This window comes from Callionymus lyra, chromosome 6 (genome assembly GCF_982586985.1).
Source record: "Callionymus lyra chromosome 6, fCalLyr1.hap1.1, whole genome shotgun sequence".
Classification (NCBI taxonomy): domain Eukaryota; kingdom Metazoa; phylum Chordata; class Actinopteri; order Syngnathiformes; family Callionymidae; genus Callionymus; species Callionymus lyra.
The window spans coordinates 18,927,140-18,999,228 of record NC_141823.1 but is presented as its reverse complement, the minus strand read 5'-3'; the positions used below and the strand labels follow the sequence as shown (position 1 = coordinate 18,999,228).

At 37.5% G+C, this 72,089-nt stretch overlaps 4 protein-coding genes across 5 annotated transcripts in view; 1 reads left to right on the top strand and 3 right to left on the bottom strand.

Annotated features, from left to right (window-relative positions):
• Positions 1-8,387, bottom strand: part of vwa2 (von Willebrand factor A domain containing 2) — a 15,811-nt gene extending 7,424 nt beyond the window's left edge. The window contains exons 1-5 of the mRNA XM_087794066.1: positions 8,316-8,387; positions 5,995-6,056; positions 1,675-1,749; positions 773-906; positions 583-692 (exon numbers count right to left, since the gene is read on the bottom strand). Of these exons, the coding sequence (XP_087650192.1) occupies positions 583-692; positions 773-906; positions 1,675-1,749; positions 5,995-6,046 (371 nt within the window). The 5' untranslated portion in view covers positions 6,047-6,056; positions 8,316-8,387. The remainder of the gene's footprint in view (positions 1-582; positions 693-772; positions 907-1,674; positions 1,750-5,994; positions 6,057-8,315) is intronic.
• Positions 8,388-24,167: 15,780 nt separating this feature from the next.
• Positions 24,168-44,878, bottom strand: tdrd1 (tudor domain containing 1). Its single transcript, XM_087793200.1, has 24 exons — positions 44,707-44,878; positions 44,493-44,530; positions 43,091-43,151; positions 42,348-42,453; positions 38,650-38,686; positions 38,504-38,584; positions 37,869-38,042; positions 37,306-37,449; positions 37,068-37,227; positions 36,920-36,997; positions 35,373-35,549; positions 34,339-34,446; positions 33,640-33,810; positions 33,217-33,468; positions 32,997-33,116; positions 32,411-32,518; positions 30,964-31,131; positions 29,199-29,510; positions 29,014-29,130; positions 28,393-28,521; positions 26,721-26,888; positions 26,315-26,596; positions 26,186-26,217; positions 24,168-24,408 (listed from the first exon to the last, which is right to left on the bottom strand). The coding sequence occupies exons 1-24, from the start codon at positions 44,876-44,878 to the stop codon at positions 24,325-24,327; spliced, it is 3,279 nt and encodes a 1,092-aa protein (XP_087649326.1). The 3' UTR covers positions 24,168-24,324.
• A 1,818-nt stretch (positions 44,879-46,696) lies between these two features.
• On the top strand, positions 46,697-60,759 carry ccdc186 (coiled-coil domain-containing protein 186). Of its 2 annotated transcripts, none has more exons than XM_087794065.1 (16): positions 46,697-46,834; positions 49,532-50,487; positions 50,844-50,970; positions 51,683-51,811; positions 52,567-52,779; positions 52,862-52,981; positions 53,842-53,946; positions 54,100-54,198; positions 55,241-55,327; positions 55,572-55,714; positions 56,451-56,706; positions 56,917-57,106; positions 57,661-57,741; positions 57,927-58,149; positions 58,798-59,017; positions 59,557-60,759. In XM_087794065.1, exons 2-16 carry the CDS (start codon positions 49,643-49,645, stop codon positions 59,638-59,640), a joined length of 2,922 nt encoding a protein of 973 aa, XP_087650191.1. In that variant the 5' UTR covers positions 46,697-46,834; positions 49,532-49,642; the 3' UTR covers positions 59,641-60,759. The 2 variants fall into 2 exon arrangements, with proteins under 2 accessions (XP_087650191.1, XP_087650190.1); XM_087794064.1 differs by having other exon boundaries at positions 57,661-57,786.
• A 1,733-nt stretch (positions 60,760-62,492) lies between these two features.
• Positions 62,493-71,101, bottom strand: nhlrc2 (NHL repeat containing 2). The gene is made up of 12 exons (XM_087794067.1): positions 70,883-71,101; positions 69,724-69,876; positions 68,966-69,015; positions 67,513-67,918; positions 67,199-67,320; positions 66,990-67,119; positions 66,353-66,443; positions 66,020-66,251; positions 64,922-65,044; positions 64,448-64,657; positions 63,377-63,578; positions 62,493-63,313 (listed from the first exon to the last, which is right to left on the bottom strand). The coding sequence occupies exons 1-12, from the start codon at positions 71,043-71,045 to the stop codon at positions 63,054-63,056; spliced, it is 2,142 nt and encodes a 713-aa protein (XP_087650193.1). The 5' UTR covers positions 71,046-71,101; the 3' UTR covers positions 62,493-63,053.
• Between the last annotated feature and the right edge of the window lie 988 nt (positions 71,102-72,089).

Sequence of the window (72,089 nt, the reverse complement as noted above, 5' to 3'; positions counted from 1 at the left end):
GTTGGCACTGAGAAGGCAATCCTGCCAGACTCTGTAAAAAGCCGGCAGTTACTGTCACTAACAGTTAGGACCAAGCCAACGGCCCAAGCATGACTTCCTTGATAATCTAAAGGTTCCCCCCCCCCAAGTTTCATGTTACCCTTTTAAAGCCATTCGTTAGCCCCCCCACCGGATCTTTCTTTCACAGGATACAGTTCATGGTTCACAGCATCTGCCACATCAGTGATAGGTCACCAAGTATTACTAGCTCGCGAGCTCAACCTCACCAATTGACATTTTATGAAGGTCTGCTTTTTGCTTCCTTTCCTTACTGTTCTGTCACGGCAGTATGTTGTGATGTTAAGAGAACAATGAGAAACATTTGTATTGCTTTGTTTTGTGGAATTCATGATTCACCAAGATCTTGTATTGATGATGGGAGTCAAATCCCCCTTCATCACATCCATAGATTCACAATGGAAATAGAAAAAGAACAACTGTTTTACAGTATTAGCCTGACATTATAAGAAAAAGCCAATAAATAGAATGAGATCATGACAACTAACACATATGTATATGTTATAATATCATACAAACACACACCTGTAAGTGACCTTCTTTATTTTCTTTTTCAGCTCCTGTTTCGTGGTGTAACGATCCAAAGCAAACTCCAGATGAGGACTGGAGCCGTACTGAATCAAGCCAACCCGTACCTGAGGAAGTTTGTTTCTATGTGTGATTATCTTGTTGAACTATATAAAAGATAAGTGACAGTTACAGTGAATATACCAACCTTATCGTGTCCGATATCAAGAGCTTGGCAGAGTTTAATAGCGTAGTGCTTGGATCTCTCGAAGCTACCCTTTCCCACACTGTAGGAGCCATCCATCAGGAACAGGATATCAATGGCTGCTGAGCAATGCATCCCTGTTCAAACAGACAGACTTTGTTAAACCTTAAACTAAACTAAATGCATTTTTTTAAAGTTACACTTTCAGTCTAAAGCCACTCCCTGACCATCATGTTAAAGTAAATAAGTTTACATAATAATTCTGTCCCTGAATGACGAGAGTATCATCCACATTTCCAGAAATACTAATCGCTTTCCCGTTCCATTTTTGTTCTTCGATGGAGGGATAGATGGTGCTTGTGATCTTCAGATGATTCATTGCAGTGTAAGTTTTTTCCATAATATACTGTATATGGTTGTCAAATCTGGCTTGGAGTGGTGTTTTAACAACCTTCTACATAACTTGAACAGTTGAAACAAAGCTGTCAAGAGGAAACATTTTGACAATAAGGCAGGATAGCCAGTCTAAACCTAAAGTTTTTTTTCTTTTCTTTTTCACACAATTCCATAAATGTACTATGTTAACAAGTTTGGGGTCTTGTGTATGTATCTAAAATGCAAGTGGCAAAAACAAAAATGAAAAAGAGCGTACAAACGTTGTACTGCTAGTATATTTAATTATTTAATGACAGGTATTTAATAATGATATAAATAGTTTTCTTTCTTAATTTTTTGGCTTTTGCTCCTTTGTAGATTTGTGGTACAAGTCAGTAGATGAACCTTTAATAGATTATTAATCTCCTGTATTGGATTTAGTGATTTAATTTGACATATTCGGTTTATTTTCAGTTCCCATTATTGTTTAATTAATAAAGTATATAATGGTGTACAGGTCAGGAACTTACTTTCTCCTGCTGAGTTGATCTTCATGATGTTCTCACGACTGGTGTGAATTTTCTGCACAGTAGAACCAGGTTGAACTAGAAAGATAAGGATAAATCGCCATTAAACTCTATCACATGTTCACAAGTCACGTCAAGATTAAGGATTGATTTATTTTCCTCCCTATGACCACCAAACTGCTTTACACCAGTGATGGTCTAATGAAGCTTCATTAACACGGTCCTTGTTTTCAGAGACTACTAGATGGCGCTCTCTGCTTAATAATCAGTTATGTTATTTGAACCTAACATGAGGGTATCTGAGCTTTAAATATAACACATGAGTTTCACGAACCTTCATCAGCTCTAGGGTTGCTTTTAATTACATTGATTTCTATCAATTAGTGAGAGAACTTTTTGACTCCTCCAGGAAAAATGTGACCCAACAAGAGCCTTTCTCTCCTTGTCTAAATTAATCCACATGCAGATTTTGACAAAACGGTTGGAGACGCTTCAGTTTTCAGGAAAATGCAATTAAACTGTTCCAACAATGGAGACAGCATAAACAATGTCTATTGATTTCTCTGTAGTGGCTGATTCACCACGATTTTCTGGTGATGTGTTTTTGACTTGCTGCCAACAATATACAAAGCAATGTATTATCTCATTTTTCCAGTTTTCTTTAGACATGTCAACCAGGAAAACATCATCAATGTGTCGGCTTTTAGAGGGAAGAATTACACGTAAAATGCTATCCGTGTGGATCCTCCTTAGTGCTGCTTTACCAATTAAGCATGGATTCAGTAATAGCAATTACACGTCAGTTTAATTAATTAATCAGTTTTTCGCCAACTGAAAATCATTCTTCAGCTTATGACAAAGGAAGCAGCCCTTTGGTTCATTTTGTAACTTGTGGGGGGGGCAGGTCTTGGAAAAACATAGCTTCTGTGAATGTATAGTGTTATAAAAGTTGAATTCATGGTATATCTCTGGAATAAATCTGATAACAACAGACACACATCAGATTACAAGAATAATGTGATGAAATGAACGTATTACATCATTATTCTCTGTATAGAAAACCACTGTCGGTGTCGCCGAAATGCGGGGTATTGGCACCGATTGGCCCCAAAAAACAACTGCATTTGGTGTGAGTCCAGAGACAAGTTGTCATTTAGGTAAATAACTTATCAGACATTGAAAACAATGACATCATATTTTCACGTTATTCATCGTAAATTTACATTAGTTGACAAGAGAGGAAACTGGTACGAAACATGGTAGAAAGACCCGTGAATAGTTTAATGTTAAATGTGTTTACAAACGACCAATTGATAAGTATGATGTTCAGAGGTATATTTTGCCTGAGCAGCTGTTTCAGAACCATTGCACAAGGCAGCTATTACATGCTTTGAAATCAGGCTTTGAACTCATTAGTTTTCTCCCTCAAAAGTGCAGGGCTAAAGAAAAAGATCTGTGGACAAAAGTGCACTTCGTTCATTCAATGATTAATGTATGTTAATCTGTGCAGCACTTAGAAATCTATGAGAAAGATTACTGGCTTCAGTTGAAGGTGCAATCATGATGTGTAAAGTGGATCAGTTTGTTAAATCACCTTCAATTTAATTACTTTTTCATCATCAATGAAACGTGAAATGTAATTACATGAATGTAGCTATTACTCAACTAGAAGTTTAAACAAACAAACTTGTTGACAATGTCCGAGAGAAGCTTTGATCATCTTTTATTTTCTTATTTTAAGTTAGTTTCCACCTAGATTCAGACCCTTTCAAAATACCTATATACTTTATATTTATAATTGTCTTTTTAACTTTGCTATAGGACCAATAAATAACCCATTGAAACTTCAAGGTTTCATCAGTCTAGATGTCAAAGTTTACAATTGTAGATTTGAGATAATGGTGCCACTAAACTTATTCAATTATCTGAAAGAATTACCACATTTTCAAATTTGGGATATTTTTTGTAATTTAACCTTTCTTTTTATCAAATTTAATTAAAGCTATATAAAGCCTAACTATTGATGTGATGATCTTAATTCTTTAACCAGCTGACATTTTTAAAAGGTGGAGATATCTTTCATAAAAACTACAGAATTTCATGTAATGGGTCAAATATTTGTGAACCCTTCAATATAGCGACAAATTCGAGGTGTATAAGGCATTATTAACTTCTATAATATCTTGCAATAGAGCCAATAAACAAGATGGGATATAAATAATTACAGAGGGAAGAGAGCGTGGATGTCAAGGTTAAGAAGTTTGTCGTCTTGACTTTCAAAGTTTAAAAAAAAAGGCAAATACCTGGATCGGCCCTAAAGATGTCATTTTGAAAAACAACTTGATAACAACCTTGTCCCGTGGATCCTCCTCTACCCTCAGGCACATACCGACACAGTCACTTCTAGCAGCGCAGCCGACACTTTGGCTGCAGACGTCTTTTTGACACTGCAGGTAAGAAATCACTTGAGACCAGCTTGATGTGAATTCTGTAGCTCCAGGAGTGAACACTTGACAGGTTTACGTTGCAAAACAGCTTGACTACATTGTATGAGCAACATTAACATTTCATCTCATCCGTGAAGTCATTTGCGTTGATTTCTTGCACTCAAGTGACCACAGATGGAGTTATTTGTTCATAATCAAGTGGTTGTTTTTGTAAACGTTCTTCTTCCCAGATCTGTTCATTTATTTGTAGTCCAAAATCCCTGCACAAGTCGGACATTCTGGATGAAAGTTAACACGTTTCGTGAACTCATTAGTCCAGATAGTCATGTGCCACAGCGCCAACCATTGGTTCCATAGGGGGGCGGAGGTCCTGGACCACGTTGCCGTGTCCACATCTGTTTAGACGTGACCATCATTCTTCCGTCCCACCCCTAAAAGCGACAGATGCTCTCAGGGGCCACAGGATGGTGCAACACATCTACCTCCACAAGACTGCTTGGATTTACCCTGGGAACTCCGGTTTCCTCCCACATGCATCACGTAGTGTTCAACATTAAAACACATACATTCACTAGAAAACATGTTAATTGGGCAGGAGTTTATTTCAGTTGATATCAATATTTCTTCATTTTCACATTTTTAATCCTTGTGTTACCTCGGGTCAAGGTGACCCAGTGGCCAAGAAACAAATATGTTTGTGGTATCCCTTGTGTTATCTCTGGGTCAAGGTCACCTGGTGGCCCAAAAACAAATATGTCTGTGGTATCCCTTGTGTTGTCTCTGGGTTAAGGTGAATGACCTCCCTGCCTTCCAAACACAATTTGTTTTTCGGGCCAACGGGTCACTTTGACCCAGGGATAACGCAAAGGTTCAATAGTTAGCTAATCGAAATGTTGGCACATGACAAGCTTATGATCACAATAAACACAATTTACAGATCATAAAAGTACTTTTACGTATATAAAATGTTGCTTTTCGGTGTTTTATAAAACTTAAATCTGACACCATAAAAAACTGTTCTTTGTCTGCTCCACACATAGAGCCAATCAATGTTTAATATTTCCTAGACTGTGCTCTGGTCAATCTTATCTAAATTAAAAGCCTGTTTTTTCTTTTGTCGCAACTTTACAGGTTCTCCACCTGGGTGTGTATTAGATTCTGAAAACCAACAGTCAAATTAGAATTGTAAAATAATGCTAGGGGAGAGAACGTGATCACACATCTGGAAATCATTCTCAAGTATTTTGGGCTAGTTCTGAGGTGAGAAGGTGCAAAAAGTCTGGGTCAATGTCATAAACACACTTGAAAAAAAAATCCTATAAGTAAATTCTCTAGAGACCCTTAAACATTTTTGTTAGGTCTCACTCCCTTGAACCGTCAGAAAGTGATGTATATTTATTTAAAATTTTGAAACTTTCTACAATAAAAAAAAGCTATCACGAGGAACTTTCTGAATGTTGATGCACCGAAATCTAAACTTTTGGTTTTATATTCACCAAATTGAAATTATGAACTAAGGATAAAAGCTGGGACTCGTAAAAAAAAGGACCAAATGGAATCTATATAAAAGGTCATTTGAACCTGTAGAGATTCTTGTCTTCACCATCTATGGTTGCGTATTGTCTTTTATCTATTTGTTATCTTCCTTTGATGTCTGTACCTGTTTGACAAATTCTAATAAATAGTTCAAAAATCTGAAATAATGACATTTTGTGTTATTAAAATGTTTTATTAAGGACAATAGAATCATTATAAAAAGACATCTAGTGACAAGATGTACCTGTATTCAAGGAATTACGTTTTTATTACCAGTAAATGTAGATTAAACAATAAAACCAACTTGAATTCAAGATACTTTTTAAATCCATGAACTGACCGTGAATAAGCAGCAGCAGTGGGACAGAGAGGCAGGTGATACCAGGGTGCATGTTGGAACACCTGGAATGAGAGATACATGGTTTCTGACTGACAGCATGGAAGATGGTATCATAGAAAGTGAAAGCTGGAAAATGAAAATATCACACACTTTCCAAAAGTATTAATAATTACTCATATTTACAATAAAAAAAATGGTTTTAAAAAGTTGTTTCAATGCACTTTTGCTGTACTATCAATATTTGTATACACTGATGTGGCTAATAAGTAAAGAAAGAGAATAGAAGGGAGGACACATAAGGTTGATTTTGTTGGACATTGGAGAACAACGTCGCTGAATTGGAAACACAAGTAGTTTTGAACGGGTATTTAAACAAAGCTCAAGAAAGTGACCTTTAAACATCAGCTAGGCATAAATCATAAGTTGGTAACAGTTTTGTGCAGTTCTCATCTCCACTAGGAAACGAGTAAATGAGAACTTAAGTGCACACTATAACTGGGTGCAAGTCATCATGACAAACATTTAACACTGGCTCTCCTGAGGGCTGTAGGTGGAGCATCTCAATATTTGATTTGTATAGTAAAATAATGTAAAGGGAAGCTAGTTGTAATGAATGTATCTGACACTAAACCTGGACTCACGCTGAAAACTACAGAATAATACATTAAAACACCATTGAAATGAAAAAAAAAAGAAAATCTAACAAAAACTTTTCTAAAGAAACAGACAACAAACTAACAAACAGGTGACCTACTTGGACTTATGAACTACCTGTGTCTACTAGTGCAGCAAGAAATACTATATCTAGAGGACCGGTATGGTTGGTATTCAATTGTTTGGTCATTTTTGCCACTTTTTTGCGACAATCTGTCTCATGTTTTCCACCCCTGGACAGGGTTGACGTTGATCTTCAGCTATACTTATGTGAACTTTTGTGATGTCCTTTTTTTAAACTCTCAATCATGTAATGTCTAGATATCCATCTTGTAGATGATCCACTATTAAGTTTGTGGTATGATAACTGTAGGTTCTCTCAATTGATGCTCAGGTCGTTCTTCATTTTCCAGCTGTTCGAAAAAGCGCCCACAACCTTTTTACAAACTCAAGTGGCACACCCCACTCTGGAATCACTCATTCTCCTCTCAGCTTTTTATATTGAAACATATAGTGTGTGTTATTATTACAGCTGCATTATAATTGTTATTAGTTACTTACAGATATAATTAGGTGTATTCTGTATGTATAATTTAGTCAATTGTACTGAACTTGTTAATTCATGTTGTAATTTATAGCACTTTATATTTACCTTTTTTTAATGATATAGTACACATCAATTTTCCCCACTGCTGGTGGAAAACACAAGTCTGAAGGCAACAATAGTTTAAAATGAGGCACAATGTCAATGACTGGATCTCTGTAAACAACAATGAATTAATTGATGTCACTTTTTTTATTGTGTATCAATCAATATCAATCTTTTGTTCTGCCTAAATAATTAATCTAATTTATTTTAAAATATGCCTTGAGAGACCCGAGTAATTAAATAAATTAATCAAAGATCAAAATGAGTTCTTCTTGATAGCTGCAAATATAAGTTAATTTATTTAATTTGTAATTTTGTGGATTATGTTTAACAGCGTTAAAAAGTATCTTTGGTTTCAATTTAATTTACTTGGATGTCAAAACTCAAAAACAAGGGATGAGAGATTATTTTAATATTTATTACAGTAAGTAATGATTATTATGCTTAATATTATTCATTTACTAGCAAATGCTGAACATTTATTTTATTTCAGACTTTTTCAAACTTGATGTCCGATCACCCTTGTTTATTTACCAGTCTTTCGTATTCACTTCTTTTCCTACAATAATAATAATCATAATTATTATTATGATTATAATTATAATTATTCATATTATAGATGTATTTCTATAGCACTTTTAGACTGACATAAATCACGTAGTGCTTTAAAAAAGAGCAGAATTCAAATCAAACAACTAGTTTAAAATGACACATTAAGAACAGCAACCAAAAAAAAAATCACGTGACAAAATGATATTAAAGATTCGATTTCGTAAGTTATAAAATGAGCTGAAATGAGTTAAAACCCATTAAAAAGTTGTAGGTAATGTTTAAACATTTTACAATATGTTACACAAACATTATACGACGTATTATCACAGGAAAAAATCGCTATTCTTTTCCTAAAACATTTTGCAGTATACCGTATAATATATATTAACGTTTTTAAATAACCAAAATGTTTCTAAACGAAGCAAATCGTGTAAAAAAAACCTCGCAGTAACTGGTGGAAACTCACCGTGGTCTGCAGTATAAATTGCCTCAGAGAATGCAGGATGAACAGAGAGACATCCAGCCTGGTGCGTCTGAGCTCCTCTGCTGGGCTGAGGGTAGATGCGACCTTCCGTCCACCAGCGTCACTCACTCGCTGTCGGAAGTGAACTTTCACAATAAACCTCCCTCTGACATTTATTTTTATTTTATTTTTGGAAAGTAATTTTATGGACACTTTATTAAGTTGCAAATTTGTTTTCAGAAATTGTTATTTGGTCTTAAATAAACACTAGGTTACAAAATCATATCGTCAAATAACTAATGACTTTGAACAAAAGGCAGCAATTGAACAGGACAATGCTGTTAAATAAGAAGTGTATTGGAATAAAAAGAGAGAATCAGGACATTTTGAATCAATGTTTTATTTGACATGCAAGGAATTGCAACAGAGAGAGTGAACCGAGAATACATTTGGATTGAGTTTCCTATAGTCTCTGTTTGCAGATGGTTGCAGGTTGGCTGAACAATCATTCCTCGCTTCTTGTTGTCATTGTTGTGATTCAAAATGTGTGTTTCATGTTTGACATCTGTGGTGTTGTCAAACACTTCTTGTGATGTTGATGCTAATCGTTATCACTAGTACTATTTTCTGATAGGTGGTAGTCAGAAAGAAGAATTTAACCCGGAGAAAAACCCATGGATGCAGTCAGGCGTCGTGCTGTGTTATCCTCTTCCCACATGTTCTGAGCTTATGGGAGCTTTCAGAGGTGATGTTGAAGGAGCAGAGAGTTGGTCATTGTGCAAGGAGATCCAGAGAAGACTGCCTAGCTTGATCCTCGTGCAAGGGTAAGCACGAGTCTCTTGCTTTGCAGCAGAGTATGGTTGTTGTGACTGATCGTTTGTAGGTCAGTGATATGTTCCTTCTGAGGAGCATATCTTATCTCTTCCTGCGTGTTCTTCGCCTCCTCGCTCCACGGCGTCTGCTGCGCCTCATCACCCTGCGACGCATGCGTCTCTTTCCAGAGCCGGCCCGTCGGCGCACTCTCCTCTTACGCCTTGTAGCCCTGCGTCTCCGCCGATAGGGGGTCGGGCTGCGCCGGCGAGATCGGGATCGGGATCTTGCACGAGCCATTTAGCTGCTTCTTTAGGTTGGGTTCTCTTCGGGTTATGTCCAAATTATCCAATTGGTTCTCGGTGCCAGATGTAGCCGATTTCCCAAATTTATAGTCTCTGCCTTCTTTAATGTGGTGCCAAAAAAGCCACGTGGGCTTTGTTATACAATCAATCCATGACATCACAACTTCTCCACTCACTTTTGCTAATCAAAACATTTCATTCACATTGTATTCTTACGTATCTATTTTCTAGCATTGCTATATTCTAACTATACGCACTGAGAGGAGTCAATGACTGGAACATCTCCCGGACTTCTCAATGGTGAGGTTTTCATGTAGCCTTTCACTGGTAGGTACATCCAGAAAAGCTTAATATATGTCTGCTCAGTTGGCCTGGGTAAACCTTGGGGTCCCCAGGGAAGAGCTACAAAGAGGAAAGTCTGGACCTGCGTGTTGATAGTTGCAGCCTGACCTACAGCTAGATAAGCAGAAAGTGCTGGAGCCAATCCCAGCTGATTAGTACTTAGTAGTAGGGCGTTAGAGTTTTGGTTATACGATTAAAAAAAAGTAAAATTGTCCCTTTGGCTTTTTGCCCTTTGCAATTTTTTTTACCCTTTTGGAAAATGACTTGGTATAAAGTACTTGTATTTGGAATGAAACAAAGGTAAACATGTTTGACATAACACAGTATTACAGTCTTTTTTAAAGGTCTGTATTATACCTGCTGAGCCTCAACTGAAAAAGACAGTATCAAGAACTTGTTTATGTTTCTAACACAGTTAAATTAGAGTAGACCCCTTTCCTTGTCTGAGGTCATCACACTTATTCACACGGAATCCCTAACCAACAAACCATAAACACATCTACAGTATGCTCCATTTCTGCCATGTCTTTATTTCTTTTTCAACCCAAATAAAACTGTATGTAAGAATTGTTTCTGGCTTTCCCTAGTGTTGGAATAGTTTAACTGCAACGTTGTGAATTCCCTTTGTTTTCATATTTCTTTCCTGGTAGGTTGAAAAAGTCTATCAGTACTTCATATGAAACCACCGTCTTTGACCCACTGCTGTAAATCACTTTGGTGCTCATGACATGACACTCACAGACTCCCCAGGCACGTCGTCCAGACAGCTACATGTGGAGCAAAGTTAAAATAATACATTGAGAGTTTTACTATACAAGTCATGACTGTTCAAATGTATATCTGGGATGACAGAAAACATTAAGGCTCGATTCCAATTCTCAGTTTGACTACTACCACTACCACTACCACTACCACTACCACTACCACTACCACTACCACTTCGCCACCCGGTAGGCCCTTCGCATCACTCTTCAGATTTGGGCCCGCCCTACCCTACGTTACGTCATCAATCGTTGCCGCTGACTGAATAAAACGTCAGCAGAAGCGACTGAGAGCTGAATAGAATGAGAACATGCCTTTAACAGCAACAGCAACACTGGCTTTGCTCATGACTGTATGTCTACGTTTTAGTTCAACAAGACGACGACGCCGACCTTTTCAAAGAGGTAGATATCATCGAGACCTCGAAGCGCTTTTTCAAATTTTCACGGTATGTATTTGGTTGATCTATTTATGTGCTTCTTTGTTGTTGTTTTAATACAAGTATGCAAACGGTAGTAAACCATGTTTAGAGCGTATTGTAGCTGTATTGATCGGTGTATGTTGAGTTTAATGAACTTTTTACGACCACAATTGTAAGCGGAATGCTAAACGTGCTAGCAATGGTCAATACAAGCGATCTATTTACGTGCTTCTTTGTTGTTGTTTTAATACAAGTATGCAAACGGTAGTAAACCATGTTTAGAGCGTATTGTAGCTGTGTTGATCGGTGTATGTTGAGTTTAATGAACTTTTTACGACCACAATTGTAAGCGGAATGCTAAACGTGCTAGCAATGGTCAATACAAGCGATCTATTTACGTGCTTCTTTGTTGTTGTTTTAATACAAGTATGCAAACGGTAGTAAACCATGTTTAGAGCGTATTGTAGCTGTATTTATCAGTCGTTAATAGGTTTACCATCTCGCTTACATAAACCTGAAGTTATTTGAACATATTTTGAGCAGCTTTTACTCAAACTATTTTATTTGGATGCACATTTCTAATGTTGTGTAATTTTCCTCCTCAGACTGGTTCTCTCTCAGTGTACTGCAGAACCAACTTCAACTTGCCCATACTACGGTTATGGTTCAACGTGGAAGCTGACCTACGGAATGATTTCCGCCTTACCAGAAGGGCACTGACCAGTCTGCAGAGGCTTCTACGAAAAGATCAGTCACATGGCTGGGGAAAAGATCTAGAGGTTCTCGTATACGTCTACTGGCTGGCTCATGGACTGTCCTATAAAGTGGTGTGCAGGATCTTTGGTATTCCGAAAACGACCGTCCATCGAATCATCCACAGAGTGGCACAGGACATCTTGGAAAACTTAACCAGAATAATTTCCTTTCCACTACCGGAAGAGCTGCAATCAGTTGGTCAGGGTTTTGCTGATTTGTCCAGATGTCCTGCATTCAACAATGTGGTTGGAGCAATTGATTGTAGCCACATACGGATCAAACCACCAGAGAAGCACCGATTGGACTACCTGAACTATAAAGGGTTTTATTCCCTGAACATGCAGGCAATTTGTGATTCTCGTGGCAGGTTTCTGGACATTTTTGTTGGTTACCCTGGGTCTGTTCATGATGCTAGAATCTTGAAAAACAGCCCATTTTATAGGACGAGATGCTATCCCCCACCTGGCTACATCATTCTGGGTGATGGTGGGTATCCTTGTTTGGAGAGCCCCTTCTGTCTGCTTCCACCCTACAAGCAGCCGGTGAATTGGCCAGTCCAGCGGCGGTTCAACTTTCATCATGTCAGGGGCCGAAGCATTATAGAGAGGGCCTTTGGTATGATGAAGACAAGGTGGCGATCAACTCTGTTTAGGGCACTGGAGGTAAAATCTACATTTGCTTGCGATGTAATTGCATCATGTGCCTTTTTGCACAACATCTGCCTGGACAATGGGGACACACTTGAGCCAGAGGTTGAGATTGTAGATGTCCTCCCCGAACCTCAACCTGAAGCACGCCAAGAAACATCTGGGTCAGCTGCCAGAGACAGACTGGCTGCCCAAATGTTTGAAGATGTTCCTGAGTAAAATTGTGCCCTTTTGTGCAAAATTTCCTTGAGTTCAAAATGTTGTGAGTTTTCAAGTGTTTCTCATTAAAATGTTTATATTAACATTTGTATTTGCATTTATTGTACTAATATATAAATATTAACATTTAATAGAATGTACATATGTATTTAAGAATGACAGAACAAGAAATTGTAAAAAAAAATCTTCATTACATCACAGCAAACAAGCAAAATCAAAAAGTGTTCAAATTAAATATATAAAAAAACAACACACAACGACCACACAACACTCAGGACACTATGTGGTCCACAAGCCTTTCTAAAAGGTTACCAAATCGGACATTGTGGGCCTCTGTTCTTTCAATATGTGCGTCCTCCTTTGCGGCCTGCTCATAGAACCGCCGTTCCTCGCGCAGGTTTGCTTCTTTGAGGTATTCCAGAACAGGATTTCTTTTTCTTTTCCTCATGGGTGTTCCTGGGCTCCTTGCTGGGCTCCTTGCTGGACCGGCGCCAGATGTCAGACCTGGGGAGTGTGGGCGAGGTGTCCGAACTCCCGATGTGCTGTGACTTGGGGAGCGTTGTTGTGTGTCGGGGCAAGCTACGGAGGTGCTCGGACCCGCTTCGGAGGATTCAGCAGCATCCTGTAGAACATGGCAACACAAATTATAATCCAGACATTCAAATAATGAAAATGATCAATAGTGTTGCTTTTATGAGTGAGCAGCATTACCGTGGGACAAACGACCGAGGCTATCAGGCGGGGGGGGTCGACCGACGGCCTGCCACCTAGCACTTCGTGCATTAGGTCGAAATACTGCCAGTTGGCAGCAGTCGTCTCGCCCCTGTCCGTGCCACTCCCCGTCTTCGGTGTCCGTAGTTCCTGCCGCACATGCAAAGAAATGGAGACACAGGGAGAAAGGACAAACACATTTTTATTAATATAGAACTAATAACGATCATGAGTTTTGTTTTTATTGTATTTATAAGTAGTCATGAATGAAACTACTACCTTGTATTTTCTTTTCAGGTTTTCCCATTTTTTGGAAACCTGTTGGGCCGTGACCTTCTCCTCCAGGCCCAACTCTCGCAACAGTTCCCTGAAATAGACACAACCAGCAATGTAAACTTACAGATTCAACAGAATAAAAGAACATGCTAATGAATTATTAAACTCATAACTCACATCCATAGTGCCTTAGAGGTGTACTTGGACTTCTTGAACCGGTCCTCATTTTCCGTGCGGAAATTTATAAGCCTCCTGGTTTCCTCTGGGGTCCCTGTGTAATATCGGATATGTTGTTTTTTTTAATATTTTTAATGGCCAAGTATAGAGTGTATAGTAAAGAGTGTACAAAAAGTACACATAATACATACAAAAATACACATAATACATACACAAATACTTTGCTTTAATTAAATACAAAAAGAAATAGCAACTTCACTGTTATCTCTTAAAAGTTTATTAGCATGGAATATCGTCGAAAGAATGCTTAAAGTAGCGTCGAAAAACATCGTTTTTACGTGTAAAAAACAACAATACTTTTCACATGAAATACACAAACAACTAACGTCTTCACTGTTAAAAGTTAACAACTTTTAAACGTGTATTTTAGCATGGAATATCGTCGAAAGAATGCTTAAAAGTAGCGTCGAGTAAACATCGTTTTTACGTGTAAAAAACAACAATACTTTTCACATGAAATACACAAACAACTAACGTCTTCACTGTTAAAAGTTAACAACTTTTAAACGTGTATTTTAGCATGGAATATCATCGAAAGAATGCTTAAAAGTAGCGTCGAGTAAACATCGTTTTTATGTGTAAAAAACAACAATACTTTTCACATGAAATACACAAACAAGTAACGTCTTCACTGTTAAAAGTTAACAACTTTTAAACGTGTATTTTAGCATGGAATATCGTCGAAAGAATGCTTAAAAGTAGCGTTGAGTAAACATCGTTTTTACGTGTAAAAAACAACAATACTTTTCACATGAAATACACAAACAACTAACGTCTTCACTGTTAAAAGTTAACAACTTTTAAACGTTTATTAGCATGGAATATCGTCGAAATAATGCATACTCAAGTTTACGAACAAACAATTGCTAACGTTAGCATCTTCACCGTGTGTTTATATTTTAGCAACATGGAATATCAGCAAAAACAATGCTTTCACATGAATTTTATGAAGAAACACTAGTTTTAAAGCAAGAATACTCACATTTATGCACAAGGTTGCTCGCCATGGTTCCTTCTCCGTCAGCACTCGGTTGCGAAGTGTGCCTCCGACATCACTACCTCTAGTAGGGAGACCTGGCACTACCTTGAACACTATCACTACGCCGAAAGTAGAATTGGGACTCCACTACACTTCGCGGGCACGCGCAAACCTAGTGGTAGGGCGTAGTTGTAGTGGTCAAACTGAGAATTGGAATCGAGCCAGAGATAATGTTACATACGGTTTCTTTAAGTAACATTAAGGATTCACGAGGTGTAAACAATCTAATGAAATTGTTTTTCTGCAGTTGGTCCTACGCTATTCTGCATCCAGTGGGTAAGTAAATATTTACAAACACATTTTGTGATAATAGATTTAGTCTCTACAAGATGTCTAGTGTGTTTCAAAGCATTTCAGTTAGACAAGTGAAAACACTTGTTTATTACAGTGGTATATACATTAAAGGAAGGGAGGGGATTTTTGGATCTGTTTCAAATAGTACGCAGGAGCGTATCCAAGACAGTTACAGTATTTACATAAGCATACTTCTTTTTCAAGTGGCGATATCAGGAATTGTCCGACACATGGAAGAAATAAACAATGAGCCCTATATAAGTGTGTATATATCTACTAGCTGTGTAAAAAATAATTAAGATAGAATTTGTCATTTTATTGTACATTTATTTACCTAATTTAATAAGGTGCAAGGCATTATACATTTAATCAATGTTTTATTTTTTGAGCGTACAGACCGTCATCTCTCTCAGAGTCTCTGCTTTTTCCAAGTGCTCTTTTTCACCCGGCCTGACACTGGTTTAACGCAGTTAACTTCTTTAAAAAAGTTGCTTTAAAGAGAGTCAATCCCCATGAAGCTAACTTCCCAATTACATTGACTTGTCCCCTTTTGATCTGGAGGAGCTGCTGGAAAGTTTTGTAGTTCTTCCTCAAAGTCCAGTCGTGGTCAGCCAGAGCCAGGAGAGAAACTGTTTTGCAGTCTTCAACATAAAGACATATGATAGAAATGCTTGGCAGCTATGATGACATGTCACTGACACTAGTCTCCAGAGGTAGGTGGTGCAGTTTCTCCTGGACCAGACAGAGTCCAATATTATCCTCTGAACGGCTTCAGATAGTCCATGAGTGGAGTGAGGGCCACTGACCACTTTTTAAGATGCTCAAGACGACCGGAGCAGCAGTCATTTATATTGAAACATGGTGATGTTGCAACATGTATTCTTCTCTGCTTCCCATGTTCGTCCAACTCTTGAATCTGACAAGCTAATGTAGTCTCTGCTGAACTTGCATCACTCTGACCTAACGGCCAACATCAACTGAATTATTCAGCTGAGTCAACAGAACATTATGTAAGGATTATAGCAATTGTTGGATGAGTCATTATGCCATTTTTAGCCTAGGTTTCAAACTGACAGCTCTGCACCTAAAACATTCCTTTTCGTGATGTGTACAGTCATACATTTTCCCACTCATGTTGAGTCTATCTTGAAAATAGAAGGTTGCTTTCCTCACGCTGATCCACAACGGTGTTCTGTGATTCTAAAGTCTAAAGTCTGTATTCATAAAATGGTTCTGAGCTGGTTAACATTCAAGGTAAAGGGTCAACAGTGTCAAAATTTCACTAGTAATCCTGCTACTGCATTATCACAAATTGTTTTAGAAAAACACTTGAATTCAAAATTAAAATTAACATTAACATGGGAACCACAAAACTTAAAAACCTCTCAGTATCACCAGCACTAGCTGAGGAGGACATTTGTGTGGCATGGACTACAGCTTGATGTTGCTATTGGTATCTCTCCCAAACCTGAAAGCCTATCTGTGGATCTATTGTTGTTTAAAGGTGGATTTTCAGGAGATTGTTTCCAATTCTCTCCAGAGAGTATCAAGAAAAAAACAAACATCTACATTACAATCCAATGTAGTGATCGAGTAAGCACTGATTTGCTCAGAGACCATGATGTCACCAGTTAGTTCTCTTAACGATTACGTCATCCTGAGACAACAGCCGTCGTCGCCTTTTTAAATCCAGAACAAAGAGAGCGAACGTTATAAATTCGGGGCATCCGGTAGGTTTGGGTTGAGAAGAGTTTGGATACTTTGGAGTCAAAACCGAAGGAAGGCAAATAACAAAGAAGCAAGAACATGGCACGTGCAACTCGGTCTCGGTCTCGGTCCCGGTCTAGATCCAGGTCCAAGTCTAGATCCAGGAGTCGCCGCACCAGGATGCGCCGCACCAGGAGGCGCCGGGCCTATCCCAGGAGAAGGAGGAGGACCCAGAAAACTGGCAAGAGACGACGAAGGATGACCAGAGGCAGAAGGAGACGAAGGAGGAGATCGTAGTCTCCTTGGTGGAGAGTCAACATCCACACGCACCACCCATGTTTCGCTGACACCACAAAACAAATAGGCCCTTTGCAAATGTTCCTGATAGTTGAGTTGTCGTCTCGTCGTGAGACCGAGGCGGAGCTGACTAGAAGAGAACAGTTTCAAACCGATATACCAAGTTGACAGCATTGAAAGGACCTCAATCTGTCCCCATACTTCTCCACACCAATCCCTTGGTCTTCAAGCAGAATACTTGGAAAGGGCTGAAAGTGAAGTCAGATTCTTTCTTATTGCCAAACCTTCTCTAAACCATCCTCGGGTGCTGCAACTTCAAATGCAAAATTTCCATTTGGATACTGCGCTCGTATTTGCGGCATCTCTCCAATGTTTCAAATAGAGTGAGCGGACTAATATTATAACTGGGTCTTCTCCGGGTACTCCGGTCCCCCCTCAAACCAGAAAACAACAGAATATTCTCTGTCCACCACCCACTCCTGCAGCCAACAATCTCCAGTGATTTATCACCTGCAATAAGTGGAATTTCTCCAGACCACCTGTTGGTTTCCTAATAATAATATATAATTCAAATTGCTATACAAATGTTTAGAATTTACAATTTTATCTATTGAACCATTTTAACAAATAAATGACTTGAAAAGTTTATGTTTGTCTTAAAAGTTCTTAATGCAAGGATGACTAGAGAAGACACTCTTTACATGAATGAATAAAACCACTTACATGATTCGAGAATGATGGGGCGAAAAGGATTGTTCAGACTTAACAAATACTTATTACAGGCAACAATATGACTTAATGCACATATAAAAGAGCTATAACAAATGTGTCATCAATCAAACACCGTCACAATAACAATGAAAGCAAAAAGGAAAATCCCAGGAAATTAAATACAGAATTTTTCAAACATGACACATTTTGATGTTTTTTGAAAAGGTGCACCATCTGATATAATAAAGAAAGGTGTAGCCACAACTGCTTTCTTATTGGGTGAATAACAGACAGGTCGCGACACATATACTAAGTCCAAATCCAATACAAACCACTAACGGTTCTTATTTGGGAGCTCTGAGCATCACAATCAATGTTTCAAACAAGAGATTAAAGGCAATATTTCACCCAAAATGTAATTTCACACATTTTTTACTCACCCTCATGTCAACTTAGGGTTGCAAGTATTTTCAGAGTATTCTGTGTCCTTTTGGGGTAGCAGGCAGAAATCTATGTCCATATGATGAATTGAGCTGTCACCGTCAAATAAATGCACTTTTACTTTTTGTTGGAAACTTTTATTTTATGTTTATTTTATGTTTGTACAGATGGATGTGTTATTGATACTGGGCAACAGAACCTCTCAATTGGGTGATAAATAAGTATCTATTTATGTATCTATCATTGAGGTGAGGTTCATGGTTGGCGAGCCAATGACTCCTTTAGAGTCAGATTTACAAATATATAAACCCAAAAGTTGAACTTATTGAATTGGCTACTGGTTATTTTATATCTCATCAGCATTCTTCAAACACACACGCACGCGCAAGACCGTTCGCGTGCATATTGAGTGAAATTTTAAAAGATTTAAATTTAAAGAACAAAAAACAAATAAAAACTTTAAATGATTTTATTAGACTTATTTTCTCACCTCCATGCCAGCATAAATCTGTCATCTTTGACAATAGCATATGACTTAGATGGTTAAAAAAAAAAAGAAGATTTAATTAATAATTCTACATTGAATTGTTGTGATATTTTGTGGGACATTAGTCTACATCCTTTAGATCTATGGCAGTCATAAAGTGTGGCTAAACACTGATTTATATCTTCATAAACCTGTTATCTTTGACACTCATAAGAGTCATTGCTGAAATATTATGTTTTAATTGTCAATTTATTAAAAACTGAGGGGAATTTACCATAAAATGAAGATCTCTCAGGAGTAAAGTTTGACTCAAGAGTGAAAAATCCTAGCGATCGTTAGCTTGACAGCATTAAGATGACTGCGCTATATTTGTATTAAAATGTTAACTTACGATAACTCAAACTAGTAATGAAAGATAGACCCGCCTTATGTTGCTTCTGATTGGTTAAAGGGCACCTAAAGTGAAAACCCAACTCTCCTGACTTATTCACATGTTGTAAATGTTGTCTTCCTCTCCAACATGCAGTTGGTCATTCATCATGACGTTGCTCTGTTTTGAAGTTATTGAAGTTCTCCCCCGTCTGCGAGCCTATTCTGACATCAGAATAGGGGATACTCCGCCTCCAAAAAAGTCAGATCACTGATTCACTGGGGTTGTATTTCCGATCAGCGAAACTAAACAAGACCCTTACAAACATTAAAATTTACTGGTTAAAGACATCAGCCAGACTGTGGAAAATCAAGGAAAATAAACGTATATGATACCAGCGCGCCTCTATTGCATGTATCAACGCTTTGGCGATTGGCTAACATTCACTTGAACCTCACTCCAGCCTGCAGATGATGCCCCAAGAAGGGTGAATGAAATGGATTTTTCTGATAAACTCACTACCAGGTTCTGCCCACCAATAACACCAAGAAACTACGATCAATGATCTGAGGTATGCATCAGGGGGTCAAGCCAAATGATTTGGGATGCAAGTTAATAAGGATGATAATAACAACCACCGGCTTCAGTTTAGTGGGTTCTACCTCAGGAGCTGCTGCTAGAACTTCATCTTTGTAGTTCTGTTTTATTTCCACTGTATTAAATCACATTTCCCTTTGACGTAATTATTTTGGTCCAACAAAGAAAACGGATTAAATTGTGTATAGGCATCTGAAAACTCAAAACAGCAAAGGGAACCAGTAAAGATTTGTTATGGTGCTGCACAATATTTTACTGATGGTAATAATGTATCAAGCTTGGTGCTGCTCACAAAAGCTAGAAGATTTGGATAAAGAATGACAGCATGTTGAATGAATGGCTTCAACGCTGGTTTGATTTGATCATTTCCAAGGTAAGTAAGTAATATTTGTAGAGCCCTTTTCTAGAACAGGGTCACAAAGCGCTTAAACCAGGGGTGGGCAAACTCGGTCCTCAAGGGCCGCAGTGGGTGCAGGTTTTTGTTCCAACCAATCAAGAGGACACCTTTTGACCAATCAGGTGTCTTAGGAGTGTAATAAGTTGATCGTCAGTCTGGTGTTGCTTGTTTAAGCTGAAAACTCATTGGTTAAAATGTGCATACTTGATCGGTTGGAACAAAAACCTGCACCCACTGCAGCCCTTGAGGACGGAGTTTGCCCACCCCTGGGTTAAACAATCAAAACAATACACAATAAATTATACTTAAAAGGTTAAGACACCACCAAGACAAACAGGAGTGTCAGAGAATCAAGGAAAAGCCTGCACGAACAAAAGTGTTTTCAGATGTTTCATGAGTCAGTAGATCCATCAAAGGCAGAGGGAGAGGAAGATCGTTACAAAGCTTAGGAGCAACAGTCTGGAAGGATTTCTCTCTTCTGGTCCTGAACCGTGTCCAGGAACCATCAGTAGATTCTGATCCACAGACCTCAGAGCCCGAGCTGGGGTTGTAAGGCTTGATCAGATCACTGATGTAAGGAGGAGCCTGACCATGAATAGATCTGAAAGTAAGAACCAGAATTTTTGTTGATCCTGAAAGAAACTGGCAGCCAGTGAAGAGTTTTAAGGATCGGAGAAATGTGAGTTCTTCTACTAGAGCGAGACAGAATTCTCACTGCAGAGTTCTGAATCAATTGCAGGCGAGACAGACCCTTCTTGTTTAGACATGAAAACAAACTGTTGCAATAGTCCAGGCGAGAAGACACAAACGCATGGATTACAAGCTCCAGATCATGTTGTGACAACATTTTCCTAAGTTTAGAGATTTTTCTCAGTTGAAACAGTTTCTTGTCAGTTTTCTGCATTGCTGAACTACAACACCCAGGTTTCCCAGGCTCAGTTTTTACAGACTGACCTAAGTATTGACTCAACCCTGGAACATCATCAGGAGCAATAACCAAAGTTTCAGTTTTGTCCACATTTAGCTGCAAAGTGTTTTCACTCAGCCATTGTTTGATTTCTAGCAAATAAATCAGACTAAGTTCAGCCTCTGGGGCTCCGTTGGATCAAAAGAGAAGAGCAGGAGAGATGGATGTCATCTCCAAAGATGTGGTGGGGAAACATCAGGAAATCTCTGAACCTAAAAGACTCTCCATAGATGCCACCGTGAAGTAAGTATTTAGCTAATGTAATCAGGCATCTTTCTGCTGAGATGTCCTATAACTCTGGACCACATTCATTGTGTCCATTTTTTTTCTTCCCTTTTTGGTATTTGGATCCACCTCTTAGGGCAGGGTTGTCCAAAGTGTTCCACAAAGGACCTCAGTGGGTGCAGGTTTTTGTTCCAACCAATCGAGGAGTGTAATCAGTTGACCGGTGTTGCTTGTTTCAGCTGAAACCTCATCGGTTGAACTGTGCATGCTTGATCGCTTGGAACAAAAACCTTCAACAACCTGGCAATTTAATTCAGGGGCCGAAGTCTCCAGCTTGATGCTCCCTCGGCCCGAGATAATCCTGGAGCTACTTTAACAATCTCGCAACAGCCACTTACTCCCCCCAATGTCACTGAGACAAGCAATAGAATACAAGACCAAATATTTAGGTTTAAGAGCTGGGGACGTTGGTTTCATCATCACAGGTACACAAGGATTTAAGCCAATTTTGGCTTTGGTTTACAGAACAAAGGCGACCCAAGATTATAAATTAAGTGCTCCCGCAGCATTTGTTAACGAGAAGTTTTTTGGATACTTCAAACCAAAATAAGATCCAGAGCCAAAACTCAACAACATGGCTCGAGTCCGATCTCGCTCCCGCTCTCGATCCAAATCTCGCTCTCGCTCCAGGACACGCCGGAGGAGGAGGACCTACAGGCGTCGCCGTCGTGCAACAGGAAAAAGGCGAGTGCGTCGTTCATACAGAGGCAGGAGTCGGAGAGGAGGCAGGAGACGAAGAACCCGCAGGAAGAGATAGTTGGCAGCAACAGCAGCATCAAACCTTCATCATAGACACTGCAAACCTCTTCACTGGATACAGCAAGAGACATCAGCAGCCCTACGAGACAGATCTACACTCATTCCAAAGCATCTAGAAACCATTGTTACTGGATGAATCTGGAAATCATGAGCCTGTTCTGTCTCACTCTTTCTCCGGGTACTCTTGTTCTTCCGAGACAATTCATGGATCTAACTTCTTTCACTCACATCTTCGGATTCCAGCAAGCAACCTCAGCACCAGTTGGAATCTCATCTCTACCTGGGTTTCCTCCGGGAACTCCGGTTAACCCAAGCTTTCCTAACAATAAATACAACACACATGCACATCAACTTATCAAATCTGATAAAGTCGCTATTCAAATGAAATTATGATCATTAAAGCACTATCTAAACTCATTGATGTCTCTTTGTTTATTCACTTCAATGTCTATATTGTCAGTCGGCAATACACGTCGCAAATAGAGAATGACTTATTTCTGGCTTTGTTTCAGAGTGGCAACCTGTGGGCATTTAAACTCCCAAGAGTCCCCTGACAAGAGGCTATGCATTCTGTTTTGAAAAAAGAAATTGATAATTTTGTTTAGAGACACTACCAACTAGTTGGAGCAAAAACCTGGACAACGTTTACAAGCGAGTGAGGAACCAGGATCATGTCAATGCGGCAGAGAAAACTGCAATTCAGGAGTATTATTAAAGGGCAACTAAACCCAAACCTCCTGACTTACTCACATTCTTCAAATGTTAAGAATTCCTCTCAAAGACGTAATTTTCCTCATCTTATTAATGTTTTAAAGTAGTTACTTTATAAAGTTATCTGCCTGAAATCTCAGTGAACAAAAGGTTAAGAGAGCGGAGGCCATTGTAGCGTAATAATAGCTTTAATCCTCCTCCAGGCAGCTGTAATCCCACCCCACTTAATTTATACAATGAGTCCCTTAGAGGTGGAGACTTCCAGTGTTGACGAGGCGCTGAAACGAACCTTCATGCTTGACCAATTACAGCAGAGAGGTTTATTTATGGTAAAAATATAATTTGGTTTAGTAACATTTTCTAATGTAATTTTTTCAATTTAAGAGGGTTGTACAAAAACAAATACTGATGAGTACAATAGTGGTCTAAGATTAATTTAAGAAACACCTAAAAAGACTAGTTAATGTCAAGGGGTGGGGCGTGACAATAGGTCTGCCTCACCTGGGGTCTGAGAAGAGGGAGCAACACAGAACATGTACATATAATGAACAGTGCAAGCATACAAAGCAAGACAATATGTGCAGACTAGTCAAGTTTAAGTTTGCTCCCTGGGAGAATAGCTGGAACGTTTCAGCTTCGCTCTGGCAGGAGGAAGAGGGAACTAACTGGAGCAGAAACATGTCATTAAAATTGCATGCATGCACTGTATTCTGAGTACAGGTAATTTAGGGTAAGGTGGTGCTGAGAAGAACCAGAGGGGTAAAAACTCGAAAGAGTAAAAGTAGGTGAATATGGGAGACTGACTCTCAGAGTGGCAGCCCATCATCAGAGTTGGCCTTGAAAATACAGAGAGTCAAAAGAAGTCCAAACAGGAACTAAAATAATATAGGACCAGAATTAAATAGGAAAAGATGTGGTCATCTATCACTCTCGGAAATGAAAGGAGGCAAAGAGTCCAGAGAAATACACAAAGATATAATGGAATACTAACTTGGAGAGAGAACAGACAGAAGCCATACTGCCAGGAAGATCCAATGATGTTCTGGCACAGAATGCCAGAATTAAGAACCACAACAGCCCAGGTGTAGTAGATCAGTGAAGCTCACAGAGAAACAGGAAACGAAACAAAAGTAGGGTAATACAACTTAAATAAAGGCAGAATTCGATTTTTGAAGATTATTCTAAATTTAGTTGTGGTTATAAAGACTAAGCTATAATTAAAACAATATCGGAAAAATGAATGAATGTAATTTGTTCAACGCAACTTTTATTAAGTGGTTCCAACAGTTAAACCACAAAACCAAAGATCACTTGGAAAAGCCACAACATTAGTGCATGATAAAACTTTAAAACAAAGGATTCAAATGAGTAACTACAAACAAACAAGAGAGACGTCCGTAATGCAGTAAATGCATTCAACAAGGCCCTGAAATGGAAACAAAGAAAATAAAATTCACTGAAAATTTACTTGAAAACCAACTCTTTTTCTTTGCTCATGTCAGTGAGATGAGAGAGCATCTGCATCATCATCATCTCCAGATGTTCAATCTGTAAAATAAAATGGAGTTTGTCTTTTAAATCAGAAAAAAACAAATACAATGCCTTGAAAAAGTATTCACAACCCTTCAACATTTCCACATTTTGCAACGAATAACAAACTTGAATTTATTTCATGTGATAGATCAACACATAGTAGCACATACTTGTGACGTGAAACCCAAATGATACAAACAAACAAATATCTAAAAAGTGCTGTGTAATGCCGTAATATGAAATGCATGTTTAATCCTTGTGTTTCCTCTCGGTCAAGACCTTCACCACTGCATATGTATTTTTGGAGCCCAGGTCGTTGAACTTGACCCGGAGATAATTAATTGCCTTCTCCTGAGTCATTTACTTTCAGTCAAAGCCTCAGTGTTTTTTTTGTTAGAAAACACTCAGCATAGAGCATTGTGAAGAACAAAAAATCACCAGCCAGGCCAGTTAAAATGAGCTTTGAAGCCGGTTTAAACATCTCAAAGAAAACTTTTAAATCAAGTTTGCAACAACTGCTAACCTACCAAGATATAGTCGTCCACCTAAACTGAGAGCAAGGAGAAGCTTGAATGTTTGGCAGACAAACCTAATAACCCTGAACACATCACCCCCACTGTGTGACATGATGGTGGCAGCCTCATGATGTCCGGATGCTTTTCTTTAAAAGAGACAACAAAGCTGGTCAGAGTAAATGGGAGGATGATTCGAGCCAAATACAGGGAATCTTGGAAACAAATCCATTATGTCTGTCAAAGACTTATGACTGGGCAGAAGATTCACCTTCCAGAGCTACAATTGAATTGTTACGTTCAAAGAAACATTTATGAGTAAGAATGTCGCAGTCAAAGTCCAGGCCTAATTGTTATTGTGCATCTGTGGTAAGACTGGAAAATGGCATTTTCCGATTCTCCTACAATCTGGCTGAGATTGAGGGGGCAAACATTTCCATCTCTAGATGTGCAATGCTGGTAGAGATACCCTTAAAGACTTGAGCTGTAATAGCAGAAAATGGTGGCTCTTTGCTTAAAGTTTGGATAGCATTCATCTTTTTCATTCCACTTCCAAAAGTGCTACTTTGCATTTGTGTATCACATAAATACATCTTTTGTAATGGTATTTGTAAGGCACTGTAAAACCACGTTGTAAAGTTGTATTTACAATCTGTTTTCTGAGCATACATTTAAGAAAAAAACTTCAATATTTTGCCATATGACGATCATTTTGGGGGCTTCTAAATAACAGATCTATTCAAATATCAATCCCAAATTAGATGTCAGTGTGCTTTCAGAAATCCTTGTCCAATTAAAAAATGCATGAATTGTGCCATTAACCCTTTCACACACAGATGGAGGCAGTGAGACCCAAAAGAAAACTCCAAATACCAGAAAGTCACATGGTAGATACATTGATAGGTTGTGTAACCGATCGTCTTAATACTCAGTAAAAGTAGAAAACAATCAATTGTTGTTTATTTAAGAGCATCTAATGTTGACTATGTGCATACAGACCACTCACTTGTCCAGCAGCTGAACTGTACTTGAAAGCCCCCCCATCCAATGTCTTTTGATTAAAAGTATTTTTATAAAAATCCTTTTCTAAGGGTAGAAACATGATAATATAAAACATTTTTTCTTTGCTGTCTTTGAGGGAACAGGACATGAATCATAATTCTATTGTAAATAATTGTATATAAATATTTCTTATAAATATGTTAACAATTTAAATAACTGTAAAAGTATTTACTTATTTCAATAGAAATAAATGATATAAACACAAAAGTAGCACTGACCTTTGACTTCAGGTGTTCACAGCAACATCCATCTAAAGGTAAAAAAAATGTACAAATAAATGCCCAGCAAATCAGTTAAGAATTTTAAAATTCAACCATTAATGGCGAGGGGTCACATTATTGACGAACCATTCATTTGTATTGAAGTCCTTCTTGGAGATGGTATCCGAGGCACTGATTGTTCCTGATTTTTCTTTGAACCTTCATCGCTTTTCTCCAACGTCGGGGAATTAACTCTTTGTGTACCGTTTGGAAGTGAATCCATTAGAAAGGTAGTCAGGTCTCCTCCCCCCATCTCAGCGGGCATGCTGAGTGAGAGGATATTTGTGGAACCATCGAAGGATCGCACAGTTGCAAGAGCATTTTTCAGATTTGCTTTTTGAAACCGCTCAGTCACACACTCGGGCCAGTCTGCAGCACAAAGATCACCTGCTGTGAAGGAATAAGCGACAACAGCTGAGCTAGCATAGCATCTGTTAAAATGATGACTGACATTCATAGCAACGCAGATAGAGAGATGATCATATCAGATTACCATCCAAAGAGCAGCGAGCAATTGCAAAGGGCAGGTGAAGCATATGGGAAGGAATTGGCAGGATGTTGGACATCGGAACTGTCTCCATGTTGCCATAATCTGCATAGATGACTTCCACGCCATTTGGTCCGACTTTCAAGACCACTGCACGGTACCACTTGTGATCAGCTGCAAAATAAACAAAATTATTTGTTTATAATGATTATTTTTGCATCTATACTCCACTTACCAACATAGATGATTGTATGTCAAGACATATTCTAAGTGAACACAGAAAACTTCCATAACACTTTCTATGATTATCTTGTGTACAATTAATTATGTGTATAATTCATAAGCTTTTAAATAAGAAATTATAACGGTTTATTACCATGGATTTAAATGTATTATAGGCTTTTGGACGTATAACAGTTAGTGGACTAAAAAATGTTGGTAAAGTGGGAACAATGTCTTGTATAATGACATTATATACAGATATTGAAACTGTGAAGCAAGTGAATTCAATGTTTTAATAACAAAATACTGTGTTGAAACTTTACTAATATCTAAAAGTCAAATTGGTAACTCATAATAAACCGGTTTATAATGCTTTAATCCCACCACTAACAATTCTTTAAAAAGCTTGTTACAAGTTGACATTGATATAATATAAACCGTCGTAACATCTTCTATAGAGCCTTATTATTCATAATGTCCAATAGATGTTTTTATAGCAACTTGAACAGTAGACCTTTATAGAAAGAAAACAGCAATAGAAAGTAAACAACAACAACAAAAAGTCCATGAACAACAAGTAGTTAACACAACCATGCCACAGGATTTAAGTTAGTTTTTTAAACTTCACTTGGTTGACACAACTTACAGTAAATTAGTTTCTGAGAAAACTTTTGAAATTATGTGGGTGGTCTTTAACAAGAATTCCTCAACAAAGATATCATTAAAAGCAGCTGTGCCTTTAAACCGTTAGAGATGGTAACTGCCACGTAAAAAAAATGTATTTAAAAAAAAAGAAAAACTGTTGTTTGCTGTGCTGTGGAATGTGTTGCCAGGCTGTAGTCTGACTTCTGACCGCATTCAAAGAGCAGCCGCACCTACGTTTTACCTGCACATGAGCGGTGTAATTACATCCACCAGCAGACACCAAATTATCACCTTTGGTCTAAGGCGCAAAAACTGCAGATGGGGTTCCCCGAGCAGGTCTGTAGGCAGTTCAGCACACTCAATAATATAATGGCAGAATAAGAGCAGCAAATGCAAGACACATATTTGAGTGAGAGAACAAAGAGCTTATTCATGTATCAGCTACACACCTGTAATGGGAATGACAGGTCTGAGCACTGCACCTAGGACAGTGTTTTTCTTTTCAAACTAGTGATGCTATGCTATTTTAACATAATTTATGTAGAATAAATACCTACTATTGAATTCAAAACAACGCTTCCTTTTAGTCAAACCTTTTTCATTATTCCAAAAAGTCTATTTTATTATGTGACTGTCCCTTTATAGGCTCAAGAGTAATATGCACATATTTGATGATTAAAATGTACACATTAAACACAATCATGTTTGCTTAATGGTTCTAGAGCAAAGTAGCCCTGCACATGTTGTTTTACACAGCTAATCATTTGATTGACTTTCTTTCCCATGGATACATTAAAAAGGCTGAGCTCACCAGTAAACTGAGCGCAGCAGGCAGCGCCGGGAACAAGTGTGTTATACTTGGAGGCAGGTCCTTTGTCCTTTTGTTCACAGCTGTATTGAGCCAGTGCTGCCATCACCTCTGCAAGCTTCTTCTCATCCACTAAAGATGACAAAATTGGTAACGTGTCACCAAGCAGGAGGTTGTGTCATAACCCTACATTCAGTAAAAGGCCATTTCTCTGACATTTTGGGTGGTTCACAAATGAGTGTATTTCTTTACTTATAAGTGATACTTCTTGCTTATTATTAAGGACATAGTAGTCCAAGATAATGTGTAACAACTTGTTTGACATCCTAATACTAGTCCTGAACAACTAAAACTTACTGTTCTTCTTCTCTCCTATTTTATGACATGAATCCATGATGCTCACTACTGTATAAGTAGTATAATCCTCATGACAACTCATTCCCACTGTGAGATTTATCAACTTGATTCCTCTTGTACAACAGTTCTGACCTCTATGTTATTCTTGAAAAGCGATACCCTGAAAACCCCCTGAACAATCATCTCATGCCATGTTACACAGCCTGGTCAAGAAGTCCACCACACTCTTAATGACAACATTCAAAAGAACACATTAGTTGTTCTGACCCTTGTTGTGACCCAGCAGGAAGAAGAGCTTAGGACTTATAATAGCAGCAATGCGTGTTGGGAAGCTCATGTTGAGGGGTAGCTCAAAAGTCTTCCAGTCCACAGGGAAAGAATCATCTGGGAAGGGATGAAAGAAAACTGTTAATTTTGACTCACACCGTTGATTAAAAACATGAAGCACTCACCAGATGAAAGTGCAACTGTAGGTGCTTTCAAATCTGTTTTCGGCTCAGGCAGTCGTTTGTGGGGGGGCTCCTTTGGAGTCTCAGGGTGCGAAACCTCAGAGTTTTTCACTGCATCCCTGATAATTGGAGATGCTTTGGCCAGTTGTTTGGAAATAAGGGCTGCTGCCACATTTTGCCCTGCGCACTCTAACTCCAGACCATAACCCTGTGGAGTGACGTTAATGACGTTTGCGAAGAGCTGCTCGCCAACCAGCAGATTCTGGAACCAAATAATAGCTTCGCTGCTCCACTCAGAGCCCAGTGGCGCCACACCTGCGTGAAAACATAAAACACAGAAGAGTTAAAAAACAAGTCTGCAGATTCTTATATCGCACAAAATGAGTTTCCTCCCCCCGAGCCAAGCTAGCACCTGCCTGGATATTGGGATTAATAAAGTTTATCCATCCATCCATCGCTTTTGACATGACTGTGCTCTTTAACTGGGAAAGTAGTGGAGGGACATGTAGCTAGGGGTTCAAGCATGTAAACAAAATGTAACAAAATAAAGATAATATTTTGCAACGTGTTTATTATGCATCATTTTCAACAGTGAAATGGACCGATATCAAGAGAAGTGAAGAGCTTGCAGGCAAATGGAAAGAGGTGGAGGCGACTGACATTGATCTGTGAGTGAGGAGTACCTGCAAGGGAGAACAGGAAGCTTTGTAGAGAACCATAAAATGAGAGACAGTGGACATGTTTGATAAAGAATCTTAAAGATTGAAGTAAATAATACAAAGAAAAAAGGAAGACATCAATGAGGACTAAGAAAGAAGTAAATTAAGATATTAGTAGCAATTTTCTTAATAATCTCAATGTTAATTAAGGAAATTCTGCTTTTATTCCACGTATAAAAAATAAATAAAGCCATAGCCCCTAGTGAGTCATTATGCTGTATTGTATTTTTGATAATTCTTCTTTTATGTGTGATGTGTACCGATACGCCATAATAGTAAGTAAGTTATTTATATTTATAGAGCGCTTTTCTAGACCAAGGTCACAAAGCTCTTAAACAATAAAAAATAAAGAATAATCTAAAAATATATACTAAAAAGATCAAGCTAACACTGAAAACAACAGTCCCAGAAAATCAGGGAAAAGCCTGCACGAATAAAGTTTTAAGATGTTTCTTGAAATAATGACACTGGTTCTGACATAAAATGTAGTAACCATTTCAAAAAGTAGATTTAAGGGCCTCGTTTGTGTTTGGGTGTAACCAGTAGTCTAAAATACTAACAATAAGATTTATTTAAAAATATATGCATTAAAGTGATTCACAGCTTTCTCACTCCGATCAGAGCTTGCCTGGCAAAGACCCTCATAGATATCATCTTACGCACACACAATTCAAACCAAAATTTATACTGATGCAATTCGAGTCTATAACTATTAACAGAATTAACCATACTTGAACGCTAATAATGTTACTATTGGCTATATTCATTTGTCATACCTGAAGAGTTAGTCAATACAAATATTGTCTACTTTGAACCCTGCTCTTGAGCCCAAAATGGTTAGGGACCCTGTTCTAGACAACAGCTTGATGCGTAAGATAACACTGGATTTGGTGTTGGATAGGGAACAAAAAAAAATGGTATAGTAACAGTGGAATATGATACATCTTACTAATAGACGAAACCCCTACAAGAGATTGAATAAATGCCTAACAAAGGAGGCAAACGGGTTTCCCCAAGAAACCATGAAAAGCCTTTGACTTTTGCACTACCTGTGAGACAGCAATGAACTGCATCGAATGGCAGCGTCAGCAGTTGTGGTGTAATTGATCTGACGTGAATTCTGTCAATCATCAGGATGTAGCCATAATCCACAAAGTTCACTTTCAGCTTTTCTTTGGTCTGGCTCAATATGATTGCGCGATACCAGGATCCATCACCTGAAGAAGAACAAAAGGAACTCAATTTCCACAAAAATATAAAATATACTTTTTACACTTTAAGATTTTCTAGAATACTATCTATTAAATACAAGTATTTTATACCTTCAAACATGGCACGGTCCGATTCGGACAGCATCATTTATCATCATTATAACCAGATGTTCAGTGAAACATGGGCAGGAATAATTTTCTGAAGAAGAGTGCTCCACACTACTCGTTGTTAATATTGAAGCATCACACAACCGCTTGGTCGTCAAACTTTACAGTACAGCTTGTACATCAGTCGGTGAACCAGAGTGGACACAGAATAGAGCCCTCAGGAGTGACAGTGCTGATGGAGGAGGATTAGATGTTGTTCATCCTGGCAGTTCACAGTCCGTTGGTCACATCGCACCAGCTTTCCAAGAGAGGGAAATATCTAACGAGGCAGCTCTCTGAAGGCTGAGCAGCTTTCTTTCAGGCCTCTCTCCCGTGTGCATTGTCAGTGTGAGTAGCCTCCCTGGAATCTGCAGGAACTGTTCCAGCTTCAAGTTCGGCGTGTGGTAGTGTTTAATGAGTTTGATGCTTTATGGCTCCACGGATCATGAAGATATTAATTGCAACTGGGAAGGCAGAGTCCCTGGAGCATTAAGTATCTCTTCATACTTGTCGGACATGCTCTTAATGCCATTGGTAGATCATTTCCCACAGCATTTGGGTAGTTTTGAACGCCTGTTGCCAGGTGTTTTTGAGCAAAACCGGGAGCTGCTGCGTCATTAAACGGAATCCCAGTCGAGCTTTCTTTGAGTAGATGGCTTGAACCACCGCAACATCTACTGACATAGTTTTGACCATGTACGGAAGGAGGTAGTGAGTCTGAGTGATGCATTCACCCTCATCAGTGATTTGTTAAAGGACGCGTATAATGCAACACTATCATTGCATCGGTTATTCAGGTTGTTGATTTGGTCTTTGGTCCTTTAACCTGCACACAGAATCTAACTGACTGTTGCATCAATTTAAGTGGTAAAGATAGGTGTTAACTGGAAAAAATGGCATTCCAAAGAACTTGGTAACTGTACACTTCCAGGCTAGAGTTGGATATTGAGGCTTATTAAGAATATTGGATTGAATAATTACTGTGACTGTGTTAAACATGACAGGCACAGCTCACTGAAATTGAGGTAGTCTTTAACCTTAAAGTGTTTAATGGAAGGAATAAGCGACCATGATGTTTGATTTTAGGACTACAATAGTAGGTAACAATAATGAAAAATTAACAAAGAAGGAAACTCACTTGGACACATGGCACAACAGGGCTCACCAACTTTTGGCATAAATGGTGACAAATCTTTCTCACAATGACGTTTTAACTCTGCACTCATCTGTAACTGTCGTTGCTCATCTAGAAAAAACAAACAAAGGTAAAAACACTAGTTTAAGGGGAACAGGTTTAAAATCAACCCATGCTGATACAGAAGTGCTTGTTTGTGTTAGCGAAGAGCCATTTGTTCAAAGATTCACTGGGTGATGGAAAAAGAGTGAGTTTATACAAATCAAGGACAGCATAACATTCAGGACGTTTTGATGACTCAAATCTGTCAGGTAGTTAAGGCTTTGCTATGATGGTAAACATATATGGGTTATAGGGATGATGATTCTCGAGGCAAAAAAAAACAACTATTTGTTTCTTGTTGTGAGATAAATATTTCAGACTTCACAAACAATCCATACCTTAGTAACTTGAAAATAACTTAACATTCCAATTCATCAGGACCCACCTTTAAGGTTATGTCATTAAGGGATTTTTGCCACAGACCTTTTAACTTGTTTCCCTTAAAAAACAAAAACGAATGGCTCAAAAGGGGAAGTGACACAGGTACCTGCAGGGCTGTTCATGTAGCAGTAAAAATCTCCCGGATGATAAACAACACTGGACAACACCGCCACCCTGTGGCCATTCTTAGGAAACTCAACAGTTGGCCATTTGAGTGGTACATTGACTGAAAAAGGCACATTGCAAAAAAAGCAAAACAAGTAAGAATCACATCAACTACATGTATGCATTTGTTGAGAGTTTTAAAATAAGTAATAGGACGCTACCTTCATTTGAAACGTTCTCCTGATTTTCTTGCTGATGAATTGTGGGAACCGCAAGAGCATCAGATGCATAACCAGCTGAGATCAGTATATCAGCGACGTTGGCTTCAGGGTCACTGGCTTGGTCAGTCAAGGTTACCAGCGGCTTTCCATTCTGCATGTCCAGGATTTTTGCTTCTAGTATGCGGTTGGAAAATCTCTGCTTGAAAGCATGCAGGCAGTCTTCTGTCCAGTTCCCACCAACAGGCTGCACTCCTATAAAATAATTGCTCATAGAAATCAAACAAGTCTCTACAAAATGTATCAATAGATGATTATGCGAGAAGAGAAGGATATAAAGATAAGTGGTTAGTAATCAACCTTATTAAAAGACAACTCAAGGTCTCAAAATAAATAAACAAGCTGAAAGCAAAGCAACTTAATTACCTGAAAGTGAAAATGTAAGCGCCTGCACGGGCAAGGACAGTAAAGCTGGGCTAATTGGTTTCACATTGGCTAGATGCACATCTTCAGTGTTTCCAAAATCAATGTAGAACACAAACAGATGTTGCTCCGATGAGTAATTTAGAACCTTGGCACGATACCACTGCTTATCCCCTGAAAGAACAGAGAAGGGACTGTCATTGCAAATGGGATTACAATACGTATCTACTTCACAAAGTAACAGTAGTAATTGTTCAGTCAATTAAAAAGTACAATATTAAACAGTATAGAAAAGAGTCCTTTCTTAAAGCAACAATAAATATACTTGACATAATAGTCATGATGATGTTTTCTTCATATTATCTGTAATGATGGTATTAACTATGAACAGTCATGACAAGAGTATTCGCTACATAGCTTTGTCTAGACGACCTGCCAAGAGAGTCTGTGAGTGTCATGTGACCAACGCACTGTTTTACAGCAGTGAGTCAGAGACAGATTTCTATTAAGTACTGACAAGCAATTTGAAGTTACCAGAAACAGACACAACAAGAGCCAATTTTCTGGTTTTGTGAACAAATGTTCAAGCAGAAAATTGACAAAAAGAATCTGACATTGTGGTTACATTATCACTTTGGCTCCAATTTCTCATGACAGAACTACATGAAGCAAATGATGTGGATTAATGTGAGTGTGTGGCACCTGAGAACTGTGCACAGCATACACTGCCAGGAGATGGCCTAAAGTTTTCGACCTTTGAAGCCAGAGCGCAGTGATCCATAATCTTCAGCTGTAAATCCTGTATCAAGCCTGTTTAACAAAAAATACATGTTATGAAACCTCCCTTTTTCAAACAAGCATTTCTTTATCCTTGATTCTTCTTTTGTTCTCTTAGCACATGTACAAACCGTTCAAGACGGGTGTTCCTAACATTTTTCCACAACACAGGGGTATCTGATCAATTTCCAAAATAAACACTAGTGGCAGATGTTAAATCACACTTGACTTGGATTGAAATGCAGTCCCACTGTCACATCTAGAGTGATAGAAATAAAAGGCAAATAAAAGTGTTTTTCATCATCATCATCATAATTCACTTCTGTGTCCAACTTAATTATGAAACACAATTCTAAACAAAATTAAAATAATAATAATAATAATAATTTTATTCAAACAGCACTTTTGTAAACCATAGTTACAAAGTGCTGTACATAAAAAGCAAACAACTACAGATAAAAACCAATCCATTAAAACAGCACAGTAATAAAAGAAGATAAAAAAACACTCACGCTCCAATTAATTAAATTCAACAGAAAATAATCTTAAAAGTAAGAGTTAGAATTGGGCACCTGGGCAGCCGTGTCTTCAGACACCAATCAAGGCATCAAATAATTACTTAAGAAGAAGTTTAGTATTGTTCTGAGCGTAAAGATGTGGTCTGTCTACGTTCAACAGGAAAATATATTAATCCACACTTTTTGATCGCTCATTAATTCAGACCTGCATCTCCACAGCTGTTCAACCATATATCCTCACCATATTCATTGACCCTGACTATCTTTTACACACATTACAAAACAATTATTATTAGAGCGTCAAAGTAAATAAAATAAACAATCCTTAAAAGTTCATGGAATCTCAAATCTCTTCACAGAGATTTAGATGCAAGTTGATGGGGAGGTTAATTTCCTTTATAAAAATATTTTATTATCTTATTGAAAATATTTATAACTCACCAGCATTCGCAACGTTCTGCACAAGTATTTCATTGGGGGACTGAAGGTCAATGACGACAACAGACAAGGAGCTGCCCACTTCAGGAGTTGGAGGTTTAGGCAACTGGGTGAAGCAGGCCTCATCCTGTCCATTGGAGAAATTCCTGACATTATCCAAGGCAGAGGCCATCATGCTTTCTGGTGGTTGAGAACATTTAAAAAGTTAACATAACAATGAAATGATTAAAAAAAGTTAGTTCAACCCAATAAAATAAGAGATTATGTCTCTATGTCAGGAAAAACTGACACTGAACACATTTCTTAAAAATCCCATACAAAGAGTTTGTGTCCTGCATTCTATTTTATAAGCCAATGGAATAATTTAATGATGGAGGTTGTTGTTGATGGAAAATTCTTTCACTGCAATGGATTGACAGGGACAGTGTGGTGTGTTCTATCACGTAGAAACGGTGGGAGTTAATTCAAAGCATGGGACGAAAACATTTCACAGAGTTCTCACAAGTTAACTTCATTAATCCATTTCAACTAAAAATACAATTTTAGAACAAAAGAAGTTCTTGCTTGGAAACACAGCATTCTTAAGAATACATGGTAAGAAGAAAACTATTTTCGTTTAAATCTTCATCTGCAATATAATGCTGGATTAAAAGAAAAAGCTATTCAAACCAAATCAGCAGCATCATTTATGTTGAGCGTAGAACATTAAATCCCTGTGTGGCATTTTTATATAATGAATTAATTGAATCTACTAATAAAATATTAATTATGATAAGTAAGTAATAAGTACTTTGGAGGCTTTACCAATTTGAGATTTATAAAAATTGTTTCAACGCATTCTTGGAAAACTAAACTAAACTAAAATATCCCCCATTTTTTTGCTACATAACATATCCATAACTGGTTAAGACGTGCTTTAGAGTAAGGGTCTGTGCACAGTACATTAATAAATCATTCATTTTCTACTGCGATTTCCTTGTCGGGGGGCTGGAGACAATCCCAGCTTCTGAGGATGAGAGGCGAGGGACACCCTGAACCGGTTGCCAGCCTGTTGCAGGGATAAACCACCACTCAGAAACACAGTCACACCTACGTGGGAGGAGACTGGGGTACCTGCAGTAACCCCATGCAAAAAGAGGTGAGCTTACAAATGCCACACAGAAAGGCACAAGATCGTTTCAAAGTTCAAGTTAACCAGCAAAGTTAATTCTCTTAGGGGACTTGCCAACTACTATCCCACCTTCGTCTGAATATGGAATGAGAGGGTTAAAGGATATTTTGTTTTTGTTTATTATTATTCATTATTTATATGTAATTTGACGTTGCCACCCCAAAAGATTCTGGTGTCGTGTTTACACCAGTAATAAAAGTTTTCTCTTTCTGATTCTAAAGTAGGGAATTTTCTTTTCTTTTTTTAAAAATAAATTACTTGGAAAACCAATTTGAGTATTTCCCAAAGATCATTTGAACAACAAAATAGTCAGTGAATATTTAATTCCTTAAAAGAAAATGTAACATATTGGTATGTTCTGTTTTTTGGAATGACTTACTTGCTTTTCTCTCACTTTGTTCTTTGATAAGTTTCTTTCCATGATTATGTTCCAGGAGGAATGAGCTCAGCAGCTGTCCTGTACATCAGCGAGAAACAAAGGCATCCAAAAACAGGTTATAAAAATAAATCTATCTTATACAACTTACCGCTCGAAACCACGATGTCCACACCGTAACTATGGCCATTAGTTTCAACTATCCGTGCGGTCACATTTTGACCTTTGAGTAACTTTTCCACTACTGTTAAGCAGGTGGTTGACCAATCACTAGCCACGGGATCGACACCAGCAACATAACACTCCATAGCCTGGATGCAAGATATGCAGAAGGAAAGCTAAATGAATGAAGGATCAGATTCAAACCGTGAAACTGGTTGAGAACGTACACATGGACTAAACTTCGCGACATTTGGAATCAAGGGTCTAATCCTGTTCACCGGTACGGTTTCTTTATTGCCAAAGTCAATGTAAAGAACGTCAGCTGTCTTCTTCTTATTGTCCAGTATCAACACCTGGCCTCTGTACCATTGCTAGAAACGAGAGAAGACAGAACATATGAACATTTAAAATAATAGATGATAATAATTAATGAAAAATTAAGAACCAAGCTTTAAATGTTTAAAGTCTTAATTCACATAAATTCACAAAGGTAAAATAAAACAAGAGATTATATATACATCTTAATTGAAGTGAACAGTGAACACTACTAAGACTTGGACCGGTTGTTACTCGATATCCCCTTTATCTCTTACACAAACTGCAGCCAACATGCATGTTTTGCCTTTTACAGTCACTGGCTTCAGTCAGGGGATGGAATCAAACGTCAATACAATTCTCACAACCACAATATGGCTGGTCTTGTATTTAGAAAATAAACATTATAAAGAGTGTAAAGAACGATATCAAAGGTCTAAAAACTGATTATGATAGCCATTAGAAAGACGCTTACCATGTCATTAGAAAACTGCACTACGCAGATTTCCCCAAGATCGGGAATGTACGGGATGGAGGAGGGCTTTGTTTTCTGAAGCTCTCTGCTGATGTTTTGCAGAGCTTCCATCACCTGTTGACTCTTGGTTATGAGAAAGAACTGGCCAGGACTGTAAAACTCCATGACTGTTGCCTGAAACCAGAGACAAGAATAAGCACAGTACCGTATTTACTGTCTATATGAGGCCATATCAACAAACTGTTATATTGTAATACATAAAGCTCATTAGAAATATTAAACGTTTCAAAAAAATATTAAATGTTCCAAAATAAGAAAACAAAAACATTTGTAAAATTCAACCATTCAATAGATTCTGATCGATATGCATGAAGTGTGGAGCGACTTCCTAGCTTTTCAACATTTTGACAGATCTTTGAACGGCGTCTACCATATGAAACTTGTTTCAGGTCAGAAAGCACAAGAAGAATGAATAAACTAAGAGCATCGGGTTATAAGGATCACAGAAGTTTTTGAGAACATTTAAGGATTTTAAGTGGGCCTTGTCGTCCAAAAAATACAATGTACAAGACCAAGCAAGCCATTTTCAATAAAGTTTTACCTTACCTTACCCACACAAAAATCTTCAATGTTACCTGGTATTCCTCTCCTTTGACGACCTTCTTCAATGTCAAATCTTTGAGATACATTCTTGAGTGGGAGGTTGGATCACAGAGCTTCAACACAAATAATATATACGTTTTCATACATTTAAACGATATCATTTGAGACATTCATGTACCTTTGACTTTGGGGATAAGGCAGCAGGTTGACTCGCTCTTGATTAAAACAAAGAAAAGACACGTTTTTACAAAGAGTAAAGCATTATCATCATACCACATTTTAATAGATTGCACCTTTAGATTCAGTGAAAATAAGCGCTCGTAAATGTTCCATTCAACAACTGGTACATCTTTAATCAGCCATGATTCAGAGAAATCCTCCCCAAGTATGACACAGCTCATCTTGTCATATAATTGCATGAGGCTTTTTTGGAAGTAATACAAAATAAAAAAGTTTAAGAATCACATAAAGAGCTTTGAGAAAGTATTTCTATGAAATTGATTTACTTTTATTGTGAGTTAATAGAAACAAAAAAGACAGTCAAGGTTTCAATGATTTTTATTGTAAATCCCTTCAATAAGAATGTAGCGAAACGTCCAAAAATGTAATGGTACAATAAAATAAAAAAAATAGTAATTCAAATTATGACCGTGGTCATTCTTCTGACAGCTCAGGAAAAACTTCTCTGCAGCCTCCTTCCAGAAGGAAGAGGGTAAAAAAGTAAAGTTGTAGATTGCATGACTGCACTGGAACACCGGTTGAATCTGGAGTTGTGGATGTCCAGAACGGCGAAGTTTCACCCCCTCTGTGAAGAGCCTTGTATTTGCAGTTTCTCAGTGATGCAGGACACTATGCACTGCCGCTCATGTTAGAAATACAATGTTACAAATATACCTTTTTACCAACTCAGACATGAACCCAGATGAAATTATCAATCACTACCATGCAAGTGTCACTTTTTTAAAGGCCAGATTAATTCGGGTTTACCATCAATTCCACATTTTAGAGCAACAGCGTTTTCCTGTCCACCAGATATACTGTAGGTTTGTTATATTTGTAGAATCATTTTGAGCTGAACGACTATTTGCATTTAATGATAAAATCCTGATTTTAAAATTGTGTTTTTTATTTAGTTTAATGTTAATTTGAATCTCCAACCATTGCGTAATCACGTTACTAATGAGCGAAACAAGCGGGGTGAGAATACACTCCACTTTAACTTGTTGCTAAATGGCATCAGGCTCAGCTCAAGAGGAGCAGTACTTGACAACTTTATTAACAGATTATTGACCCAGTTTTTGTATTCTGCACTAAAAATACTGTAAACTAAATGTATGGCTTTATTTCTTTATTTTAAGACTCACAAAGAAATCAATTTAACAGTAATATGAATTATTGATGTATTTAAGAAGAAACCCATAGGAAAAGGACATTGAAGTGGTTACTTCATAGGTCATCTTTTCCCACACACATATGTACAGTACTTAAATATAAGAAAGCACAGGGAATTTTCTTTGCACCCTCCATGTCTTAGCCCTCGCATTTCTACAATACATGCAACAAAATTGAGAGTGGTGTACAAAAAATTGATTTCAATTCATTATCAGTTGGCGAAAAGCTTAAAACTATAACATTTCTAACAGATTCCAACCAATAGCAGAAAAAGAAAAAACAAGATGGTATTAAGACCAAAATTCTATTGTATTTTAGTCAGTTTTAAAAAAAAATACAAAACACTTGGTTGTAAAAGTCCAGACTACCGTCTGCCTCAACCTGTTCCTTTTTACTGCAGCTTTATGTCCCAGTAGTAAAACTTAATGTCACTTACAAACATTAACCTTCAATCGTCTCACTTGCCTACCCTGAACTCATGTCCCCGATAGAAACCCATGAGGGTGGGTTTATGATCACATGACCTCAGGGGAGCACAGTACTGCATTGTAAGTGACAGTGAGGTCATGACTGAGGTCACCATCCGTGTTGAGGAACGGTTCCTCCAGGTGATGTAGATGAATTCAGCCCTGACCCAAGGAGGTGTGAACTCCCGTGAGAAAACTTCAGTTTACCTATTGAACAGGTTTGAGCATTCCTCACTCCAGTGGTATAAACCACAGAACTCTGTTGACTCTGCATGTTTTGTACTTGGGATGGACCACTCGCTAGCTTAGTGCGTTTATAATGAAGTGAGCAGGAAGGAGTTTGCCAAAAATCCTTGTGAGTTTTTTCAAATACTCCTGCAAGGGATAAGAATTTACTTCAGTCTTTTTTCCTTTAAGTTCTGTGTCCTTTTTCTTTGATTACAAACGCCCCCATTTAGGGTATCAACAAGTATTCAGAGCTTTTCTCATGCAGTTTTGTTCCAGTTCATTTTTTCCTGCCTTCCTTCCTTGTGGGAAAACTCAGCCAGAGGTTTATTGTGGGGGGAATCAAAGAGCTAGGATTGACTCTTGCGTTTGTGTTTCCTGTGAACTTCAACATTGAGTAGCGGACAATCCAGAAAGGCCAACAGACATCCTAGACATCTTTATGAATTAACTTGATGTTGTTGTCCCCAGTGTTGTGAACTTTGAGAGCCTCTACTTTATGTATAGGATTTTGACCCAAATGTCATTTAAATCATTGGCTCAGTGTCATTCCATTGAAAGATTGGCCTTTCTCTCCACCTGCATTTAAGGTTGTGACAGGGCCTCCTATGTTCCGCTTTTAAGTCGTTTCCTTGCAGCTCCTTACCCCTGTCGACAAAATGCTGATGTGACGCAAGTAAATTGTACTTCCTTAATGTGGTTGGTGGTGTTAAATATGTTTTAAGCCATTCAAAAATCCACTTAAACGCTTAAGGTCATTGTCCTGCTGCAATACCCAAGAACTCCAAAGAAGTTTAAGGTCTTGAGCTGAAAGAGGGTAAGGACGACAAAAGCTTTATTTCCACTACATTGGTTAAATTTAATGTCAGTCGAGCTGGTCCAAGAGTAGACAAACGTGTGAACATAACAGGACTGGACAGATTCGGGCGATTGAATGTTCACCTTAAGGATTGGTGAAATCAAATCAAATATAAACATTTGGATTAGCATGTTATAATTTGATATTCTATCCCAATTAGTCACAGTATCTAGGAAACATTTTTTATCATTATTAATGGTTAGTGTGTTCGCCAAGTTAAAGTATTACAACAATTTCCTGTTGGTCAGCAGAATTGAGTTTCATTACATGAGAAATGCAATCATTTTGGGTCATTTTATTTAAGTTTAACAGACTGCACCTGGTTCAAAGAGTTAATCTTCAGACTTTTACTTCTTGAAGTATATAGACTCATCAGGTCAACATATTTTGGCAAGAGTGAGGCAAGCCTTTGTGTTCCAAATAAATTAAAAAAAACAAAAACACTATAACTACAATCATTGTAATGTCACATTGTTGTTGGACTTGCATTTTCAAAGATAACCTGGATCAATTTTGACGAGTAAAAATAGTATAAAATAGTTTCTGCAGTAATGAAACAGTCATACAATTTAGAAGCCAATAAAACCTCACCAACCCTGGTGACAGTTAACTTGGAAAAAAAAGAGATTGCTTTTTGTGTTTTTTTTAATATTGAAGGACCCGGCGAATACCCTGGAAAAATAAAGAATGCCTCCCAATCACCGAATCAAGCTACTGTGTCAGGAAAAAAGATGAGCTAAACAATATTTTATAGATTCAAAACAAATAAGCTGAGCAGACAAAGTCTTCAAAATTGTAAAAAAAACAACTAAAAAAAACAAACCGATGCCGTCATGTAATCTTAGGATGTGCTTGTCGAGAGGTAGACATTAATATACAATGTTCAACAACTTTCAACAGATGAGATGAACTTTGAATAAAGAGAGATCTTACTCTGCTTCAAAGGGCTGACACATGTGCCTGTGTGCCTTCCAGTCTTCAGTCTGACATGTCACAGAGCAGTACGACATCTTCTTACAGCGTGTGCAAAAAAAACTGCCTGTTAAAAAAAAAGCGATAGATTACAAAGTCATTTCAGAGTCTGTCTTTGAAAGAACAATATGAACGAGAGCAGCATGTGTCAAAACATTATTCAAAAATGTTATGATCAATTATGTCCATATTAAATAGGGCTGAACGATTAATTGCATTTGCAATATGATCGCGATATTAAAAAATGCGATTATTAAATCGCAAATGTTGTGATTTTATTTAATTTTAATTTATTTTCTGAGCAGTCGAAAATAAAATTGTGGAGTCGAGCCGAACAACGGGGAGAGAGAGAGAAAAGTATTTGCACAGAATATATTATGTCTGTTTACAATTGTAATTAAAGTAACTAAATGAACCTTCTCCCTTTATTTAAATGCTTAATTTGCCTTCATCTTAAAAATGGCTTAACGACTTTATCTTAAGAATCACAAATACATTTTACTGTAAAGTTAATCGTTTATGGTATTAGGTAAAAAAAAAAAGAAGACATTGAAAAAATAATCGCAAATTTAATCGCAATATTTCTGACAACATTTTTTTATTTTTTATTATTGTCAATAATCTTTCAGCCCTAATATTAAACGCATTAACACGGCAGCATTCCAATCGTTTTATTCTGAATTATTTTATTTTCAATTCAATACCTTCATGACCACAGTAGCCACACAGGTTCACTTTTCCTGATGTCTGATTGAAAAAGAAACCCTAAATGGAAGAAAACATGTATTAGATACAAGATAAAAACAAATGTTATCAACATAAACACTATTTTGGATAAAAAGGTAAAATGCTGGCATTTTATTTTTATATTCCACTTGATTAAAATACCATCCCAGTACTTAAACAATATAACCCCCTGCACATCCTTCATACTCTCCCTAGTTAGTTCTCTTCAAAATCTTTCCTTCTGTTACACAGTGGCGTTTGCAATGTTGGATAAGGACAAAGACTTAATCAGTCAAGTTGTGAAGAAAGACGAATTTTAACTTCACGATTAAAACTGCTTAAAATAAAAAGAAAAAAAAACTCTAATTAAAAAAAAAAAGAAAATTAAAATGTTGATCAGAAAGGCGAGAGCATGATTTAAAGTTAGGTTAGAGTGACCAAAATTACTTAAAACTGGTATCAATAAAAATAAAAACGGTTAAATAATGCGTGTCATTTTATTTTCTTATGAATGTAGGGGTAAAACAATTTAGGACTAAAGGCTTAGTCCACCAGAAATTCAAATTTCACTCATTTTCTATTCACCCTCATGTCGACTAAGGGTTGGTATAATTCAGTCATCTCGATCTTCGTGCAAAGTGACACTTTAAAACATTGAAATACCTCCACAGTGCTCGTCTGTAACGTCCATCTTGAAAAAAAGCTTTAACAAGAGGAATTGTTCACAAAAAGTCTATATTTTAACTTGTTTTTAGCAGAATCTTCCAGGCCAGAAGCCTAAATCTTGCAACACTTGCAATGTGTTTCAATGAGGAAAGACTTCAGGCAGCAGCTGAGAGACTGACCTTCCGATCCAACAAACTAAAATATACTACTATACTTTTTTTTTTTACTGAACAGTTCCTTACATTGAGGATAATACAATACAAGATGAACGCTTTTTTCCCTCAATAATTCTAAAAAGAAACATATTAGTCTGAAAATAAGCCCAACCTTTAGTAGATATAAGGGCGAGTAGAAAATGAGTGAAGTTGGAATTTTGGTTGAACTATCACTTTAAGTAAGTATGATCAATAATTTGTCAAATTGTAGAAACAACTTTTAAAACACTCAAAACGGTTCGGTCCAGCATCAAAGTTGGAGCAAAATGCTGTCTTACTAACATGACTCTTGGTAATGAGGAGTTGACAACATGCTTGTCAAGTATTACTAAAGTATAATCTTGGTAAATTATCCACATTAATAATCTGTTAAATAAATGCTGAAGTATTAGAAGCAGGTTTATCAAAAATATGAAATAATGGTGGTCATTTTAAATTGCTTGCTTTAAAAGCAGTGAAACAGACCAGTCTTTTAGAACATTTTGTACAAAATACATACTGATGTTGGGTCCTTGGTCGCTGCCAAACTCATCTGACCTGCAAATGTCGATATTGCGTTATTTTAAAACACAAAATACCATAATAAAATACACTACTTTGTGTACATATGCGTACAAATCACGGTATGTTTAGTGACACGTGAGCAACGCTTACATTCCACGTACTTATTAATGTACGTTTTGTTATTAATTTATTAAAAGTATATTATTTACCGTTCGCTGCGGGGGTCAACATGGAGAGGTGAGAAATGGGAGCAGACATAGGTTTCCTTAAAGGCAGGTTGGGTCGCGAAAGTTTCTCAGCCAGTTTGACTCGAGTCTCGTCACCTGCAGGACAGTGAGGCACAGATGCTGTTTTCCTTTCCAAAATAGCGACTTGCGCCATTTTTTAAATGTTTTGCTTTACCAACTTCAAAGCGAAAAGTTACGAAGTATAAAAAATAATAATTATATTCCTTATTAAGACATTCATATTTCTTTAGTAGAAGTGAACGAGCCTACCTTCGTGCACGTGTTTATAGGAGCCACTGATTGGATGTTACCAGCCAGCTCTGATGGATGCGCAATGCATCATGGTATTTAGTTTTGTTTTTAAATTTTAATTTAATTACATTTATTTTATTTATTTATTTTTAAGTTGTAAAATACACTAAAATATATGTGTGTCTTTATATAGACAATGATTTACATGTATTCACATTCTATCGTATTTCAATTTTGTGACCGTTTCTTATGAAAGTGCTGTAAAAATAGGGTCATCATATGGTATTTAGCTTTTAATTAATTATTTGTTTGCTACGATTATGTCTTTTATTGAACTGTTTAAAAAGTGTTAATCTGACAACTGTGTGGTTAGAAAGGAAATATAAACACACAAATGTACTATGGGGAACTTTAATCTGGCTGCTACCTTTTGTGTATAGTGTTTAAATTGATAAAATTAACATTTTTAGTATATATGAAAAAAAAAGGTTTAATTTTCATCCCAGCCATTTATTTTTAAAAAAGGGAAAAAAAAAGTTCAACATCCTTGATCTTGATTAGGGATTTTAGTTAATTTAGTGTATTTTCTTTTGTACGTTTTGAATTACATTTAAAAATTGAAAACGTTTTCAAAAGTCAGGAATTCCACATTATTGTTGTTCAGGTCTACTATAAAATTTACATCATTATCTTTTCATTGCTGTAAGTATAATATGATGACTGGAGAATGCAAACAAATAAATTAAACTATTGACATTTTTTCAATCAAAAAAGAAAAGTACAATCTCTTAAAGAAATTAATAATTTTTTTAATTGTGCAGTTTGCGCAACTATTTTGCAGTTGTATGTCAGAGAATACTATGTTCATACTTATTTGTTTATTTTACATTGGTTTCATTAGTTTCAAAACTTTTTACATTTTTTTTAAAATGATTCTACATAAAAACATTGATATTACATCCATTTGCCTTGTAATTATTTGTCTCTAACTGTTGTTTAAATCCTTAAATTTCAATATATATATAAGCATCCATTTGTCTATAGTAGAACCTGATAAAACGTTTTTTTTAATGTGATCAAGGTTGAAAAGTATAAGTTGAGTCTAGAGTTTTTATTTTAACTTAAGATTAACTTGAAAAGATAGCGTAGTGTAAACTAAACTAAATATTCCCTCTGCTTTACATACTTAAACTCTACCTATTGAAGACACATCCTTAAGTGTAGCAGGTGTTTCACAGCTAAAAATGTTATATTGTATTTATTATTCTATTAATTCTAAATATAAATAACTTAAGTTCTTTGTTTATGACTTTTTTCCTTGGCTTTTAAAAAAAAAGTATATCGGTGTTTTTTAACATTTGAGTTTATTTTATGTCTATGTTTTTTCTTTATTAAGCTGATTTTTGGCCTGACGGCCCCTCACAACAGAAAATATATAATGTGGCCCCTGAAGAAATGACTTCCCACCCCTAGTCTAGAGTGGTCTTTTGAAAGACGATCTTTTCAGTTCAGAAACCTTTGCATATGTGTATGATTTTTGCATTTTAGCTATTTAAGAAAACACTATCAGTCGATACGATTTGGCCCTTTGGAGTGACTGTAATGACGTCATCGAAAACCCATCAAACCAAGGCCTGGCAGCCAATGGGATGGCGTAATGCGCATGCTCGCGCAGGCGCACGCAGATCGTGCGGATTCCCCGGATCGTGTAAAACAACTTCTTCTGCCGAGGCCATGTTTGTTGATGTGTCATATCAAAACGACTTTTTCGGGCGGAACAGCTGTGAGAGCAAACGCCTCGGATCGTCCCTGCCTTCAGCCTCTGTCAACGGAAGTACCAGTGTGTCTGCTTCACTCGGTGGGTTGAGAAACATTATTAAAACGATTACATTAATAATATTACAGCATTAGCTTTTCCCTGGGCTAACTTGTGTAGCATGCTAGCACAGCCCTTATTGACAGAAACTACAGAAAGCTGTCTGAAGCGATTTTAATTCCGTCAAATAACGCGTTAGCCTTTATTTATATACATGTAGGAAATGTGATTATTCTTTCCGTTTTTAAGTTAAATCGTATTTTATTAACGTTGGTGTGGGTGAACACAGGTAGATAGTATCGTTTGTAGTGTAGTTATGAATGGAAACGTCAAAAACCCTTATTATTAAAAAAAATATATATATATCGTAATGTTGCGTTTTTTTTAATTAAGTTATTATTTTGTCTTGTGTCGCTTATTTGTCACGTGTATTTCTTGATCTGGGGAATGTGTCATGACAAAAATAAAACGCAAAAAACGACGCGGAAGTTCCGTGTTCTTCATACAAATGTTGTGAATTACATGTCAAATAACAATAGAGAAAATAATCTCTCTCTAGTCTTTCATGTCAGTTCACATCCGCCATGTTTTAATGCTCTTTTAAGCAGGTAAGTAAATATAAAACCTTGCGGAAAATTAGAAATTACTGTTGGGCATGACCAGAGTAATGCTGTTTGTCATGTGCTTTTTTAAATTAGAATTAATACAATTTGAAATATTTTCACATACAGTAGAGGAATAAGCATAACTAATTCTTTAAAGAAAAGAAAGGATAATAAAAGAATAAACTAGGTTTTTTTTTCGTTTCATTGAGCAGGAAATGTAGCCATATTATGGTAAGTTTGTCGTAGACCTCATGTTGTCATCATGCTGTTGGTGTGTACAGTGGAAACATGTTTTCTGAATTGTTTATAGTTTCTTGTATCTATTGTTTTCAACATAGATAAGAGGTATGTGTACAGTTCCTAAAAGTGGTTGAAACTTTATGACAATAAGAAGCTGATACACCGTCCTTGATTCTTAATAAGTAACAGTGGCTGATGAAACATCATATATTTGCTGCTTAAATAGATAAAGTGAAAACTCTCACGTCACATCCTACAGCTTTATGGATGAAGTATATCTGCTTAATGTCATTATGAATTTACATGGCTGAAGGTCATGTTAGCAAAAAATATTTAGAAAAAAAATAAGATTACTTACTTCAAAATTGAAGCAACCTGTAAAGTAATAGAAACCTGTGTTGTAATCTTCTCTGTATTTTTATTTATGTTTAAGATGTGTTTCTTTTCATGTTTAATGTTACAGATACCTACCAATGCAAATTCCCAATTAGTGGAATCCTCCACTAGTATTGGTAATAGAAAATTATGATTCTAAATGGTTCCTTTTGCAAAAATAAATCTAAATTGCACTACAAGCCCACAATGGGTAGCAATGAAAGGCCTTATCCTATGTAGCCTCCCAATGTTACCTGTTGCTGTAGAGCTATTTTAAGTCCTCCAGACTAGTCTTTCTTCCCATGAAGGAAGTTGAACAAATATTGTAACATGTAAACGATGACACAAAAGTATCAACAGGATAGCTGGTATTACAACAGTTTCCCATTACCATATGGGAAGCCAACCACTCTAAAAACAAATAGTGCATGGAACTCTGTTTTAGTGCATCTGCATGTCGTATAGAAAAAGTGCCAAATAATTCACCATTTACAAACCAAGTCTGTTGTCTTCTTTTTTCCAGTGTCACCATTACAATGGTTATGAACACAACAAAATGACAGTACCATATAGTGTGAGCCTAGTTAAAAAGTACGCAAGCTCATTTAACACACTTCGAACTTTTCTTAAAATCACTTATGTGACAAAACTATCTATATATTTTCAAAAAGTTATTTCATATGTTTGTTAGGAAATAGCATGTTTTTCCCCTTGTTTAAAAACTTTTAAAGATTATTGTTGTGATCAATTACTTAAGTTGTTATTTTTGGAAAGAATGTTTAAAATCAGCATATAATAATGTAATATAAACAATTATGTTTTGACGTAGACACAGAATCATCATCATAAGGTCTGGTGTGATTACGGTGTGTGCGTGCTTAAATCCTAGGCTCAATAGTGAGATAAAGCTTGGATAAAAAAGAGCCTGTCCTATTTGACCTTCAGTCGTTTTCTTCTGTCTGAGAAGATGTGGTTTCATTTAGCCAAGTGCCCATGCTCATTAATATAAATGAATCGGATTTACAATCATAGTTGATCCCTTGAGGATTTTTAATGGCCATGGATGATGGGGTGCTCTCTATAGAGTCGAGTGTATCTTACTTAATTCACAAAAGGTGAACAACAGTACGCATGTGTGGATCTCAGATGATTGAAAAGTGAACAGAAATGAGAAAAATCTTTGTTGTTGTACTAGGTTGGAATATAACCCTGGCTTATTATATAGATGATTAAGTGAGAAAAAGTAGTTTAAAGTCCTTTAGTTCGTCCCTGTTTCCTGAAAAAATATACATTGTCTAAGCATACAATTATTAATGTATTAATTATTAACTTTATTTGAAAAATAACAATGCATCATTAAGGTACTCTCTATCTATCATAGCTTGCGAATTGCTTTATTTTTCAAATAACACAAGACCTTTCTATATTCTTAATTTCTTTTAAACTTTTCTTCATGTTTTAATCAGGTGCTGAAACTATTGAACTAATAATAATTATTTTAATCTGCCCTTTGTGACAGGTTTAGTTGAAGGATTTTGTTGCTACTCCAAAGGATGGATCCAAGGTTGAGTCTGCACTGGAGTGATCGTTCTTTGTGAAGCAGCTGGAGAATAAAGTACCAGAAGAACAGATGGCCAACGAAAGCGTAGATGAAGCGGAGAACATCACGGCACAAACTGAAGATCAACATGACTCTGCAATTATGAAGACCCTGACAGATCCTCCGATGGACGATCAGACAGAATTTGAATCTGGCATGGAGGGATTAGAGGAGGGAGAGGACAATGATAAGGATGATAATAGTTGTGAAAGTGATGCCATTTCATTGGAAGATATAAACTCTTTAAAACCCTCATCGGAATCTAGTATTACCTCTACCGTTCTTGCACCATTGACGACCTCAACAGATGGAGTCATAGACCCATCAAACCTCAATGGATCAGAGGAAACATTGTTGACTTTTGAAGAGTTAGATGTCTCAGTTACTGCCAGTAAAAATATTGACCATCAGGTGTCTGATTGTGTCACAATAGATGATACAGAGCCACCATGTGAAACTGTGGCAGTTGCTACAGATCAGTCCTCCCCCTCTGATCACAGCACTTCAAATTCTACACCGTCAGAGTCCATCACCACTTTGATTGTAAACCCCTGCGATTCTTCCATTTCTGATGCTGTTCCCTCCTCACCTGCTGCCAGCCTTCAAACAAGTGCCAATGAATCAGACAATTGTTCAAGCCCATATGACACCGACTGCAGCAGGAAGCTCATTTCTCAGATCCAGAGAGCGTCGTCACAGGAGTCACTGCTGGATCTGCTCGAGTCCGAACTGATGTCCTCTCAATTGCCGGAGGTTCATGTCGAGAAGACAGTCGGTCTGCCTGTCAATGGAGTGTCCAACAGAGACAGCAGTCTGGTCCTCCTTGAGAGATGTGTCCAGAACAAGTGCGCACAGCAGGAAAAGGCTATTCAGAGGTTAGTGTAACACAATAAACATGTATTTAAGTTTGTACCTTCAAGTGCTAAGTGCACTTATTACTACAAAGGTTTTGGCCAAATCAGCTATTCTACTTGATTCTTAACGTCTATACCTTATGTTTCTCATTATGTTATGACGTTCTAGCATACAGGACTTTTGTTCAGATGTTGTATTTTTAATTCCCAATCCATCAACTGGGGTATTGGTTTAACCTTGAACAGTCAAAAATACTACTATACGTTTTTTGCTCTTGTTTAAAAGTTAAAAAAGTTTACCTGCCTGTGTTATTTGATTCACCGTGAGCTCGGACATTGCACTTTATTTTGTCGCTAATTCTTTAACTTGTGTCCAGTTTAATTGAGGAGAATAAGCAGCATCAGGAGATGATCCTCGACATGTGTTCAGAAAAGGACAATTTGCGGGACCAGCTGAAAAAGAGGGCAGAGACGGAGAGGTTGCATTTAGCCAATATTTTGAAGGTTTGTTCAACTTTTTCCCATCTTCTACAGGCTGGTTTCAGCTTTCTATTTTGACCTTTGCACAATGTTTACCTTAAGTTTGGATGGAAACAACCATCTTAACTCTTGAAACTTATCTCTGAACATTTGACAAATGCTGCTATGAAGTTATTTCGAGAAGTTTATCGTAATGAACAGGGACTATGTATGCTCATTTTTATACTAACATAGCATAAGGAATTGACACAACAGAAAACTGCATTTACCTAAAATGCATGAATGAAATTATATATTTTTCCTTAAATAATACAAATTAGACAATTAACATAGAAATGTTACTTTCCAAATCTTCAGAAAAAAAACCATTGAACCAAATAAAAAAATAAAGGTTATTTTAATCAAATAATAATAATAATTGATTTTCTTATACAAACATTGTTTTGTAATACATATATAATTTATAAAACTGATACATTCTCTAAACTTTTAAAATTATTTTATAATTGTGGAAGGGAAAGAATCAATGATAAAACTTTCTCTAAAGGTTTTATTTATTCATAATAAATCTTAATGTAGTCTTTATAGATGAGGTTGCATGTGTTTGCAACTTATAAAACGTATATTTCTATATTTCTATTTAGCTGAAACTAGTTTCTCATATCGTATGGAGCAAGTGACTCACTTTGAAACTCATAGTTCAAGATCCTACTTAGCATGTTATGTTTGTCTGCAGCTGGAGGGGAGAGTGGAGATGCTGTTGAAGGAGCTGAAAGAATCCAAGGAAAATCATATTCACCAGGACCAGACGGCAAAGGCCTGCTTCCAGCAGATGCAAAGGGAGATGACCAACCGGCTTGAACAGGTTTGACGGCACACAAGATGCATTTGTTTCCACTAATGTTCAATTATCCTCTGGACTAATTGGATGTACTTGTCAATGTCAAGCAGATTATCACCTTTTGTCAATACATCTTCGATAATCCCAATGTTGCTAGGAAACAAGAATAGTGGTTGGCCTTTTTACCTCGTGTTTGTGCACACAAGAGGGAAAAGCTACTAATCTTGCTGAAACTTTTGAAGGGATTAATTATCTGTGTTTGTGTTCTGTTTATTTTTAAAGTTACTTATACACTTAGAATCCTGAAGATAAGTGACGTTGTTGTACTAAGTATATCATATTTACAGATTTTCTGTCACTGATCTAAGTTCACCTTTTTGTTCCCACTATATCTCAATGTTTTTGTTTTGCACCAAAATAAAAGATTGTTAATTAAACCTTAGTATATCAAATTGGAGAATTTTGCCCTGACTGTGGTTACCTAAAATACTTTTGTATGACAGCACTAATGTGTTTAATTAAATAAATAGTAAAGTATTTAAATAAATGATTGCATTACAAACTGGATTAGGTAGAACAATTTCCTTTTTTGTTGAATGATCTCGGCCATAAAGTTTTAACTTTGAGAAACTGGCTTGCTTGTGCTTCGGCAAAATCAGTTTAAATGTCCCTAAATGAATGAGATAAGAAACTATCACTTTTGCAATGCAGTCTTAGACTTCATTATTTAATGTAATGTGTTTGTCTCTGATCCATTATAATCTAATATCATTTTGCAGGCAAACAAGAAAAGTGAGGAAGCACGGCAGGAGAAGGAGTCCATGGTGATGAAATATGTCCGCGGGGAGAAGGAGGCTTTAGATCTGAGGCGAGATAAGGAGGGTTTGGAGAAGAAACTGAGGGAAAGTATGAAAGAAGTGGACCGCCAGGCCCTGCGAGGGAACCAACTGGCCCAAGATAAGGGTCGTCTACAGCAGATGTTTGATACCAAGGTCCTATCATTTCTCTCACAGAAGTACGGCGATACACTAGTCTAAATATGCCACTCAATTATTTTTCTCACCCTTGTTTCAGGAGGGAGATGTGAACAGACTTTTGCGAGAGATGGAAAAGTTAAAAGAAGACACCAACTCTCACCTGATTAAGGTCCGATGGGCACAGAACAAGCTCAAGAGTGAATCTGAGGCTCATAAGGTACGTACTCTTTTAATCTTGTCTGCGTATATACTGCTCATTACAAGCTTCATTCAAGTGATCTACAGGCATATCATCCAATATGATTTGTATATTGCTCTTAGGAATCCCAACTATGGCTAAACTAATCATTACTTTTGTTAAAAGAATTTAGTTTCCCCAGGTATTAATTTACTATCTTAATATCCTCCACTAGCTTGCAGCCCCAGGATATGCCCACTAGTGCGTTTGATAATTTAGCCCTACGTATCCTAATAATAGGCCTTTAGATGATGATGATGATTATCAAGAATATTAGACATAATCCTTAGATTCAGTAAAATATATTGGGTATTCCTGTCGATGACCCTTTCTACTGTCATTTCGGGTTTGGTGAGATTCTACAGCAGGAATTGTTTACGGATTACAATTAAATTAATCACATTCAACCATGTGATTTTTGCCAGATTAAAAATATGCTAATATATGAATTATAACAGTAAAAATATATTGTCCTTGTATTCCAAATTTCCACAGCAAATTATTTTCACACTGAGGTAGTAGTCAGTGTCACTGTTGACTTTAATGCATTTAAATAACTCATATCTCATATATTTATCCTTCCTTTTTCTGTGATCTGTTTATGTGATTCTACGTTTTCTTTTATACATTTAAACCCATCTGAAAACTCTACAATCTTTAGGAGACGCACATTTTTCACATCCTCCACATTGAAAAAAAGTAAATATTGTTGTTAAATCAATTGTTCATAAGTGACTATATGTGTGTAAATAGTTTGTGTGCAACTACGACACGATTTGTTCAATCTTTATTCGTCAATATTTTCCTGTTGATTCATATGTAATGTTTATATTGTGCAGGAGACCAAAGACAGGCTGAGGGAGACCACGTCCAAGCTGGCTCAGGCCAAAGAGGAGACGGAGCAGATCCGCAAAAACTGCCAGGACATCATCCGTACATACCAGGTCTGTGAACATCATTATTTATATACTATCAAAATAACGTATCCAAGGAGCTTTCAAAAAACGAGTCACTGATGAGCAGCTTCTTTACAACACAACAAACATACACACAAGATGTTCTTTATTAACTTCCCAAATGTTGTTTTTGTCCATCAGGAATCTGAAGAACTGAAGTCGAACGAGCTGGATGCAAAGCTAAAAGAGACCAAAGTAGAGCTGGAGAAACACAAGCTGGAACAAACAGACCAATTAGAGGTAATTATGAACGAGTTAATAACGCATGCCAGGATATTTGTTTTTAGTCTTTCATCAGGTGCACAGATCATCCATTCATTTACAATTATGTCATCACTTTGTAATTCATGGCATTGGACCCCTTTCCTAATTATGTTATTTCTGCCAATTCGAAACGGTTTACATTTATAAATCTGACTTTGCTGATAAGCGAGAACTGTGTTTGGATTATCAGTGTTGCAAGGAGACAAGCACAACTATCAGATCATGGTGATGCCCTGTTTTCTGCTGATTTGTTCTGGTGGATCTCAATTACTTAATTTGAAATAATTGATTCCAGGCGCCTCATTTGAACTTGCACATCATTTCCAGTGCGTCACATTTGTATTATGACAAAGTAGACAAATGTCCTCCCCACTACTCAATACATTTATGTGAATCATTTTTTTTTGTATTAATCTACCCTTTCCCTTATATTAAAGGTCATTGTTTTTGCCATGTCACATTGTTTTCATTTACATTTTATGTTGAAGATTTATCCAAGTAAAACAAGAATGTTATAATGGAGTAAGTCTTTTGGGTAGATACCCACTAAAATTCTCCACATGACCCTTCCCACTTTCTTCCATGTTTGCTGTGTATGAAGGAAGAATGCAATAACTTCATGTTCATCTGATACTGCCGCAATTGAAGTGGCAAAAAAGGCGTTTCTAGGGTTTGTTTCACCAGAGCCTGGCGCAGACTGGACAAACAAGTTTTAATGTTCAACAAAAAATGGTTGATCAGTAATACACTTTCTTCCATGTTTTTTAATCTAATGAAAAGGGTTTTTCTTTTTTGTTTGCATTTGCAGAATCATACTGTAAAGGAACAATCAAATAAAATGAGAGGGTTATCTTACTTCAAGCTCGTAACTCCACAAGCTTTTTTTCTAACTCATTTGTTCCCTCTCAATATACGTATTGTTTAGGAAAAATAGAAGTTGCAACTGTTTTTTTTTCCAACTGTATTTACAAATGTTTATATATATAATTTATCATATTCAACTGATGCTGTCTTGCAGGTGTTTCGAATAAAGGCCAAAGAGCTGGACGAGCTGAAGAGGAAACATAAAGAATGCATGGACGAGCTCATTACCCTACGAACAAAGGTTGGTCTTTCACACATGTCAAATCTTTTCATCTCTTAGAAACCATTCATCATGTCAAACCCTCCGAGCTGTCTCTTTACTGCAGGAGTTTGTGTGACGGCTCGGAAGAATAACGTTGACAGAATTGTGTTGTTCTCTACATATCATTTAATTCTCATAAATTGATTTGTTCACAACTTGATCAGATTTTATTTTGTCCTGTTCGTTACCCAACTCAAACATATCCACCTGCTTTCCTTAACAGTTAAAATGTCTGGAGGACGAGCGTCCACGCTGGGAAGACGAGCTGAAAGAGTACAGAGAGATGATTAACAGACAGAAAGCAGAGCTGGTACTCCAAAAAGGAAAGATTGATGAAATCAACTCCCTAGAAGAACAGCATGTACGGTATGTATAAAGGAAGAATGCAATCATTTCCTGTTCATCTGATACTGGAGCCATTGAAGTGGGGAATAAGGCGTTTCTAGGGATTGTTTCACCAGAGCCTGATGCCGAGTGGACAAACAAGTTTTCATGTTCAACAAAAAAGGATTGATCAGTGATGTGTAATCATATGTAACTTAATTGTTTTTCTTGTAATTGACCATTGTTTAACTGGTAGTAGTCTATATACTATATATTTTACTTGTCATCAAGACGACCTGAACAGTGACAGGGATCCTTAAAGAGTCAAAATAAATTAATTTACTAAAATTAATTGGCATTAAAATGTCTTGAATACAATTCAAAGGTCTAATTTCAGTGTAAATGTTAAACCATGATAACTCGGATATTATGTTTTAAATCTGAAATTATCTTGTAACATTTACACTGTACACAGTGTTTTTTTGTTTTTGTTTTTTAAATTAAATTTAATGGGAAGAAAGTTGTTCAGTTTACTCAAAAGTCCTTTTTCTTTTTTAAATATTAAAATAAACATTTGGGTAAAAAATGTCACTTAGATATGTGCATACAGTGGTGAGTTTCTTTATATTCTAAAAATGGTTGATTGTTGGGTTGGTTTTAAGTTTAAATCCAAATGGAATTTAGAAAAGTGTTATATTTATCTTGCTTTAAGCTGTATGAACACTGTGTAAACACAACATTACAAAGGCAAAAAAAATCATTGTTATTTTGCTTACAGCGACCAAGAGGAGGTCAAGTCTCTTCGGGACGAAGTGGACTCTTTGCAAAACCAGATATCAGACCTTCAGCAAGATGTTCAGGGAAGTAGGGACCGCGAGGGAGAACTATTGGGCTTCACTGAAAAGATTAGTACCAAGAACGCTCGCCTTCAGTCGGAGAGCAACGCCCTGCAGTCCCAGGTGGATCAGCTCTCTACCAGCTTCACTGAGCTGAAGGCCAGACTGGAGGAAACCACCAGTCTGCTGGATGACAAGGTAACTAAGGAGCTACATGTTTGTGTAAAAGAATATTTGCAGAATTTCCTAATATGATTTTGGTAAAAATGTAACAATGGGTTGGTTTTTGTTGGATTATTTTTTTAACTTGATATACAATGCAATTAAATTTCCTTTAGAATGATCTTTCCGTTAATCATGAGTCTATCCATCACGTCATAGTATGTCAACTGTGAATTCTTCCCACAGTCAAAGCGACTCAAACATGAGGAGATGCAGCGACAGCAACAGGTGGAAGGATTGGAAGAGGAGAAGGCAGCTCTTCAGGCCGACGTCCTCCTTTTGAAAACACAAGTGGGGGAGCTGAGGGATGAACTTGTCACTCAGAAACGGAAACAAGCTGCCAGCATCAGAGACCTTACCAAACAACTGACACAAGGTTAGAAACAGACATTTTATCCAGTTTATGGTTGTAGCTTTTTGGCTGCAAAGATCATATTTTTTAACCTGATGTGCAATTAAATGGTTATACCATAATTATGTAGATAGAGTCAAACAAAATCCTTGGTATTACTTCTCACCACTGACTCTTGACATCCTCTCATAAGCTTCATGAGTCTTTATCCTTGATCTCACTGAACATTTGCCAGCGACACTCGCAATTTCAACTTAATGATCTATTCCCTTAGAACACCAGTGTTTAAGATAAGTTACATTGTCAATTGAAGATGTCAACAATTATAGAAACTTGTAATAAGAGTAAAATATTGTTAAAGGAAATCATTTTCGTTCCACATAGATTCGCAGAGACCCTCGTACTTGAACATCCTGTTTGTGACAAATAAACATGATGTGCAAACAAGTCTGAGGACAAATATACAAAAAACAGACTAGTTTTCCAACATTCTTAAGTGGTTGAACCCAATTCTCACCCTCTGGCATGCAATTAAACAATTGCTGCTTTGAGTTGACGTCTCTTTTCATGCCTTGTAGCTCGTAAACGACTTGAGCATTTGGACAATGGTGGCTGTGACCAAGATGGCAGTAGTATGGGGAGTCGATCCAGTTCCTCAGGTACTACCTCTGGATTGTCACAATCTTTCGTCGTCATGAATCCATGTATGTATCTAGTCTGTATTTATTTACAGGTTTTTTTTTTATATTTGTACTTTCTCTATGTCTATGTGCTTGTTAATTGTTTTCTCTTGTGAATTTAGAGTCTTCCAACAAACATGTTTTTCTTTTCTGTGAATTCTCAGGCTCCCTGAACACTCGCGTTGGTGGTAATGCTGACGAGCGATCACCGGTGATTCAGTCGAATCCTTCCGTGATGGTTGTGGACAGTTTCCCTGAAGTGGATAAGTCGGTGCTGGTTGAGAGAATCGTCCGTCTGCAGAAGGCACTTGCACGAAAGCAAGAGAAAATGGAATTTATGGAGGATCACATCAGACAACTGGTTGAAGAGATCCGTAAAAAGACCAGGTAAGTGGACACAAGTTCAGAAAAGATGGTATTAATTTCAGGGATGCCTGAGGGAAAACTCCAACATTATCAAATACTGATCTGGTGAAGACGTACCTTATTTTTAAAAATATATATATTTTAGTTGAGGTTTTGTTTTAATCAATATTTTAATCTGAATCTCCAGAGTAAAGTATTAAACCAAAGGAAAAGCTACATATCATGATAGTTTCCACGGAAAATATTTCTATCCATAACAGACTGGCGGACATTCTCAGTGACTCTCGACATAGTTTCTAGACCAAGGGTGTCAAACTAATTCGGGTCAGAGGCCACATGGGGGGAAAATCTATCCCCGAGTGTGCCGGACTGTTAAAGTCATCATTTAATAACTGAAAAACAGCAACTTGAGAATGTTTTCTAGGGTTTAATTTGGCCTCTTCTCTGCTGAAAGTTTTCTGATTTGTTGAACTGCAGGCTAAAATATTGTCGACTAAGCATTTGTGGTGGGGAATACTAGGAGGTCTTCAATGTTTTCTCCAGTGATAATATTTGTTTTTCATTAGAAAAGTTCATGAAATCTGCACTTCTAAGATGTGTGTAGTCGATAGAGTTAAATCTTCTCACAGGCGGATCAAACCTGATCTTAATCACTTCTTTGCCGCACAGAATCCTCCAGAGCTACGTGCTGAGAGAAGAGTCGGGGGCGCTCTCGTCGGAGGCGTCCGACTTCAACAAGGCTCACCTGAGCCGACGAGGAGGAATCATGGCTTCTCTTTACACCTCGCACCCAGCTGACAGTGGCCTCACTCTGGACCTGTCCCTGGAGATCAACAGGAAGCTGCAGGCAGTTTTGGAGGACACGTTGCTGAAGAACATCACTCTCAAGGTAAGATCAGACGTAACTTAAATACATTCACCTCAAATATGTATGGGTTAGGGGTTAGGGTTATGGTTAGGGTAAGGGGTTAGGGTTGGGGGTCAACAGGGGCGTCTACATTTTTTTAGCAGTTGGGTTTTGTCCCCAATCCAACACCTCTTAATCCCATTACAGAAAATCCCTTATAGTAGTTATCAGACTAAAAATATTTATTAGTGTAGTCTCATTTCAAATGGGTAATAAACGTAAGCCAAACTAACAAATAAATAACACAACTTGATTCACAGTATATTTGAGACTTAGAAGTGCTTTAAATACTTAACAAATCTAAACCGATTTAGATAATTTATCAGTTTAACTGTTTACACGTGTAGATGTTGACATCCTAATTCTGATCATGGTCCGTAATATTCAAAATAAGATCCTTTTTAATACTGCAAATCACTATATCCTTCAGAAACATTATGACCTCTGCTAACTTTGTGTTTAGAGGTTTTATACAAACGATAACCTTTGTATTCCTGTCCTGACGATGTTTTGTTCTCCAGGAGAATCTGCAGACTCTTGGGGCGGAGATCGAGAGGCTCATCAAGCAACAGAGAGACATGGCTAACGCTGTGGGGAGACATTGAGAACAAGTATCTCTGGTAGCCTTACAAGACTGAGCACGATACACCGATGAAGAGTGGAACCTTCGCTCTCCCCCGCAGAAGTAGAAATGCCAATCCTGACCCAAAATAAGCTGCTATGATTCTGAATGTATAGTTGAGTGGTCAGAACAAGACAAGACTGTTTGTCTATGATAGATATGATCTTTTGTTTTGTCCTTCATGAATGTAATTTATTTCTTTATATAGATATATATATATAGTATATATATATATATATGTGTGTGTGTGTGAGAGAGGGATAAAGTGCAATGCTTTTCCTTTTATTTGGTTGAAAAAGATGATTTTATTTTTTAAGTTTTGTCGTCATTTTACTCTCGGATCCTCCCAGTTGCGCACATGCTTGCTAACAGGCGTGCCTTTCCAACCCTCGAGTTATTTCTTTGGCCCTTGTGTCACTCAATTCTGTTTCCATGAGATCAACATGCCAAACATGAGCAGTAGTGTAGTGTAGTAGCCACTGACAGTCGAAGATCTCACGTTATAATAGAACCTATTGTCTTTAACTAATCTTTGCTGACGTTCATCGCAACTGTTGAATCAATAGAAGGTGGGATTAGTGGCGCTTAAATTAGGGACGCTAGAGTTTCACCCTTTTACCGATCGTCTTGTCGGGTCCAACTGCACCTTGTATGTATGAATTGGCTGTGCTTGATCTGAATGAAAATGAAGGCAACACTGGCCAGTGTCTTTGAATTCATGTTGTCTCGATGATTTGTGGGGGAAATGCAGACTGTGATCACGAGTATAATTGTAGTTAAGGCTTTAAAATTGTTTTGTTTTTAAGGAAATTTTGAGTTTGTATATACGTTTCTAGGGAATAAACGAGTCTTAATGTGAGTTCATGTGACAAATTTTGCTGCACTTCAAATTAAACTGTGATTATTACGACGGTGCTGCTGAAGTTAAAGTCAAATTATTGATTGAATCAGCCTCCACCATCTTGAACATGATTCCTCGCCACACGCATCCTGCTTATGTCCTCCTGCGTCACATCCCTGAACCCCATTAGTTGTATTCCTCCTCTTCCTGATGTTCACCCCCACAATGAAGAATAAATAATTATGCATTTTCCTCAGAGAACGATTGCCTACCATGATTTTCCTTTCATGTCTTGGATCTTCCCTTTCATGTTCAGTTTCTGCACAAAATGTCCTTAAGCTAGGAAGAGTTGACGGTTTAAGTAAGTAAGTAATTTTTATTTGTATAGCGCTTTTCCAGACCAGGGTCACAAAGGGCTTAAACATTTAACTCCTGATTCTTTTAATATAAACTATTGAATCATAACCTTGGAGTGGTGAAGGGGCTTAAGAATCCCACTTACTGATGGTCACTCATTAAAAAAGGTCCAGACAACTAACAGCAAAAGCATTCAAGATTTATGAGAATTTTTGTTCTGGACCTTGCACGGTCTTTGGGGCCCTGTCCTGGGGAATCGGTCTGGAGTAGAGTTTCCAGTTACTGAAGAAGACAGGAACCTCAGTTCTGTAAGGAAATGACAACTTTACTGTAATCAATAATCTTGATTTAACTCACATTTCAAATAGTAAGTAAGTAAGTAATTTTTATTTATATAGCGCTTTTCCAGACCAGGGTCACAAAGCGCTAAAACAATCAAAACAATATTCAATAAAGTATATACTTTAAAGGGCAAGATAAAACTAATAACACAACAGGAGTTCCAGAAAATCAAGGAAAAGTCTGAACAAATAAAAACGTCTTAAGATGTTTCTTGAAGGAGTCAGTAGATCATCAAACACAGAGGGAGAGGAAGATCGTTCCAAAGCTTAGGAGCAACAGCCTGGAAGGATATATATCATATAAAGTCGCTTGATTTACTGATAATCTTACATATTTAATTCATATTAAATGATCATTGTCTTGCATTGCATGCATTTACTGCAATACAGGCCCCGGTCAGAAAAAGCCTTACACTGAGAAAGATTAAACAATCCCAGATTCCCAGCAAGTCTGTGGGAACCTGTTTGAGAACTCACACTGAAAGACACAACAACTCAAGTCCCTGGGAACAGACTCTCTCTAGAAGACAACAACTTTTGGTAAATTTCCACGACCACGTGCGTCGGCCATCTTAGAATCAAGTGTTTAGAGTTACTGACCAATCCTACATGTACAATTGACTAGAGGCGTTAACCTGAATATTCTACTATAAAGATCCACCATTTTGTGAGATCTTTGCATTCTGGCATTCAAAGACGTCTGCGATAGATCTCTCTGCTTGCTAGCGCCCGTGTTCACGTAAGTTTGTCTCCGACTTTTGCATAATTCACTAAACAAGCATTTTTCTTAAACTCATCTATGTGTCTGTCCTTCATTTTCCACCACCACGTACGAGACTGGAGAGGGGTCGGTTCACCGGAACACAAAATCCCCACAATTCTCAGGCCAAAAGACTGGCTTAGTACTCATAAAAAGTGTGCCAAGGGTCAGAGAGATCTTTAAGTCCCAGCTCTGGCAAGATCATGACCGTGTACTGCTGTGTACTAGAGCTGTAGCAGTGAGGCAACCCTAGAGCTCTGGAAATACAATGGTGATGGGTGTCATCAAGGAGGACTATTGTCTTGCAGGACTCCTGAGGAACCAGTCCCACCACTTTGCAGCTTAGGCGGCCACCAGTGCAAAAAAAAATCCATTCAGTGATAGTTCAGGTGAGAGAAGTAAGTACCATGTGACACTTACAGTAACCAGGACAAGCAGTACCCAAATGACTCATCTCTGAAGAAGAGAAGCATTAGATGAGTCAATGCATTTCAAGGATCAAGGAGAGCAACACAGCATTAACAACACCACACAAATAAAAGAAAAAAAAACTTTATTTTGGTTTAAAAAGTGACTTAATGAATAGAGTCATCAGTTCAGAAAGAAGTAAAAAGGCTGTACCAGTAATTAAAAGCAACTATGCTTAAATAAGAAAAGTAATTTCCATAGCTGCGAATGTAAATCGATCTCTTTGATCACATGCTCAGATTTCTATCATTACCAGGCTTCAGAAAATAGTTTCTCTCTTTTCATATTGAACAGTACGAGTTCCAAACCAAACCAGCAGGTCTCAGATCTGCCCGATATATATTCCCGCTACACGACTGAATGAGTTTCTCTTCATGGGTTGTGTGTTAGTTTGACTTGAAGACACTTTATTGTCGTGCCTAGCTGCTTCCATTACGTCAGAGATATTGTCGTTATTTTTAAGAATTGTGTAATTCCCGCTGTATAATAAATAGATCAGTCATACTCCATTTAATAACATTATTATAAAGCACATTGTCTGAGGCAGACTGGCATGCTTTGTTTTTTAAAAATCTGATCACGACCCATGATAAGCAGAAGAGTAAATGTAACATTATTGTGTAGATACATCAGAAGGCGTGTGCGATGGCAACCGTGACCTGCTTGCGCTCAGTACCGCTGCTCAAGTGCAGAAGCTGTGAGAAGGAAGCCGCCTTCATCATGCAGGCGCTGCCTTGATCCAGGCAGTAGTACACCCATAAACTCAGGGAGAGGTGTCGAGTGGCTTCACGATCTTTAAGCTCAGATGGAATTAGCAGGGAGACGAGAAGTGGCCTCGACAGATCCAAAATGTCACCAGTGAGGACTTGACCACGGAGCAGCTCTTTGTCTGCAAGAAGACGGAACAAAGTCAGGGTCTGTACGTCTGCTCCTCCCACCAAGAGTTTCTCACCATCACAGGACACAGTCCAGCAGCTTGGGGCGTCTGCCGTCAGCTTGGCTCCCCCCGGAAGTGTCAGGTCCAGAGACATGACTATGGTCTGCCCGGCAAACACAGTCAGCGGCTCCAGGTCTATCCTGGCTGCAGACTTGGGCAATGCTGGCAATCGCTTCACCGGCACAGAGTCAGTAACATCACACATGGAAATGGGGAGCTGTGAATAACAAACATCAATATTAAATATTAGAACAGCTGTTTTGAAAGCAGACGGCGTGACGAATGTCAACATGTGGTGAGCAAACTATAAACAGGCTGGAGCAAAATAGATCCTTTTATGAGCAGAAAACAAAAGGCATCATGAGATTAATATTTCATTATTAAACCAAATAGACCTTAATATGAATGATTTTGTCAAATACATTTTTTTTTTTTTTTTTTTTTTTTTTTTTTTTTATAATTGTATTCAAAAACATTAAGATGTTTAAAGATACATTTAAAAACATCACAGATGTAAAATTATATCTTAAAAAATATGATAAAATATACACAGATGTTAAAATAGATCTTTAAAACATATATAGACAGATGTTAAAGGTCAACTCATGTGTTGATTTAAGTGTGTCTTAAATAGATGTTGGACTCTATTGTTCTCATCAGTATGTGTGTTTGTACAAAACTCTCTTTTCATTTAAATATTTACAGTTGAAAGTGTTTAAGCCCCGCCCACTGAAACACTGTTTACTCTAACCACACCCACTCTGCTGTGATTGGTCAAATATCATGTTGTCAATCCTGAAAGTCTCTACCTCCAAAGGACTCATTATATAATCAAAGCAGGGTGCGATTAATGACGGCTGGAGGAGTGAAGCCAATTATTACGTCATAATGGACTCTCGTAACCTCTTGTTCGCCAAGATTTCGGACAGAGGAGAACTTAAAGTATTAACCTCAAAACCTCCTCATCATGAGGGACTTACTGAAACTTGGAGAGGAATACTTTAACGTTTGAAACATGAGTCAGGAGTCAGGTTTTCACATTAGTTCACCTTTAAAAAAAAGATTTAGCCATGAAAGTTGAATTACCGGGTAGACGGTCTTCATCTCAAGGTCAAGAACTTTGATCTGGTGATTATTGGTGTCGGCGACATAGAGAAGTTTTCCTCCCGTGCTCACGCAGATTCCTCCTGGTTCGTTGAAAGAGCAGTTGTTGAATTCAGGACTTAGCGTGTCCCCTGCCTCTCCAGAGCCGGCCAGGGTCCAGCACTGCTTCGTCTTGGGGTCCACCACTTTGATCTGCATGAGGAACACGTAGAGATATTGTCATGATGATCAACATGGTCTTTAAATCAACAGAAATCAAGGTTTTATACAGCTCAGACCTGATCTATAGAAGGAGTTTTTGTACTAAATTAAACTACAATCAGTCACTTAAGATTCACAATTCCAGGTCAAGTAGTCGTTTGTCAAGTATTTAGTAGAAAAACAACTACAAAAGTCATTAAGTGTAAATCGTTTCTTTCCCTTTACAGGGCGATGCTGTTGAAAACAAAGGCTTGCCTTGTGGTTGTACGAGTCGGCCACGTAGAGTAGACTTTGTTCTTCAGCCCAGGCCACGCCTAGAGGATGCTGCAGCTTCGCATCCACTCCTTTTCCATCCACATCACCAAAAGCAAAAAGGTTCTGGTGATAAGAGAACAGGAACAAAGAGTAATTATTAAAAACATGGCAGGTTAGGAGCCCCTGAGGTACTCCACGTCAAGATAATTCAGCAGTAACGAAATTATATCAAGCGAACCACTGATGGAAATCAACCAATTCTATGAGAAATCTAATCAAGAGTGACATGAGTTGCTAAGAGTTAAAATATAGTCGCAGGTGAAGACAGCGAGACCACCGAAGCAAATATAAATAATTTAAGCTAGTATCAAAATGGGAACAATGATTTCAACCAGTCATTTTTTATTTGTCGGATGAATGGACCTGAAATAAATTAACTGTGAAAAATTACAGAAATGTATTTTGCATCAAAGAAAAATCCCTTTTTACATTTTATACAGTATCTACCATTTTGATTATTATAATTATTACTATTCAAATCTGTCTTATTTTAATACCATTTAACCATGAAAGGCTAAAGGTTTTATTCAACCCTAGAAAATAAGGTAAGGTAAGGTAAGGTAAAACTTTATTGATCCCTCAGGAGGTCTCCTTTAGGAAATTGTTTAATGCTATTTAACGCTTTAAAATGCTATCATTTAAGAAAGAGGGGTTTTATAGATTTTCTTTTCCAATTTACAGCATATTCAATGTGAAATTCAGCATTAAAAAAAGAGCAGAAAGAAGACAATATTTTATATTATCTGTTCTTCCCCCACTTTTTTCAGAGAGAAGTTGTCACATTTATTCCCAGTTTCTGTTAAATTTTTCTGTGTAATAGTGTTTGCTATGAATTCATTAGTTAACATGTTTCCAGTTTTAAGAGTAGAGGGCACTTTGAGTTTAAAAAGAATGTTAAGTTTCAATAGAATAGCTGTTCAAAGCTATACTCTTGACGACAGTGCCATCTAGTGGACTCTGAAAGACACTGCTTCATTAAGCCTCATCAGTTCAGTACACACTTGACTGAAGTAAATAAAAGTCAGCTTATAAACCCACCATTGGATCTCTCTCTCCTCCGACCAGCGCCTTGACGGCGCCGTCCTTGAGTGACATCATCCGGACGGTGCTGCTTTCACTGTCGGCCACGAACATGCAGTCCCAGGGCTGCTCCGGTGCAACAGCCAGGCCTGAGGGCTGAGCAAAGCCTGCTTTGTGCGAGTACGAGTTGTTCCTGTTCTCCTCATTGCCACTGCCAGCCCACCTCACACAAGTCCCTGCCTTGGACAAGCTGATGGAAATGCAAAAAAACAACAAAGAAGCACAATTAGATATAAACATGATAAACACAAGGGATGTGGAATTTTTAAACATCAAATTAAAGATTTTTACCTTTTTTTGGGCAATTTTCCATCTGCTAGAAACAAAGCCCAGATCTGATGAGTTCCTGCCATTGCAATCCACAGTACGTTGTCATCTCCGTCTACACACAAAAACACAAAGATATCTTAGTGTTGACAACATACCAGCTTGACGGATGTGTCGTAATACATCTTTCAAAAAACAAATGCTTGTTCTATCCCATCAACGCTCTTCTGGACATCATCTATCTGACGAGTGCAAGAAATTAGCTTCCACGTTCTCCTTTATCTATGGTCTCACTTAACTCAAAGTTATTTTTCGGCTATGCTACAGTGGCGGCTCTCGCGATCAACAATGGCTGCTGTCGAAACTAGTCTCAAGTTTTGTCACTTCCTTGTGTCTAATCCGCTCTGCCCTTGTGGAAAGAGATCCTTACCTTTCTCTCACTACTCAAGACAAACCAAGACTCATTCTCTGAGCTACTGTTGCGTTTGTGAAATGGAAAAAGCTTCATACAAATAGCAGATCAGTGGATTTTGTAAGCAAGGTCTGACACATGCTACTGACCATCAAAAAATTGATGTCGAAAGGAATTGGAGTGATTGTCAAAGCCCACAACTTCCACTTTCTTCAAGATGTTTGCCCTTCCTGTTAAAACCTGGCTTACCAGCAGATCCAAGAGTGACGTCCCAGGGGGAACTGATGGGCTGCTCGTGTCCCACTCCTCCGCCCTCCATGTCTGTGCCTTGAGTGCCATCGCCAGCCAGTGTGGTGACCTGACCCTTGGCAAGGTCGATCTATAGGAAGGACAAGCAAAACAACATGAGTGGACTTGAGCGAACACATACAAAAGGTCCAAACATTGCAAAGTGTCACCTTACGAATCAGATGGTTTTCTGTGTCTGCAACATATATTATGTCTCCTTTTATCGCCACACCTTGCGGGGAGTTGAAGCTGGAGTCGGTCAAGCTGCCATCTTGTTTTCCAGGTTCTTTCCCTTAAATATTATCAATAAGAAATGATCAAACCAAACTTAGGATTTCAAACATAGAAAAATAATGCATTATTTATTTTCAAGTAAGTTTATGTCAACTTATTGCTAAAATATTCCCTACAATGAATTGCTGTGTAAATAAATAGATAAATATTAGGTTTCTCTCATTAGGAAATCCACTATTAATATATTTACCTCCAACGATATGCAGCAGCTGACCAGACAGAGAAACCACCAGAATCCTGTGATGTCCTGTGTCTGCGATGGCAAGTTTTTTTGCGCCGTCATCTATAGACAGCTTTCCAGGGAAGGAGAGAATGCTCGGAGGTAGCGAGTCTCTGTACAGTTTAATCCCCACAGAGTGCGACTTCAGCAGCTGCTTCTCCTTGTAGTATCGCAGAACCACGTCAGTGAATAACATCAGCCTCTCACGTTGGCCCTCGCCCACCACGGAGAAAAGAAGGCCCCCTCGTGGGCTGACCAGCACCAGCGTAGGCCAGCAGGACACCTCAAGGTCATTCCACATCTGGGCCTCGCTGTCGTTCACCACCGGGTGGTTGATGTTGTATCGGAGTACAGCATTGTGGACATTAACCAGGACCTAGTGGAACAAAAACAGATGTTTGTTCTTAGGTACAATTGTCAAAAGAACTTAGTATTACAGGCTGTCTGCAAATAAAGATGCTGGACGTCCACTCATGCTGCTTCCATTTTATTTTAATTTATATTTTTCAATACAATGTTTCTATTGCTGCCTTCTACAAGGAGGTTAATGAGTAATTTCACCTAATAATAAATTATTATTTTTTTGTGTTATTGCAGTCTAATAACACTGCAATTCTGCAGAAGTTGGTTTGACAAAACAAAAATATGACGGGTATAAAAACTGCCTGTGTCCATCAGAGGGTAGTTTGACCTGCGCAGTATAGAAAGAAATGACCAGGTTCACCAACCAGGGTTTATGCAGATTTATTAAGATTTTTTTAGACTCTTTCTTTAAACCATTTGAAATTTAATTTAAGACCAGATTGACAATAAAATGAGAAAATGATCAATTACATAGTTTAAGGCACAATTTATTTTATTTTATATATTTTTGAATATATTTGTTTTTATCAATTCTGCTTTTAGGTTTGCACATCAATCTTTAAATTATTAAAAAAATAATTTAAAAAATCTCCTACAAACATAAACTTGCTTATGATTTGTCACTGCCTGTGATCGATCCTTGAAGTCTCTGCCTCCAAGGGACTCGTTGTATAAACAAAGCGGGGTGTGTTTGCAGAGACTTCCGAGGGGGGTAAACTTTAAGTAATAAGTTCAAAACATGGTCATGATGAGGAACTTACTGCAGCTTGGAGAGGAAGACTTCAACATTTGAAACATGCGAGTGAGTCAGGAGAGTTGGGTTTTCACATTAGTTGCCCTTTAAGGATCTCTGGGAACTCTGCCAACATGGTATGAAAGAGGGTTTTTGTTTGCTATTCGAGTTTAGTGTCAATGATCCTTCTGTACCGACTTGTATTTTATACCTTATTATTGTTTATATTATTATTACTTCAAATTATTTATTATCATAACAGCTCGGGTCCATTTGAACCAAAACATACATATTGTATGCACATTATTTAAAAAAAGAGAGACTTACCTTTTCATTCGGAAATTTAGCAGAGTGGACCCCAATAATGACCAGTCCATCTGTTGAAGACCATGAAAAAAAAGACAGACATCATAAATTTAAAAACACTGTCAGGTTTCAGAAGAGTTTTCTCCCTAATAATATGCACTGATAAAGGTACAATACTGGACTTTTATTGTCATATACAAGAGTGAAGGATGTATTCAAGTGTATTGCATATTACTTTTTAAGTTACATGTGTTGTTTAAAAAGTGAATTGTCTTGATACTATTTAATATTCTGCATACACAATGCAGGTCAGTAAACCAAGATAAGGTACAGGTCTTGTTGGTTATACAAAGGTCAGTTCAACTAAGAGATAAAATAAGAGATTTTACAAGTTCTGGGTCTAACCCAGGGCCTCCGATCAGCTGAACATGCCCAGAACCCTTACCTCACTATGGGAACCTCCTTCTAGATTGAGAGAGATAATTTAATCAAATTCCTACTTTAAAGAATTAAATCACAATCAAGATCAAATGATACGAAAACCGGCTGAGCAACAATTCCAAAACAAATGCTCGCTACTTAATGAGCTGAAAACAAATATGAAAAGACATTGCACCATCAGAACTAGGTCAGATACAGCTATGATATATGCAAAGAACTTATGATTTAAAAGCAACAGTGGGTCAAATTGAAATCATGTTTCATGAAGCTAAACACTTCAAACACGGTGTGAACTCCTTTGAATATAGTAAATAAAGATTTTAAAACATTCAACCCACCTGTGACTGAGTGCTTCTCCTCTAGCTTATGGAGCTCTGGCAGGATGTGCATACAGTTGATGCAGCAGTAAGTGAAGAAGTCCAGCAGAACTACCTTCCCAGCCAACTCCTTTTTTAGTGATAGAGGACCATCAGTGTTCAGCCACTCCAGGCCTGCAGGATGCAATAAAGAAAACATAAATTCTATCTTCCTCGTTCAATATAAGTACCAAGCGATGATATTTAGTTGAAAAAAATAGTCTGAAGTAACTATCAGAAGAAATGTACAAGCAAGTGTAAATTATATAAAGTGAGGTTGTTAAAATCAAATCCAGTCGTTAAATAAATTAATATATTCTCAGAAATACAATTTAGAACTTTTGTAAGTACGTAAGTAAGTCATTTTTGTCCTTCTTTGTTAATATATAACTTAGGTATCTAATCGTCAAATAAACACCGCACTTCATCAATCCTGAAAGTCTCCACCTCCAAGGGACTCATTGTACAAACAAAGCGGGATGTGATTACAGATGGCTGGAAGAGGAGTGAAGCCCATTATCACATAATAATAGACTCCGTGCTCGTAACCCCTTATTTGCTCAGATTACAGACTGGGGAGGACATTATAAAGTAATAAGTTCAAAACAACGTCATTATTAGGGACTTACTGCCTCTTTGAGAGGAAGACTTTAACATTTAAAAAATGTGAGTAAGTTAGGAGAGTTACAAAGTTTCCCTTTAAAAACACTTTCTGGAAGAGTGATATGTGCTATGTGCTGCTATACTAAGTTAAACAATGGGTTGTTTCTAAGCTCAAAAATGAATGTATAAAATCAATTTCCCTGACCATCTCCAGACAACTCCTTTTTTGTTTATGGGCCATGACATTTAGTGTTAAAAAAGCTCAAAATAGATTCTGGATGAGCCTCACAAACGAAGCCTAGCAGTCCATGTCGGTACCATTTGCAGCACACCGCCATCTAGTGGTAATATGTTCAATTGCAAACAAGGAAAAACATGCATTAACCTTATACCTGCCAAAAAAACGTAAGTACGTCACATGAAATAAGTTGCCAAAAAAAAACCTGACATTTCAGTCCACAATGTTAAATATAGTTTAATGTTTTGTTTCCTGTCAACTCAAGAGTTCCGGGAGAGTCAGTGAGCAACATGTCCTCACCCGTCTTGAAGTCTTGTATCCTGAGGTCTTCTCTCGCGTCTACTTTCTCCAAAAATGAGCGAACAACCCTTTCTTTCTCCTGCTGGGACTGGGCTTCATCCAGGTCACAGCCCAGTTGGATTTGGGGCGCAAACAGAGCGGCAAGGCTTCCCTGCGCCGCCATGTTTCGAGGAGGAGTAGCTTATAGCATGTTGTTGCATGTCGCTGCTGCTGTCACGTCGTAGGTACACGATTGGCAACTGCCGGATTTACACGCGCATGCGCACTAACCGACCGCGTCCGCCATGGTTGGTCAATGGCAATCCAACGAGACCAAAAATTCTGATGTACGATTACCGAAGCATGCAGCGCACCTCGTTGTTTTATGGGCTTAGTGTGGCTTTAAAATTCTATCTGTCAACTTTTAATTTATATTTTAATTTATATAAGGTAAGGTAAGGTAAAACTTTATTGATCCCTCAGGAGGTCTCCTTCGGGAAATTGTTTTGTTTTTTTTCCAGTGGCCAATACAAAAAATAAAATAAAAATAAAAATAAATAAAAAATAGAATAAGAACAAGAGAAATAAAGAGAAAGAACACAATTACACAATCTAAGTCTAAAGATAAAGATAAAGAACATAGATCAAAGAAAAACAACAAAGAAAAGGATACAAAGACTAACATAGAACAGAACATCCAGATACTCTCACTCCACTCCTGCCCCCGAACTCAGAATTGTACAATTTAATAGCCCGAGGAATGAATGAGTCCTTGAGTCTATTTGTTTTGCACCTGGGTAGGAGCATTCGTTCACTCATTCTGCTTCTCTGCTCACTGATGACAGTGTTCAGAGGATGACTGTCATCATCCATGATGGACAGTAGTTTGTTCAATGATCTCCTCTCAGCAACTGTCACCAGTGAGTCCAGCTTCATTCCAACCACACAGCCAGCCCTCCTGATCAACCTGTAAGAAAATTAAATAAAAATAGATAACCAACAAAAAGAAAGAAATAATCAACAATACTTAAATGATTAAGTAAAACTAAACAGAATATAAACAAAAAAACAAAGTTAATGCACAGATAAAGTTAAAGCAGAGGTGAGGTTGATGGTAGGACAGGGAGGGAGTTGAGTCTTCTGACAGCCTGGTGGAAAAAGCTGTCCTTTAAATCTATAATAAAAAAATATAAATTATTCTGCAATTACAGTTCTTTTAGACTTTTCT

Coding starts and splice junctions, on each gene's coding strand:
- ccdc186 (XM_087794064.1), top strand. CDS start 49,643: ATGGCCAACGAAAGCGTAGATGAAGCGGAGAACATCACGGCACAAACT. Junction 55,715..56,450: donor CTAGAAGAACAGCATGTACG/GTATGTATAAAG, acceptor TTTTGCTTACAG/CGACCAAGAGGAGGTCAAGT. Junction 57,787..57,926: donor TTTCGTCGTCATGAATCCAT/GTATGTATCTAG, acceptor GTGAATTCTCAG/GCTCCCTGAACACTCGCGTT.
- nhlrc2 (XM_087794067.1), bottom strand. CDS start 71,045: ATGGCGGCGCAGGGAAGCCTTGCCGCTCTGTTTGCGCCCCAAATCCAA. Junction 64,658..64,921: donor CCGACTCGTACAACCACAAG/GCAAGCCTTTGT, acceptor TTCCTCATGCAG/ATCAAAGTGGTGGACCCCAA. Junction 63,314..63,376: donor CTGGACTGTGTCCTGTGATG/GTGAGAAACTCT, acceptor GTCTTCTTGCAG/ACAAAGAGCTGCTCCGTGGT.
- tdrd1 (XM_087793200.1), bottom strand. CDS start 44,878: ATGGCGCAAGTCGCTATTTTGGAAAGGAAAACAGCATCTGTGCCTCAC. Junction 42,454..43,090: donor TGGCTACTGTGGTCATGAAG/GTATTGAATTGA, acceptor TTTTTTTAACAG/GCAGTTTTTTTTGCACACGC. Junction 26,597..26,720: donor TGCTCGCTGCTCTTTGGATG/GTAATCTGATAT, acceptor TTTGTGCTGCAG/ACTGGCCCGAGTGTGTGACT.